The sequence below is a fragment of the Macrotis lagotis genome, chromosome 6 (genome assembly GCF_037893015.1).
Source record: "Macrotis lagotis isolate mMagLag1 chromosome 6, bilby.v1.9.chrom.fasta, whole genome shotgun sequence".
Classification (NCBI taxonomy): domain Eukaryota; kingdom Metazoa; phylum Chordata; class Mammalia; order Peramelemorphia; family Peramelidae; genus Macrotis; species Macrotis lagotis.
Window position 1 is genome coordinate 135162200 of NC_133663.1, and position 72089 is coordinate 135234288.

Genomic DNA, 72089 nt, shown 5'->3' on the forward strand with positions numbered 1-72089 from the left:
GAACAGAAAAAAACAAGTTTCATTCTCACAGATCCTATAGTCGAGAAAATTCGAGTAAATAGTCTACTAAAGTAAAAAGCCCAGGAAAACAAAAACAAAATTCTAAAAACAAGAATCTTTAGCTGGAATAAGAAGTCATAATATAGCCTTAAATGATCAGCTCTTTTGAAATAAAGCAGTCCAATGCTGGCTCTGTGGAAACAGTCAGTATGGGGTCACAGTGCATTTCTGTTATACAGGTATAATTCCTATTGACGTCAGGAGAAAGTTGCACTCATAATGCTTTCACTCTTTGCTTCTAAATGGACATTCCAGCCATGTACTTATATTTCTTAATAATCCCTTAAAATTTACAGAAGGAATTACAGAAGAAAAATAAAAGAATGGACTTGTTCTAATCAGTTGCTAAAAGGATTAAACCCGAATTTTTTTAGGTAAAGAGGTTTTACTTATCTTTTTGGAGCTGGCAAATCTGCTGGAACCCCAAGTACTAAATTATTCCCCTGTGCAGAACAGATGGCCATGGAGAGGAAGTCCTTTCCCCCCTCTCCTGTATAATTTATTAGTTTGTTGACAGATTGTGCAAGCCTAACATCTCTGCTTACTGCTGTTCTGTCTCAAATGCACTTGAACAGACCACATTTGGTACTTTTTTGCAGCAAGTGTGTGACTTCAAGTTGTGGCTTGTTTGTTAGAATAAGAATAAGAACAGCTTGCACAGATGACTTAGGATACTTATTTGTTATAGGTACAGGGGGGTTAAGAAGTTCAAAAATTATTAGTATCTATCCCTCAAGCAAGGGATTTATAAATTCCTAGAATGCATGACAATAAACAACATACTGTAAAAAAAAACAAATCAAAGAGGAAACTGAGTAAATCTGAGATGTTATTCTTAGATTTTGATAGATTTTGACTGGTACAAATGTTTGGGTTCTTTCTTCCTGATGAACCTGTGAGTTTTATATAGTTGGAGTATATGATAGGATGTACTGAATAAATAAGTACTACTTTTTTGCAGGACTAAGTTCAAAAAATAATTTTTATAGACATCAAGCTCCTTGTGACATGGTGTGTGTCTTATTCTTTTTATCTCAAGAACAGCACAATTTCAATACCAGAGGAAATTAGAAGTCAAACTAGCCTAGGTTTTTGTCCCTAATGGTGTCACCAAGGAAAATCTTGTAAGAAAAGTATAGTGATCTCTCATGATACCAACTCTAAAATTAGAAGAATGTTTCCAAAAATCCTTCTTTCCTTAATAGTCTATTATGGAACTAACCCTTATGATTTTATTTAAATCTTTCATAAATTTATTCATGCATTCAAACTTAAGAGTAATATGTTCCATAAATCTAACATTCCCCCATATAGCAAAGTGTTTCCTGTTTAATAGGTTCTACAGCTCTCTAGCTTATAGGGTTCAAAGGGCTTCCCTTGTTCTGGAGTTTGTTGAATAAGATTATATAAGATTCCCTCTCATGAGATTTTTTAAGTCTTCTAATATCAAATGAAAATCTAATCAAATCAATGTTTATTTTTAGTACTCACTGTGCTTTCAATAAAGCAATAAGATTTTAAAAAGATAAAGAAGATTGAATTCTTTCCTTAAAGAACATACAATTTAGATGGATATATGACATTAATACATAAAAAACAGAATGCAATAAAATGAGAATCTAAATTTTTACTATATTCAAGATACACAAGTGAAGTAGTTCCTTTCCTCATTGAGTTTATCATTCCATTCACAAAGCATATACAGAATATATGCAAAATGCACATACGGTAGTTTTGGCAGAGTAGGTACTGGTAGTTGTATTAGGACCAAGAAAGTCTTCATGTGAGAGACTGACCTTTTAGTTAAATTTTGAAGAAAATCAGAGATTTTTAAAAGTCAATGATGAAAAGTTCATACAAGAGAGAAATCATGTTTGAAGGCATAAAGACAAGAAGTAGAATCCATTTGTGTAACATAGTCTAAGTGTACTTTTTTATTGATTGATTGTTTAAAAAGTACTGAATTTGGATTCAGAAAACTTGGCAAAAATCCACTTATTTCTGATTTCTACTTGTATGATCAATTTTTTTTTTTTAGTTGTTGCAAGGCAATGGGGGTTAAGTGACTTTCTCAAGGCCACACATCTAGGTAATTATTATGTGTCTGAGGCCAGATTTGAACTCAGGTACTCCTGATTCCAGGGCCGGTGCTCTATCCACTGCGCCACCTAGCTGCCCCTTGTATGATCAGTTTAACAATCTGATACTCTGTTTTCATTTGTAAAATGAAATGAAAAATGAAAATAGAAAAAACAATTTGTAAAATTATAAATTTGTAAAATTTCAGAAATGAGCCTAGGTAAGAAAAGTGACTTGACCAAGTTCATAGAAATGTTAAACAGCAGTCTAAGTCCAAATCACCACATACGATGTAGTGACAATTTATGAATATAAATCATAAAGTACTTTCTCAGCATTTTATAATAGGGTTGTAATTCTATGTCTTTGAAGTATCATATTAAGTTATTATTATTATTATTATTATTATTATCATTATTGTTGATTATCTGGTAAGATGTCTCAGCTAACTTATTCCCTCTGGCCAGAAGTAACTGACATGATGCTGAAGAGAAGCCACTTTTGCAGTTCTTATAATGATAAGTTTTGTGATCTTAAAGAAAGTGGGTAATAATCACTCTAGATTGATTTAAATATGGAATTTATCATATGTAAATCACATGCACATATCCACTCATATATATTCATAAGAAAATAAGATTTAGAGACATCATTAGTCTACTTCATTGATTCCTCTTGGAAATGTGTCTAGTCTGTCCTAAAACAAAGAGAGTATATGTGTAACTGGTTCCACAGAGATGGTCCAACCATCTGTTAAATGTGAGTCAACAAAGGTGTAATTTCATACTAAGGTTGATAAATGGGACTAGGGTCAGGTATAAATACACTAATCTTAATTGTGTTCAATATGGCTAAAACTACTTTTGTAGAATTCCTTTGGAGTCATAACTAGTAGTCAAAGAAATTTAGCACTAATTATAGCTCTCTTCATTCCATTCTTCACCTTTAGATGAAATACTTTACCCAGTACATCTTATATCAGTATCTTATATCAGTTTCCAAGAACCTTTGTCATGTTAATTATTTTGCTCTGTACAATAAAGTCTATCAGAGGCAGTATTGGACTTCAGGTCCTCTAACATCAGACCCAGTACTCTTTCTACTTTACTACTTTCCATTGCAGGATCTCATTGCCTCATAACATAATGAGTAAGACAATTTTTTTTTCTGATCTCTTTTGTTTAAGTCAGGTTTTTTTTGCTATTTTACAAATTTTCTCCTGCTTCCAGACTAGTGTTTCTAAGTCAGTTTTGTAAGGATCTAAAAATAGACAAAACATCAAGTATAAATTTCTCAGCCTTCATAATCTTGATCCACCTTACTTATCCAAGCACTATTCCCTAACACAATATTTCTATTTGATTAGGCTGTCTCTTTACTGTCATTCATCCATTCACTCACTCCATGCCCATTTCCTACTCCTATACCTTTTAGTAATATCACATAGAGTATTCAAGGAGGATATCCAATCAACCATTCAGACTCAATTTAGATTTCTTCCATCCTTGTGACATGTTCAACAACTACTCCAGCCCACAGTAAATTTTTTTATTTAAATTCACTATCACATAATTTAACATGTTCCCTCTAATTATCTCAAAATGAAAAGAACTGAATTTTTTGCATTTCCTATTTGAACATGAATGTCCTGACTTCTCTACAATTCTTAATAGTCTCTCTATCCACCTGATTGTTCATAAACACAACTTGAAGTCATCCTAATATATTGGACTAGAGGAAATTTATGATCTCAAAAATTTAACAACCTGTCATATTGTGATATCACTCTATTACTTCCCTGATTTAAAGAGCAAAAAGAGAAAATAAGCATTTAAATAACATCTACTATATGTCAGACACTATACTAGGTGCTTTTCTAAATATCTTATTTGATTCTCACTACAACTCTGTGAAGGAGGTGTTGTTATAGCCCCATTTTACAGTAGATGAAACTGAGTCAGAGGTTAAATGACTTGCAACGGAATCACACATAGAATAAGTGTCTGAGAGGGCTTATGAACTTAGGTCTATCTGACTGCAGGGCCAGTACTCAATCCACTAAAATGCAAAATACAACAAAAAAAAACCATACAGGAAACTTAAGTGACTGCTGACTTCAAATAGGAAAAAATACAGATGTTTCAGTTTGGCAATTATGATGCTCTTCCATATGATGTCAGCTTATATTTCTTGCTAAATACTACCGTACTCCAACACTCTCTTGCTAAATACTACCGTACTCCAACATTCTCTGTTCCATTCAAATTGGATTATCAGCTATTCCCTGGTCCTCCTTTTCCATTTCCTACTTTCAAAGATTTGAACAAATTATTCCTATACCTAGAAATCAGTCCTTATTCATTCATATGTACATTTTTAAAACACTATTAAGATGCCAATCCTTGCCAAAAAGCTCTCTTTGATTTCAACAGTAGGAAGTAATCTTTCACTCCCCAGAACCCTCCACACTTCTTCATTGTCGGTAGCATAAAAAAATTATAATCATTACCTATTTGAGTTTAAATTTGTTTTTGTATGGATGCTAAAAGATATAGGAGTAGGAAATGGACATGGAGTAAGTGAATGACAGTGAAGAGACCAGGCTAACCAAAATAGAAATATTGGGTTAGGGAATAGTGCTTGGATAAGTAAGGTGCATCAAGGTTATGAAGTGTCTTTGTTTTTGTCTCTTTGGGTTTTGATTTCCTCATTAGGAATATGGGGAAAATAATACTAGATTTACTAGCAGAAGGTAGATGGAAGGATGTGAATATGTTATTATTATTATTATTATTTCTTTATTTTATATTCCTATATGTATATGACATGGGCTCTTTTGGTAATTAAACACTCCTTCAGAACAATTAATATTATCATTTTTTTCTATCACTATTGCTAACATGGTTCCTTCTATATAGTGGATTCTTAAAATATCTATGATAAAGAGCTAAATAATTAGAAAAACATCATGGAAAGTTTGAGGTAGCATAATAAATTAATATTATGGAGCCAACTAGAAAGTTCAGTAGATAAAATGCTGGATCTGGAATCTGAAAGACTTGAATTCAAATCCAGAGTTAGATATTTACTACCTGTGTAATATTGATCAAGTTATTAATTTCTGTTTAACTTATTCCACTGGAGAATATAGAATGGCAAACCACTTAAGTATCATTGCCCAGAAAACATCATGGACAATATTGGCATTATCTCTATGGTTCATAGGTTCATAAAGAATTGAATACAACTAAGTGACTTAACAACAACAGCAACAAAAACAAATGGTTGAGATAACATTGATAAAATGATAATATAAACTATCAATTTATTTATCCAGCTTTGTATCAAACTACCAAGGCAATATTTATAGTTTAAAAAATAGGTAAATTGGGGCAGCTAGGTGGCACAGTGGATAGAGCACTGGCCCTGGAGTCAGAAGTACCTGAATTCAAATCTGACCTCAGGCACTTAATAATTACCTAGCTGTGTGGCCTTGGGCAGTTTACTTAACCCCATTGCCTTGGAAAAACCTAAAAAAAATAGCTAAATTCATATGAGAGAAAACTGAAGATCAAGAAACTCAAGAGTACTAATGAACAAAAACGTGGAATCTCAAATTTAACAAGTAATAATTATTGAAGTGATTTTTATAGGTTACAAAAGGAATAGATATGTAGAACAGATCAAGTATAGAAACCTTAGAGACCTCCACTACTGAGAAAACAAAGACTTCTTGGAAAACTGAAGTGCTGCCTGACAAAAATTAGATTTAAGCTAACACTTCACACCAAGATAAGCACCAAATAGATACATGGCCTAGATGCAAAATGTCACAGAATAAGTAAATGAGAGAAGAAGAAATTACTTTTCTGAACTATTACTAAGGGAAGACATTAAAAATCAAAAATAAGGAGGACACAGGAGAAACTGAAATATTTTGGTTATATGAAATTTGAAATATTTTATACAAACAAGCCTAATATAATTAAAATTATAAGGGGAAACAAGGAATTGGGAAAAATTGTTTCAGTGCATTGCCATAATAAATGAATGGTTAAAATATATGATTGGAACCTTTTAAAATGAAGAAATATAAGTCTTTCATAACCATATGGAAAAACAACTCTTAGTTGTTAATAGAGAAAAAATGAAAGAAACTCTGAGCTTCTACCTAAAAATCATTAGATTAACAACGATGACAGGGCATGAAAATGATAATTATTAGAATGGGAAAAACAGGATCTTTAGTGTACTATTGCTGAAACTATGGGTTGATCTAGCCTTTTGAAAAAAAAAGTAATTTTGAACTATTTAGAAAATTTATCCAAAATTGCTCTTTGACTAAGGTACTATTAGACCCAAATTCTTAAAGAAATCAAAATGAAAGGGAAAAGATCTATATGTATAAAAATTATTTACAGCAAATCATTTCACAGTAACCAAATATTGAAATCTAAGGGGTATCCTACTGGGAATAGATATAGAATTCTGTTGTGAAATGGAGTACTACTATGCTGAGAATAATGGTATCAGCAGTTTCAAAGATATTCAAAAGTCTGTGAAGTGATTCAAAGAGAGCTGATAGAACCAGAATCATTTATAAAATGGTAGCAACTTTTTAAGACTATAACTTTGTTAATGTGAAATAATAAAATTATTCTTAAAGAAACATGCCTTTCATTTCTTAGGAGAGAGGCAGTAGTGGTAGCTAGGTAGTACAGTGTATAGAGCCCTGGAATCAGGAGAACCTGAGTTCAAATGCAGCCTCAGAAAATGGATAATTGTTAGATGTATGACCTGGAGCAAGTCATGTAACCCCATTGCCTCACCAAAGAGAGTGAGCGAGAGAGAGACAGAGAGAGAGAGAGAGAGAGAGAGAGGTGATGAACATGAAATGTAGAGACATTTACTTTTAGATTTGGTTTGTATAGGAATTTGTATATAGAAATTCACTATAGGGGTGGCTAGGTGGTGCAGTGAGTGGATAAAGCACCGGCCCTGGAGTCAGAAGTACCTGGGTTCAAATCTGGTCTCAGACACTTAATAATTACCTAGATGTGTGGCCTTGGGCAAGCCACTTAACCCCATTTGCCTTGCAAAAACCTAAAAAAAAAAGAAAAGAAAAAAATGAAATTCACTATGTAGCTGTGTATTAAAGATTTCAGTGTTTTTTTTTTTAATTTGCTTATTGAGGACTGGGTGGTAGGTAGAAGAAAGGAGACAGTTAGAAAAAGTAGGACAAAGGGAGAGTTGTACAATGTTTCTCACATTCATTTAAATGTAATTTATTTATTTTTTTGAAATGTTGTTCTGAATTACAACACAGACATTTAATCATAATTTAAAAAAATTTTTTTAGGTTTTTAGGCAATGGGATTAAGTGGCTTCCCAAGGCCACACAGCTAGCTAATTAATAAGTGTCTGAGGCCAGATTTGAATTCAGGTACTCCGGACTCCGGGGCCAGTGCTTTGTCAACTGTGCCACCTAGCTGCTCCCATTTAATCATAATTTTAAAGAACAGTAAAAATGCTTTTTTAAAATGGCTAAAAAAAAGCCTAGAAAAAATTTAAAAAAAACATCTTGATGGGGTGATATTGCTAGGGATATGAGTATTTCCTTTGGGGATTTTTGTTCAGAAAGTGACCATGGGATTCTTTCTTATTTCAATTTGTTCTATGGTCCTAATAGGTTCTAATAAGACATGTAATAAAAGAAAAAGAAAAACAATTAAAAGTCTATTCAATTAATTTAATTAAATCACTTTCCTTTTGTCTTCTCAACCAAATTATAAACTCTTGAGGGCAAGGAACATGTGTTATACTGCTTTTATTTTGTCTATCATGCCTTGAACATCATTGTGCATAAAGTAATTACTCAAGAATTACTTGAAGAATAATTTTAATAATAATTATTATATCTTTCTTGATGTAAGACAATCATATTTCATGCAGCATTTTGGTAACATATGATTATTTGCAAGACTATATTTGTTTTTCTGTTTTGTTTCTTAAGGGCCAGAATTTTATTTTTCTTCTGGATTCAGCAGTGTATTTGATTAATAAAATGCTTAATATAGAGGCTATTGTGTAGCTTACAAACCTTGCATTAGGTTCAGGGATAAAAGTATGAATAAGACACAATTCTTATTAATGAACTGGCCTAGGAGATATTGCACCGTCCTAAGTAAACTTAGGAGTGTCATTCATTTTCAATGAATTCAATTAAATTGTGATCTAGACATTTTGCTAGGGATAAGACAACAAAATCAAAAGCAGCCCTTGTTCATTTGAAGTTTGCATTTTACTGAAGTTTACATTCGATTTTGCATTTTACTTTTCGTAATATATTTGATTAAATGACTTACATTTATCTATCATTTTAATGTTTACAAAGAGCCTCAGAAACATTTTATTGTTTGAACCTGAAAACTGTCTATCAATATGGGTATTAGAGGCATTTAAAAAAAATTTAGAGATAAAGATACTGATCATCAGAGAGGTTGAATGAATTTCCAATTATCTGTCAACTAAAAAAGGCAATAATGTGGCACAGTAGATAGAGTACTTGGCCTGAAGTCAGAACAGAATTGATTTATGTCCTCAGACATTTATTAGCTTCATGACCCTGGCAAGTCAATCAAATTCTGCCTCAGTTTCTTCAAATGTAAAATGGATACATAATAACACCTACTGCATTGGGTTTCTGTGAGGATAAAGAGAGATGATTTCTAAAGTGCTTAGCCCAACATCTGGTACATAGGAAGAGCTAAATAGCTTGCTCCTTTCCCTAATAAATATAAAATACCCAAGTTTTCTTTCAGGGATTAGCAGATTATCATCTAAATCATCCTATCTTTTGACCATTCAAAAAGAAAGAATAATATTTTTAGGGAAAAATGATTTTGCTCAGAAACTATAGATTTCATTAGATTCCTAGTTTGGGATTATAAAGGAAAATTTTTCAATGTCTAAATTACTAGGTCTTTTTTTTAAGAATATTAATGTTAGAAACTTTTGGGTTTCTCCTTGGGAAAACAATAAAATCTTGCAAATGTTCTCTGGTAGAAGTACTTCAGGTTATAAAATATTTTATTTCCCTGGTTTATTTTTATTTTGTCTATTAGCCTTGAATACACTTACTGGCTTGAAATTGATGTAGCTAAAGGTCACCAATTTTTTACATATAATTATGATGTATTTCTCTAAATATGTTGTCCTTCATATAGCTTCATATTCATTAAGTTTGAACAAAGCATTCACATTTTCCAGGAGTTTATTTGTCTTTAATATTGCCTACATATTATTAGAGTTTTGGTCAATATTACAGCATCACAACACAACATTTTTAAAGCACTACTTCTGGACTGAATGCTGGGTTAGTAAGGAAAAAAGATACAAAATTTAGATTATAAAGGCTTCTTTTTATAGTCTAATAGAGACATGACAAGAACTCAAATATCTTTAACAAATTACATTATTATTTGACAATAATATTAGAGATTTACATAACCAATTGGTATAATATTATGAGGATGAAGACTCTAATCATTTATAAATTGAAGCAACAGCATCTTTAATTTCTACTTTTTTTATTTCTGAAGGATGAATTTCCCTGTTCAATTCTTTTAATTAGGTCTGTTTTTCTTTTGCTTTGTCTGAGATCATGATTGCTACCTTTTTTTCTTTTAACTTCAAATGAAGAATAAAATATTCTACTTTTAACCACTTTAACTTTGTTTATGTCTCTCTCTTTCAAGTGTGTTTTTATAAGCAACATCTTGTTGGTCTGTTTATAAACCCATTCTACTATTTCCTCCTGTTCTATAGATGTTTGTCCTATTCAAATTCACAGTTAGAGTGCTTGACTGTGCATTTTCCTCAATCTTATTTAATTCTGTTTAAACTTCTTTCTTTTTATCTAGTCCCTCTTCTAAAGTCTGTTCTGCTCATGACTACTGCCTTCCTTTATCTGCTCTCCCTTTTATTACCTTTCTATTTCTCTTTCTCTTATCTAATTCCCCTCCTACTTCTCTATTGGACAAGACAGATTTCTATACTCAATTTTTTTTGTGTGTATGTATATACATACAAATAACACACACACACACACACACACACACACACACACAAACACAATTTACCATTTTGATCTGATTTACAGGAGAGGGAGGTTCATATATTGCATACTCTTCCATTATTTTCTGCTCCACTCTAAAAGTTAATAATCCTCCATTTTTCCTTTCCTATCTTCCTTCTCTCAGAACATCCCTCTTACTCATCCATTCATTTTTTTACTTCATTCCCATACAATTGACTCACTTCTCTACCCTCTAGCAATGCATAATATTTCTAAAAATGTTTTAAATGTTTTAAAAAACATTTTTATGCTTCTATGGGGAGTCAGATTAGCCATTCAGCTATTATATTTTCACCAGGAATGGCTGAAAGTTCTCTATTTCATTAAATGCTATTTTCTTCTCTGAAGGATTATTCTTAATTTTTGTTGGATAGGTTACTCTTGGTCATAATCCTAGCTCTTTTATGTTCTGAAATATCATATCCCAAGTCCTTTGTTTGTTTAAAGTGGTACTTGCTAAATTCTCTGTGAGCTGACTCTGACCTCATAATGCTTGAATAGTTTCTTTCTGATTTCTTTAAGTAGTTTCTACGTCCCTCTGGTCAAATGATTTTTACAAACGGAAGCAATCTGAGTTTTTCTCTAAGTCAAAGGAAACATGTCTTATTATAATATAAATAATATAATATATATAAAATATTATAATGTTATAATATAAATTTATCAGGTCTTTAAAATTTATTCAATATATTTTTGTCTTTTAATATATCACTAGAAATAATGTCACATAATTAACTTGAACACCTAGAACAATAGCACTGATTAATTGCTGTAAGCCTATAAATAGATTTATGTAAATGTATTATATATGATATATAATCTATAACTTATCCATCTATCTAAACATATATGCATACATATATAGTTATATATAGAGAGATGAACCATGTTTGAATATTACATCCCATTTTGTACAATAATTTTCATAAGAATTTCACAGCACTGAGAAATCGTGGACAGAGTTGAAAGAAGATTTTCTTTTTATAATAATTATCTAAATGCTTGATCAAAACAATAACTTCAAATAACTCAGTTGACAGTCCCATAATAAATATAAGTAATGGCTAAATTTTAGATCAAGATCACGGGAATCAGTCTGTAATCAGTTTAATCTAAGAGTAAAAGATCACGAGGTTAATTACCAAACTTTTAGGAATAAATTTGTAGGAAGCCTTTGGATTATTATACCCAATCTTAAATTTTTCTGAACCAGACATTTAAATTATGACAACTGTTCTTAAAGCAAGGTAAAGTTTCACAAATTCTACTCCTTGATAGATTGACTGTTTACTTAATGCAGTTTTTTGAATTAAAAATGCCAGTTTTCCTTCCTTTTCCACTCATAGAGATGTTTCCTCATTTATACAATTATAACAATCCTTATTAGTACTATCCGACTCATAGGGTCATTTCATAGTTAAGGTAAAAGAGACCTGAAGAGGCTTCCTTGTCTAAACTTCCAACACACTAAGTTTGTGAAGGAGAATTTAAATCTAGATATTTTGGACTTCAATCATTGAGTTACTAGCAGAATGAATATATGATTGCTTCTGGGAAAAGAAAGTGATATGAAAGAGGAGATCAGATAATTTATATATATTCTAACAAAAAATCTAAAAAGTGCAATGGAGTGAATAATGATCAAGAAGTACAATGGGGGCAGCTAGGTGGCACAGTGAATAGAGCCCTGCACTAGAGTCAGGAGGACCTGAGTTCAAATCTAGTTGTGTGACCCTGGGCAAGTCACTTAACCCCATTGCCTTGCAAACCCCCCCCAAAACCTAAAAAAATATATACAGTAAAAAAAATTAAGCTCCTTCCTTCAGTTTCTGGAATATATAAAAAAGGTAGAAATCTGTGGCCTCTTAGAAAAGGGCTGTGTCATGAAAGTTCTTGTCAATGCAAGTTTTTCAGTATTCACCAAAAAACCCCCAAAAAACAACAGGTGACCATGATCACATAGTGTTCTGTTCCTGGGTGGAGGATACTTCAGATATTAAAATAACAAAATTGGTGGAAATTGAAAGTACATAGTGCTTTAATTATTCTAAATATTTATACAGCACCAAGATCTGGTATTGCTTTAACCAGAAATAACAATACTACCTAACTAGCAGTTAGTCTGACCTGCTGATTTAAAAATCCTTGATCTTGATTATGGATAATTGGTGGAAAGTAGGGACAAAACCAGGGTTCACTTTAAGCACAACAAACCATGGGACAGCAGAACTAGCAGAAGATACCCAAGAATCCATAGTTACGATCAAATGATTTTTTACTTCTCCACCTACAGCTACAAGAAGTATTGGGGCCTGATCTTGGCACAAAATCAAAATCAAGAAATTATGTTGCAAATTAGAATAAAGAGATAAATATTATGATCTTTATTCATCAACAATTGTACAAAAGTAAAATACAGAAGAAGAGAAGAATTCCATGACTTCAAGCAGAGTGAAAAACAGTTGACCACAAGGACTAAAAGCACATCTGGGAAAAAAAAAAGAAGTAAGAGATAAAAATAAAATTCCAATTTAAACATAAATCTGAATAAAATTATAAGAAAATACATAGTTTAGAACAGAAATTAAGAAAAACTTACTGAAATAAAAAACTCTGCAAAAATTAGAATAGAACAAATATCACTCATTGATTACATGAGACAAAAAAATGGAATCAAAAGGCAAAAATAAGAAAATACTGTATTATTGAAAACACCTGATCTGTGATCATTTAAACATAATTTGACTATTTGAAAAACCTGATTAAAAATCCAGATAAGTGGCAGAGGCAAGATGGAGGCAGGAGAACAGCCTCTCTTAAGTGCTCTCTCCAAAATATTTCAAAAAGATTAAAATTATGACTTTAACTAAATTTTTGAGACAGAACCCACAGAAAGATCCAGTGAGGCAATTCTCCAATCCAAAGTAAACTGAGAAATAGTGGAAAGGTTCCGCTCCACAAGGTTGGAGTGGCAGTAGCACACTGGAGGAGCTTCATCCTTCAAGTCCCTGGGAGCCCCAGCTCCTGGCAGCAGAAGCAGTTTCCTGACCTACCACCCCAGGGAGCACCAAACACAACTTGGAAGATCAGTAAGGTGACCACTGCCAGAACAAGTACAAAGTTCAGGCCAGCATTACTCTCCTTAGCTTGGCTGCGGCCCTCAGAGCAGCCCATATCCCAGGAAACATAAGCAGTTCTGTGGAACTGCCCATCAGAAGTCACCTGGAAGTTGTTCCCTGATTGTTCAGCGCATGGAAGATAAGGGAGTGGAGGGAGACAGCTGAAGTCTGTCCTCTGTCCCTGGGACAGGACTCTGGGGCTTGAATAACATTCAGATGCTGGTCCCAGTCTGAGGCACAAAGGGATGAAATTGTGACCATTCAACAGACCAGGAAAACAGACAGAGCCTCACATACAGAGGTTCTTGTGGGAGTCTCCCAATAATACTCAAAAGCTCAGGAAGCACTCCCAAACCAGACAAATGTTGGGGAAATGAGTAAACAGGAAAAAAAGGAATCTGACCATAAATAGTTACTTAGGTCCCATGAAGGACCAAAATACACAATCTGAAGCTGAGAAAGTCCAAGCTTCTGCAGCTGTATACTCCAAGAAATATAGAAATTGAGCTCAGGCTATGACAAAATTCAAAAAAGAGTTGAACTATCAAGCAAAGGAGGTAAAAGAAAAATTTGGAAAAGAAATGAGAGAGAGGCAGGAAAAAACATGAAAATGAAGACAGTACCTTAGTCAAGGATATCTAAAAATTGCTGAAGAAAACAATAATAAAAACCGGTCTAGGTCAAATGGATAAAACAGTTCAAAAAGCTACTGAGGAGAAGAATGCTTTAAAAAGCAGAATTTTCCAGATGGAAAAGGAGATAAGAAAGTTCTCTGAGGAAAACAAATTCTTCAGATGTCAAATGGAGCTAAAGGAAGTTTTTGATTTTGTGTGAAATCAATACACAATAATTCAACACTAAATGAATGAAAAACTAGAAGAAAATGTGAAATAGCTAATTGGGAAAAACAACTGATCTGGAAAACAGATCCAGAAAGATAATTCAAATATTATTGGGCTACCTGAAAGTCATGATCAAGAAAAGAGCCTTGATCTTATTTTTAAAGAATTTCTATAGGAAAATTGCCCTGATATCCTGGAAGCAGAGGGTAAAATAGAAATCAAGAGAATTCATTGATCTCCTCCAGAAAGACATCCAAAAAACAAACCAACCCCCTGGAAAATTATGGTCAAGTTCCAGAATTCGCAAGTCAAAGAGAAAATATAACAAGCAGCCGGAAGAACGCAATTCAAATAGAAGCATCTATATTAAGGGCTTGTGGGACTTGGAATACAATATTCTGGAAGGCAACAGAGCTTGGAATGGGAGTGAAAATGACCAGAGCTGAACAGAAAGTTTGATCTTCAAGCACAGGACTCAGGTGGAACATAGAGAGAGTGGATAAGAAGGGTTCATTATGAGGGACTTGATGATGAACTGCATGTATTCCTGCATTGAAAGATGGTACTGATAATACTTATATGAACCATTTCATTTAATAGAGCTGTAGAAGGAGCTTTTATAGATGAGTCATAGTAGAGGATTGAATTTGAAGATATAATATATTGTAAAAATGGAATCAATGGATGAAATGGAAATGTGCTGGGAATAAAAGAAAGGAGAGGTAGAGTAGCCTAAGTTATCTCATGGAAAAGATATTTCATGTAGCTTTTGCAATGGTATGGAAGGGGGAAGACAAGGGAGAATGAGGGAGCCTTCATTCTCATTGGAAATGATTCAGAAAGGAAACAGTATATACACTCAATAGGATATAGACATCTAGAAGAAAAAGGAAAGAAGTGGAACAGAGGGAGGGAAGGGAAGATGTGGGGGATAGAGAAGAGTGTATATTATAGCAGAGGATAGTCAGATATAACACATTTTCCTTTTTACTCTTTTCAAGGTGGTGGGGTTGTGTGGCCTGTCTGGAATCATGGGGTTGGGTACTGGGTCTCTGGGGTGGGATGTAGGCTTGGGACCTCTTGGCCACAGGGCTAATTCTCTGTCCATTGTGCCAATTGGCTGCCCCACAGCATATTTTTTTTAGGTTTTTTTGCAAGGCAAATGGGGTTAAGTGGCTTGCCCAAGGCCACACAGCTAGGTAATTATTAAGTGTCTGAGACCGGATTTGAACCCAGGTACTCCTGACTCCAAGTAACTTCTCTGATAGACTTATGATAAAGAATGTGATCCATCCAAGACATAGCTGATGATATCAGAACACAAACTGAAACACATTTTTTTCTCTTTATTTCTCATGGGGTTTTATATTTTTGTGGGGGGGGGTATTTTGTTTATTCTTGAACAAGAATGTTTTAGTAATGTGTAAATAAATTAAAGAAAAAAGTCTAATAACATGTTTTTAAAAATCATAAATTAAAACTATCTTATTAGAGTCTATTAAGAGCATGGAACAAATTAAAATTAGAAAGAATCCTGTAGTCTCTTTTTAAAAAAAAAAAGGAAAAATACCTTTATTGTCATAATTGAAATACAGAGTTTAAGTGTCAAAAAAAAATTATTGTTTCCACAGGAAAGAAAGAATTCAAGTAATGAAGAAACTCATTAAGTATCACACAAGACTTGGGAGCCTTAATATAATGAAGAGAAAATATTGGAATACAGTATTCCACAAGGCAAAAATAAATTACAAACAAAATAATTGCCAAAAAATTCAATCACATAGAAAAATATTTATTCTTAATGGAAAGAAGGAATTTCAGTTCTTATTGAACAGCTCAGAAATAAATAGAAATTTTGAAATGTAAACAGAAGAGTCAAAAAGAAAACTATGAAGGTAAATATAAACTGGGAGACACTAAACAATTAGTTATTTACTTTTCAATAAAGGGAGAATAGAAAAACTTTTAACATCTTATAGTCTCTCAGAAGTTAAATATGACAGAAAGCTTGTGGGTGATTCTTATGTTTTGATAATTGTAACAGACTAAAGAAGAGAGAGGAAGAATGGGAAAGTTCAGAAATAAGGAAAAAACAATTAGACCATAGCATTTTTTTTAGGTTTTTTGTAAGGCAAACGGGGTTAAGTGGCTTGCCCAAGGCCACAGAGCTAGGTAATTATTAAGTGTCTGATACCGGATTTGAACCCAGGTACTACTCCTGACTTCAGGGCCGGTGCTTTATCCACTACGCCACCTAGCCGCCCTAACCATAGCATTTCTAATAATTGGAATGTGAAAGGAGAGTACAGGAAGTAACCAAAATAGTGAAGGTGAATGGGATGGACTTATAAAACAGAAGAACATATCAGTTTTAAATGAGAATCATAATTCATTATTCTGTTGCTTAAAAAATGCACATGAAACAAAATTCAAGCAGAGATGAAATGAAGGGCTATAACAATTTAATATGCTTCAGGGGAATTTTTAAAAGCTACTGTCTATTGTGATTTTAGTTAAAGCAACACTAAATTAGATATGGTTAAAAGAAATAAGTTGCTAAATATTTATTTTGTAAATATGTGTATAAATACTTAAATGCAGTGGAATTAACAAATAACAATTAAAGATATTGAAATACTTATGAAGAAATGAGAAATAAACTGGGAAATAAGTGTTTCAGATTCTCGCCCCCATTCTATTTATCTTGCCATAAATTCTAGGTAAAATCATTTAACTTTAGTGGACACCAGTGTTTTCACCTATTGAATGAAGATGATATAACTAAGTTATCTCTCAAGTTATCCTAAGTTATCTCCTTTCATATGTCCTATCCATGCCCCTATTGCCAAATCTGTCTGTCTCCGACTCTGTCTGTCTCTGTCTCTGTCTGTCTGTCTGTCTGTCTGTCTGTCTGTCTGTCTGTCTCTCTCTCTCTCTCTCTCTCAATCTCTTGCTCTCGCTCTCACTCTTGCTCTTGCTCTCTGTGGGAGAACTAAAAGTTTCACATAAATTTTACAGTCTGATGCTCTTTCAATCACTCACGGATTCTTCCTGACCTCCTGACCTGCAAAGGAATATCACAGAAATCCATAAGACATTTAAATATGTCTTTTTAATTAAATAAAAATTTAAGAAATCAGAGTGGGGAATGTCAAATGTGTCAAATACTTAGTGCCAATGTGTTGGAAATATCCACTGAATTACTGAATTTTATTTAAACTTAGGACATAAGAAAAACATCTGAACTCCCTTTTATATTTTCTAGTTTGTAGTTTCACTCAATATGATATTGTTATTCTGAAAATAAAGGCAGTAGTTTATTTGATGTGGCTAAGAAAAAACATTAGTGTAACTGAACTATTATCAAGTATTCTATGCTAGACTCTTGAGAAAATTTTCAAAACAGTTCCAGTGGGAAAAATGATTGGAGGTAATCAAATAATTCATTACTTATAGGTCTATTAAGTTCAAACATAAAAATCACTAGAAACATAACCATTTTCATCCAATCAGTTTAGACGATGTTAAAAAGAATTTGTATTTCATACAATGAATTTCTCAGATTGACCTAAAAATTCTGCCATTGGTTGACAATGGAAAATGTACTCAATACTTATAAAATATTCTGCTTCACAGAATTTTGAGGAGGATTTTTTTGGCAAGGCAAATGGGGTTAAGTGGCTTGCCCAGGACCACACAGCTAGGTAATTATTATGTGTCTGAGGCTGGATTTGAACTCAGGTACTCCTAACTCCAGGTTTGGTGCTCTATTCACTGTGTCACCTAGCTGCCCCATGCAATTTTTGACTATTTTCTAAATGTCCTCTGACCACCTTGAAGATCTTAACAAAATGTGAGAAATAGTTTTAATATGGACAATTTTCTTAATTTATTATTCAAATTCCTTTTAGTGCAGTCACATAGTTTCTCCCTGAAAATGGTTCCTTTTAAGCCAACTGAAGTTTCTTATTCATGAGGAATAGAGTGAGAGATTAAAGGCAAAAAATGTTTTCTACATATGTACAATATTGTAACTATATGCACCCAGTTGTCCATTTCAAATCATGGGATAAGTTACATAAAACAAATGATAAAATCCCTGCCTAGAGAATCAGTAGTCCAGAGAAATATATGAAAACATAAAAATTACCAGATCTTTGCATTTTACTTTCTCTTGGGTCCCTTTCCACTGATAATTTCCAAAAGAAGGCTGCTTGAAAAACATTGAGTAGAACAATGAGAAAAGAAAAAGTCCTAACACATTGAGTTATTGGTTGTCCTTTAGCTAGAAATGTTTCAGGTCACTAAAATTTAAACATTTGCCCTCACTTGCCTCAACTCATTAGAGAGGTGTGACAATTTTTACTCTTTTGAACAACACTTTCTTTGCCTGTTGTCTGACTGATATAAACTCCCTAGGGGGAAGTAGAGCCCAGAGAAAATTTAGATTGTTGAAGATACCTGCCTAACATTTTTGAACAATTGAAATGCAATGGATATTTAAGGGAAGCTTTTCTCAAAAAAAATCAAGACTATATAAATATGATAAATTACAATCACTTATTTCGGGCATTGTAACAGGAAGATTGATTATGGAAATATATTAGAAATACTAGCCAGAGAGAATTAGGAATAACAAATGGCCAGAAAACATAAAGGAAATAAATATATGATTTAGAAACACAAAAGTAAAACCCTAAACAGCAAGGTATAGGAGAACTCATATCAAGGAAATTTATGTAAAAAATAAAAAGGACACTTGATTGTAATATTGGAAATCATACAGAGAAACAAAATAGTTAAAATTAAAAGGGAAAATTAGTAGGAAAATTTTTACTTCAAGTTTCTCAGGTAATTGTCTAATACCTAAGTAAAATAAGGAAATGATTCAAATATAGCACAAAAATAGTAACTCTTCAATAGATAAATGATCAAAGTATGAAGAGGCAATTTTCAAAGGAAGAAGTCCAGGCTATCAACAATCATTTGAAAAATATTTAAAATCACTAATAAATAGAGAATTGCACATTATGACAGCTCTAAAGTTGCATTCATTAGACTGCCAAAGATGACAGAAAAGTAAAATGGCAGTTATACAAAGAGTAGACATAAATCTCAACAGGCACAAAGAAGAGGGGGGAAAAATCTATATAATAATATATAATAAGTATATGTATTTATAGAAGCATGATTTGTAACAAGAAATAAAAGAAACTAGGGAGCTGGCCATCTATTTGGGAATACATTTTACTTCTATGACATATTATAGCTTTTTGTTGTATCTCCTATATTCACTCTTATCATTAAAAGAATTTATAGACTTCCAGCCAAGATGGCAGAGAGAAGACAGGCACTGTGGTAAGGTCTCTTGGTTTCCCCTCAGAAATAATATGAAAGAAACCTCTTAATAGAAATCCCATCAACAAAACCCAGAAAGAGAAGCTAGGAGAGTAATATCTACCTCAAGGTCTGTTTCTGGGGATTGTGGGTGATCTAGGGACAGAGAGCAGAGAGCTAGCAGGGGCAGGGTGAGAACCAGACTAACCTAAGATCAGTCTTGGAAGCTTTCACTGCGGGACTTGGGCCCCTAAGATGCAGAGTCTTTGGCTGTTGGAGCAGAGATCTGGGGAGCCCCAGTGGGGTTAGAGGGTGAATTCCTTCAAAGAGAGTTGCAGAGTGCAGCTGGATAACTATCCTCTCAGCTCAGGACCATGAGCTCCATATGCTCAGCAGAGACCTCTTCCTAGAACAAACACAGTCACAGAGAGCTGCCCCCCCCCCCAACCCCACAGGCTCAGGTGTGGGCAGCAGAGCTCCCATAGCTGAATAAGGAGATTAACATTCTCATGCTAGGGCCCAGCCCACATTGTTCAAGGAGAATTCATACACTGCTATTCCCCCCACCCCTTCCAGGCCTAGGAAAAGGGCCATAAATCAAGACCACAGACATTACAGAGAAAGGAGAAAGTAATCAGCACCACCTACTGACAAGTCCATTTCAGTTGAGCAAAGCTTCTAGGATTTTCAAAACCAAACCTCTGTGAGCCAGCACCTCCCCCAACACAAGATCCTAGGAAAATTAAAAAAAGACATTGGAAAGGGGGACCCATTGAAAGTTATTTGAAGACAAAGATAGTAACCCAGAAAGAATTAGAAATTATGAAAAGAATATGAATTGGTCTCTAGCCAAGAAAGACTTCCTAGAAGAAACCAGGAATGAGTTTAAAAATCAATTGGAAAAACTGGGAAAAATAACTCAAGAGAAAATTAACACCTTGCAAAAAGAAAACAAATCCTTGGAAAATACAATTTGACGAATAGAAAAAGAAAATAATTCTCTCAAATCCTCAATGGGACAAATGGAAAACATCAAAAACAGAGTTCATCAATTGAAAAAAGAATTGCAAAAGGTAAATGAGGAAAATTCTTCACTTAAAAAAAAAGAATGGCATCTGTGGAAACTAATGACTTCATAAAACAATATGAATCTGTTAAACAAAACCAAAAAATTGAAAACATAGAATAAAATGTAAAATATCTCTTCTGCAAAAGCACTAACCTCAAGAATAGAACCAGGAGTGACAGCTTAAGAATCACTGGGCTTCCTGAAAACATTGAAGAGAAAAAATGCCTGGACTAAATAGCACAGGAGTTAGTGATGGAAAGCTGCCCTGATCTCATGGAACCAGAAGTCAAAATAGTTATGGAAAGAATACATGAATACCCTCCAGAAAGGGATCCTAAAATGAAAACAGCAAGGAATATTGTGGCCAAATTCCAGAACTATAAGATAAAAAAGTAAATCCTGCAAGCAGTCAGAAAGAAATAATTTAGATACCAAGGAGTCACAGTAAGGATTATACAGGACCTGGTTGCATCAACAAGAACCTAGAATGAGATATTCTGAAGTTCAAGGGATCTTGGAATGTAGACAAGAATACACTATCCTGCAAAACTGAGCCTTCTCTTCCAGGGGAAAAGATGGAGATTTAACAAAATAGGAGATTTCCAACTCTTCCTAACGAAAAGATCAGAGCCAAATAGAAAATTTTGACATCAAATAGGAGACTCAAGAGACACATGAAAGGGTTTAAAAAAGGTAGAGAAAAAAAATTCTATCAAATAAGATGAAACTGGTTATACCCCACCTGGAAGAAAAATTCTCATAACTTTTGAGAATTGTAACTCTATTAGAGAGAATATACTTAGTCAGATGTGATGCACACTCAGGACTCTGATAGAATGATTTAAAAACATCTTTTAAAGAAATATCTCCTTAAAAAAGGGGGGACAGTAAAGAGACAGGAGGATGGAGGAGATTGAATGGGGGTGAATCACTTTACATAAAGAAGTACTAATATCCATTGCAATAGAGGGGAAGAAAGGAGGATGTGAGAACCACCTGAATCTTATACTCATCAGATTAAGCCTAAAGTTAACATACACACACATTCATTTAAGTTGAGAAATGTATCTTATCTTTCAAATATTCAAATATTAAATATTCAAATATTAAAAGGGGAAAGGGGAAAGAGTAAAGGGGAGGGAGGAGGAAAAGAGGAATTAACAGAAGGTAGAAGGGGCAAACGAGAGGGGGACTTAATACAAGGGAGAAAACACACTGAAGATGGTGATAGTCAGAAACTAAATAGTGGGGAATATGGATAAAGTGAAAAATAGGGAAAAAATAAAAAAGAGGGAAGATAGCATGGAGGGCAATAAAGAGTTAGAAATTATAATTTTGAGTGTGAATGGGATGAACTCTATCATAAAACATAAATGAATAACAGACTGTATTAAAAACCAGAATCCTACAATATGCTGATTACAAGAAACTCAATTGAAACAGAGAGATACATATAGATTAAAGGTAAAGGTTGGAGCAAAGTATATTTTGCTTCAGCTGAAGTCAAAAAAAAAAAACCAGGAGTAGCAATCTCAGACAAAACAGCTGCAAAATTTGATCTCCTTAAAAGAAATAAGGAAACAAACTATATCCACCTAAAAGTACCATAGAAAATGAAGCAATATAAATATTAAATATGTATGTGCTAAGAAGTATAGTATGCAAATTTTTAGAGGAGAAGTTGAATGAGTTACAGGAAGGCATAGACAGCAAAACTCCACTGGTTGGAGACCTCAGATTAAGATAATTTTAATCATAAAATAAACAAGAAGGAAGTTAAGGAGGTAAATAGCATCAACATTGGGTTGATAATCAATCTTAAAGGATTTCTCGTTTCATAAGTGCAACAATCAGGGACAATTCTAGGGCATTTTCAATGGAGAATACCATCTGTATTCAGAGAAAGAATTGTGGAGTGTGAGCAAACACCAAAGACTATTACCTTTAATTTAAAAACAAGACAAAACATTATCTTATGCAATTTTGCTAAATCGTGTTGTATTTTTTTCCTTAAGGACATGGTTTCTTTTTCAACACATTTAATTTAGATCAATGTATAGCATGGAAAAAATGTAAAGACAAACAGGCTGCCTTCTGTCGGGGATGGGGGGGTGAGGGAAGTGAGCTTAGGAGGAAAATTGTAAAATTAAAAAATAAATAAATATATTTTTTAAAAATGCATTTTCAAACAAAAATGAATATATGATGTCCTGATTGAATCATTTGCACATGCCTGAACCCATCCACAACTTACCTATCTTCTTCCTATGATGATGAAAATTATTAAAATATGAATTAAAATTGACATTTTAATATTTGCAATATGATTTGACATAGATTTCATTGCTTGACCCTCGCAGAGCCCAGTTAGGTATTGGAGTTATCTTCTTTAACCTTTATTCGGAGATGAGGAAACAGAAGTTTAAAGAGCTAGCTGGTTTGCCCTTGGTCACAAAGCAGGTTGCCCTGACTCCAACTTTATCACTTACTCCACAAAACTCAGCTTCTACTGAAGTGTACAATTGTTATTTCCTACTTGTATTGAAGGTATTTGTGTCCTGATTTATCTCTCTATACTAGGTTGCAAGTTAGTATCTGGAAGGTAAGGACTATAATTTTTATATTTTTATATGTCTTTCAATATTTAGTAAAGTGTTTGGCATAAGGTTTATGGGTGAAGAGTGCTTATTGAGTTTAATTGAATGGATATTGTGCTATGAATAAATGAAAAGGCATTAATTAAGTATTTCACATGTGCCAAATTATGCACAAAATGCAAAACTATGAACACAAAGTCAAGACAGTTCATGTGATCATGGAGATTATAATCAATTTGGGAGAATAATAAATACTTTCTGCAAGATAAATTCTTGATGTAGGCATGAAAAGGGAAAAGGCATACTTTCTCAAATGATGTTACAAAATAGATTATTGTTTTAAAATTACAAATTATTTATCAAGTTAAGAGAGCAGCATTTTATGTAGAAAAAATATTTATTTATGTATATGTACATGCACACCACTATATCCTCCTGTATTTATTACATGGATTTGAATCTTGACATTGCTACTGATTTTCTCTGAGATTTTAGAGAAATTATTTTACCTTTCTAGTATTACTATATAAAATGAGTAGATTTGGTTAGATAGACATTATAATCTTTTTACCATTAGTCCTTCATGATTATCTTTTCTACTTTGTCTTTGGTTGAGTTAAATGATTTTAATTTTTATATAATTGCTGTTTTCTAGATCAATTCATTTTGCTTTAAGATATCTTATATTCTCTTCTAACTTTTGAACTTCTAGTTTCTTTTGGAGCTATTCTAATTTTTGTTTGAAACAATGGCCAAAAAATTAACTTAGACATCATATTTTAAGCAATCTTAAAAATATTCCTGAGAAACTAAGGGCAAAATGGAAATATAAAGAATCCACCAGTAGCATCCTAAAAGCTAAATTAAAAACATCCAGGAATATATTAGTCAAAATCCAGGGCTTTCTGCTTATATATGAAGTATTATAAGCAGCCAGAGAAAAATTCAAGTACCAAGAAGTCATAGTCAGGATTACTTAGGATTTAGCAGCTAACATTTTAAAGGGTCAAAGAGTTTGTGATGTGATACTCCAAAAAGTAAACAAAATACGTGCCCAGTCAGAGAATAACATGACCAGCAAAACTCAACATAATACTATAAGAGTAATATGAACCTTAAAGAAAAAGACTTCCAAACTTTCCTGATGAAAATAAGCAACAAAAACAATAACAACATCAAACAACTAGCATAGTAGAGAAACTGAAAATCAAATACAGATGTAAAGAAAAATGCATGATGATAACCATGAAGGAACAATGATAAAGGACTAAATATAGATAAAATGCTTATATTCAAATACAGTTATACATATATATTATATATAAAGGTATGTATGTATGTGTGTATGTATGTGTATATATATATATATATATGTGTGTGTGTATATATATATATATATATATATATATATGTATGTATATATCCCCTAAACACTATCAGCAACAGAGATCATAGATGGAATCCAATTAGAGAAACCATGGAAGAGCTCATATTGTCCTGATTATAGCAAAAGAATGGAATTAAGGAGGAAAAGAAATACACCAATGATGCTAATGCTACTCACTTTCTGATAGAAAGGATATCTCTTTATCTAATGATCAGTAAAGACATTTTTCAACATTCACTTTTGTAAAAGAAAGGAAGATTAGAGAAAATTACCTCACATCTTCAAGATGCACAAATAAGCATGTTCACAAACAAGGAGGAAGAGCTGGCACTCAAACAGTACTGTCAAATGAACTGGTCAAAGGAAGGAAGAATGCATACAAGGTTGAATATAGACCTGTATTCCACTCAATAAGGAAATGAAGGAAAGAGTAAAAGGGGAAGAAAAATTAGAGGCAAATTAAGGGAGAGGGTTAGTCCTAAGCAAAATAATTTCTAATGATGTACACAAATATTTGTTGTTTTTGTTTTGAGGTGGCAAAGAATAGGATTTGAAAGAATGCTCATAAATTGGGGGTTAGATGAACAAGTTATATATAAAATTTAGTGGACTATTGTTAGGCTAAACTTGTTTTAGTATAGTGACCAATCATGCTTCCAGAGGATTAATGATGCTAATGCTTCCTACTTTCAGAGAGAAAGGGTATCTCTTTAATTTATCCAATGATCAATGAAGATATTTTTCAACATTCACTTTTGTAAAATTTTCTGCCTCCCACCTTAACTCTCCAACTTGCCTAGAATAGCAAGTAATCAGATATAGGTTGTGCATGTAAAATAACATTATGAATATTTCTTTATTAATCATGCTGTGAAAAAAATCAGAGGAAAGGGAAAAACACATGAAAGTTAAAACAAAATATACATTTTAAAAACTGAAAATATGCTTTGATCTGCATTGAGATTCCATAGTTCTTTCTCTGGATGTAAGTGGCATTTTCCATCACAGGTTTTTGATCACTGTTTGCCTGAGAGGAGCTAAATCTATTAAAGTTGATCATCATGCAATGTTGCTGTTAAAATGTATGTTCTTCTGGTTCTGCTCACTTCACTCAGCATCAGATTATATAGGTCTTTCCAGGTTTTTCTGAAATTTGTCTGCTCATCATTTCTTAAAGAACAATAACATTTCATTACATTCACATGCCACAACTTGTTCAGACATTGCCTAATTGATAGGCAACACCTCAGTTTACAATTCTTTGCCACCAGAAAAAGAGTTCCTATTGATATTCTTATACATGTGGTTCTTTTCCCCCCTTTTTTGTAATTTCTTTGGATCACAGATCTAATAGTAGTATTGCTGAATTGAAGGTTGTACAGTTTCACTGCCCTTTGGCAATAGTTCAGAATTGCTCTCCAGAATGAATCAGTAAAAAATCTGTTTTCAATATGATTAAAAGCTCACAATATTATAATATTACTATCAAATTCTAATTATAACCATCATTTTTTTGGTGATGTCTGAACTTAGTAGATATTTTTAAAAATACGTTTTCATAGACTTGCATGAACTGATGCTGAGTAAAGTGACCAGAACCAGGAGAATAGCTTGCACATTACCAGCAATGTTATATGAAGATCAACATGATAGAATGAGCTCCTCTCAGAACTTCAGTGACAAAGGATGGGAAAATGCCATGCATATCCAGAAAAATAAAACAAAAAACCCCAACAACTATGGAATCTGAATGCAGACCAAAAGATACTAATTTCCCTTTTTAAAAACATATTTTCTGTTTTTTCTCTCATGTTTTTTCCCTTTAGTTCATATTTTTCTTTTACAATATGACTAATATGGAAATATGTTAAACATGACTGTCCATGGTTAACCTATAACAGATTACTCACTGTCATGAGGATGGTGAAGGAAAGGGAGAGAGGTGAAAGAAAGAAAGAAAGAGAGAAGGAAAAAAGTAAAGCTCAAAAGTTTATAAAAAGGTGAATGTTTATAACTATCTTTGTATGCAATATGAAAAAATATAAAGACATTCAAAATTCTTTTATCATTAGTCTTGTAACTCAACAAGTCAAACTGTAGAAAATATAAATTATTAATATGTGTCGAGATAAAGTAAGGACAATATAATTGTCATCCTTTTTATTGTTTTTTTACCCACATTCCTCATCATAATCTCATTCATATGTAAAATATTAAATAAAAGAAAATATTGAACAAAAATAATATTGAGAAGGTATTTGAACATGGTGTTGTGGACAAAAATTTAAATTCGGTCTTGAAGACAGAAAAAGAACCTAGTATAATGTTCCTAGAACAAAGGAACTATTTTTCAATTTTGTCTCTGTTATCCTGTAGCTTAGCAAAACTACTTCTAAAAAGTAGATCTGTAATAAGTTGAAGTTTCGATTCATTTTTTCCAAGTGAGATTGCCTTTTGATTCTTTTATACAGATTAATATGCTACATATTAGAAAAAACATTGATAAATTGGATAGTAAAAATAGTAGGGACTTCTGGCTAAGATGGCAGAAACAAGACAAGCACTCTGATAGGTGCTCTCTCTCTTTCCCCTCAGTAATAAAAGGAGAGAAACCTCTTAACAGAAATTCGATCAAAAAAAACCAGAAAGAGAAGCTAGTAGAAAATACCTACCAAGAATGTCTGTCTCAGGGGACCATGGGTGAACCAGGAGATGAGAGCAGAGGATCAGCACAGGGACTGCAGCTGGGGGTAAGACAGAGCACCAGTCTCAGTCATAGAGACTTCAGTGAGACTTTAGCTATGGGGAGTATTTGGCCAGGGGAAAGGAGCTATGGGAGGGTGAGTTCCAGCACAGAGTCTCAGAGTATGCCTGGAGAACACCAAGCTGAGAGAGGACCTGAACTCCATAATTTGAGTAGAGTCCTTTGCCCAGAAAAGACAATAAACAACACACCCCCACCCCCTCAGGGCAACAGAGTTCATTCTACAGAAAGAGATTAATTCCCTCCTCCAGGGCACAGACCAGTGTTCAAAATCAACTCTGACCCTGCTGAGGACCTCACTCCAGAGAAAGCAACCCAACCAGCACATCCCACTGGCTGCCCTTGTAATTACTAAACCAAGTGAACAAAGCCTCTAGGATCTTCAAAAGCAACCCTCTGAGAGCCAGCTCTGTCCCCCAGCACAAGATGAAAAATGGCCAGAGAAAAGGGGGGACAATGGAGAAATACTTAGAAGAGACAGATTCTAACCCAGAGAAATCTAGCACTGCAGAGGAGAATAGGAATTGGTCTCCAGCCCAGAAAGACTTCCTTGAAGAAATCAGAAAGGAGTTTAAAAATCAATTGAAAAGATTGGGAAAAGCAAATCAAGATAAAATTAACATCAAACAACAAGAAAAAAAATCCTTGGAAAATACAATTGGACAAAAACAAAATGAAAATAACTCTCTCAGATCCTCAATTGAGCAAATGCAAAAAGAAAATGATTCTCTTAAAAATACATTTGTGCAAATAGAAAAGTACTTCAAAAATAGAATGAACCAACTGGAAAAGGAGTTGCAAAAAATAAATGAAGAAAAATCTCTAAAAAAAAAAAGAATGGAATCGCCGGAAACTAATGACCTCACAAGACAACTAAATTGTATTAAACAAAACCAAAAGATGGAAAAAATAGAAAAAAATGTAAAATACCTCATCTGCAAAACCACTGACCTCCAGAATAGATCAAGACAGGGGAATCTGAGAATTATTGGCCTTCTTGAAAACATTGAAGAAGAAAAAAGCCGGGACTTAATTTTACAGGATTTAGTGATGGAAAATTGCCCTGATATCATGGAAGCAGAGGGCAAAATGGTTATTGAAAAAATATATTAATCCCCTCTGGAAAGAGATCCTATGATGAAAACACCAAGGAATGTTGTGGACAAATTCCATGAATATCAGATAAAAGGAAAAATCTTATAAGCAGCCAGAAAGAAAAAAATTAAATACCAAGGAGCCACAGTAAGGATTATGCAGGACATGGCCAAAGTAAGATTGAGGGATTGAAGAGCTTGGAATGAGATATTCCAAAGAGCCAGGGAGCTTGGAATGCAGCCAAGAATCCATTACCCAACAAAGCTGAGCCCTCTCTTCCAGGGAAAAAGATGGACATTTAATGAAATGGGAGACTCCCAAGATTTCGTGATGAAAAGACCAGAGCTAAATAGAAAATTTGGACATCAAACAGGCAGCTCAAAAGACACATGGAAAGGTTAAAAAAATGCTATACAACGAGATGAAACTGGCTATATACCCACCTGGGAGAAAGAGTCTCATAACTCTTGAGAATTTTTATTCTACTGGAGAGAGTATACATAGCCAGAAGTGACGGACACTCATACATTTTTTGTAACTCAGACAGAATGATTTAAAACGCAATACCTCCTAAAAAGGGGGGACATTAAGGAGAAGGGAGGTTAGAGGGATACTGAATTCAGTAAATCTCATTATATAAAGAGGTACAAAAGACCTATTGAAACTGAGGGGAAGAAGGAAGGAGGTGAGAACCACCTGAATTTTCATCTCATCAGACTTGGCTTAAAGTTAACTTAAACATAGGGCAGCTAGGTGGTGCAGTGGATGGAGTACTGGCCCTGGACTCAGGAGTACCTGACTCAGTTCAAATCCAGAATCCAGCCCCAGACACTTAATAATTACCTAGCTGTTTGGGCTTGGGCAGGCCACTTAACCCCATTGCCTTGTAAAAACCTTAAAAAAAAGTTAACTTAAGCTCACTTAATCAAGTTAAGAAATTCATTTTACATTTCAAGGATTAAAAGGGAAAAGGGGAGGTGGGGAACAGACCTGGGTAGAAAAGGGGGAACTAAAACAAGGAAGAGAAGAAGGAGAAAAGGGAAGGGTAGGGAAAGGGGAGGGGAGTTAACATAAAAGGGCAAACACACTGAAGGTGTCCATATTAAGAAACAAACATGGGACAGCTAGGTGGCATAGTGGATAAAGCACTGGCCCTGGAGTCAGGAGTACCTGGGTTCAAATCTGAGCTCAGGCACTTAATAATTACCTAGTTGTGTGGTCTTGGGCAAGCCACTTAACCCCATTTGCCTTGCAAAGAAAAACAACCTAAAAATAAAAGAAACAAACACTGGTGAATATGGATAAAGGGGGGGAGGGGAAAAATACAAACAGAAGGAAGATAACATGGAGGGCAATAAAGAGTTAGTAATTATCACTTTGAATGTGAATGGGATGATCTCTCCCTTAAAATGTAAGCAAATAGCAGAGTGGATTAAAAGCCAGAGTCCTACAATATGCTGCTTACAAGAAACTTATTTGAAGCAGAGAGAGAGATACATACATATAAAGGTAAAAGGTTGGAGCAAAATATATTTTGCTTTAGCTGAAGTGGAAAAAAGCTGTGGTAGCAATCCTTATCCCAGACAATGCAGCTGCAAAAACCAATAGTGTTAAAAGAGATAAGGAAAGAAACTATACCCTAAAAAGTACCAATACTAAATATGTATGCAACCAATGGGACAGCATCCAAATTCTTAGAGAAGTTGAAAGAGCTACAGGAAGACATAGACAACAAAACTAGTGGAAGACCGTAACCTCTCACTCTTAGATTTAGACAAATCTAATCATAAAATAAAAAAGAATCAAGTTGAGGCAAATAGATTGTTAGAAATGCTAGATATGATAGACCTGTGGAATAAATTGAATGGGGATGCAAAGGAATATATTTTTTTCTGCAGTACATGGCACTTACATAAAAATTGACCACATATTAGGGCATAGAAACCTAATGACCAATTGCAGAAAGTCATAAATAGTGAATACATTTTTCTCAGGTCATATTGCAATAAAAAGCATATGCAATACTGGGCCAGGGTGATATAGACCCAGAACTAATGGCAAACTCAATAACCTCATTTTAAAGAATGAGTGAATCAAGCAACAAATTATAGAAAGAATTAATTATTTCATCCTAGATAATGACAATAATGAAACAACATACCAAAACATATGGGATATACACAAGGCGAGTGTCAGGGGATATATTATATCTTTAAATGCTTACATGAATAAATTAGAGAAAGAAGAAATCAATGAACTAAATATGCAACTAAAAAATTAGTGAAAGAACAAATTAAAACCCACCATTAAAATACCAAATTAGAAATTCAAAAAATTAAAAGAGAAATTGATAAATTTGAAAGCAAGAAAACTATTGAAGTAAAAGAACCAAGAGCTGGTTTTATGAAAAAAACAATAAAATTGATAAAGCTCTGGGCAATTTGATTAAGAAAAAGAAATAAAAATCCAAATTGGTACAATCATAAATGAAAAAGGTGAATTCATCAGCATTGAGGAGAAAATTAAAGTAATAATTTGGTATTATTTTGCCCAACTTTATGCCGATAAATTTGACAAACTAAGTGAAATGGATGAATATTTACAAAAATATAAGTTTCCCAGATTAAATGAAGAGGAAATTAAAAACTTAAATAACCCTATCTCAGAAAAAGAGATTCAATAAGCCATTATTGAATGCCCAAGTTAAAAATCTCCAGGGCAAGATGGATTCACAAGTGAATTCTATCAAACACTTAAAGGACAATTGTTTCCAATTCTACATAAACTCATTGGAGACAGAACTCTGCCTAACTCTTTCTATGACATCAATATGATGCTGATACCTAAACCAGGAAGAGTTAAAACAGAGAAAGAAAATTATAGACCTATCTCCCTGATGAATATAGATGCAAAAATCTTAAATAAAATCTCAGCAAAATGATCACAATAAGTTATCACTAGCATAATACATTATGATGAAGTAGGATTTATTCCAGGAATGCAGGGTTGGTTCAATATTAGGAAAATTGTTAGTATAATTAATTATATAAATAACATACCTATCAGAAATCATATAATCATATCAATAGTTTCCTGAAAAAGCTTTTCACAAAACACAGCACTCATTCTTACTAACAACACTAGAGAGCATAGGAATAAATAGTTTGTTCCTTAGAATAATAAGCAGTATCTATCTAAAACCAACAACAAGCATTATATGCAACAGGGATAGGCTTGAGGCATTCCCATTAAAATCAGGGGTTAAAAAAGTATGCCCATTATCACACTATCATTCAATATCTAATTAGAAATATTAGTCTCAGCAATAAGAGAAGAAAAAGAAATTGTAGGAATTAGAATTGGGTCAGAGACAAAACACTAACTTTGCAAATGAAACATTGGTAAACCTAGAGAATTCCAAAAAGAATTTAAACACTTGGGCAAACATCAACTGTTCATAGATTGGTCGAGTTAATATAATAAAAATGACAATTCTACAAAAACTACTTGTTTAGTCCCTTATCAATCAAAATTCCAAAAAGTTACTGTAATGAGTTAAAAAAGTTGTAAGTAAATTTATATGGAGAAATAAAAAGTCATGAATTTCTAGGGATTCAATGAAAAGAAGTCCAAAAAAAGGTAGCTTAGCTTTACCATATCTAAAATTATATTATAAAGCATCAGTCCTCAAAACTGGTATTGGTTAAGGAACAGAGTCATGGATCAGTGGAATAGACTAGTTGAAATAGCAGGAAATGATTATAGTAATCTGCTGTTTGATAAACCCAAAGAGTCCAACTATTGGGACAAAAGCTCTCTCTTTGATAAAAACTGTTGATAAAATTGGAAGTTAGCATTGAAGAAACTGAGATTATACCAACACCTCACACCCTATACCAAGATAAGTTCCAAATTGCTGCAAGATTTAGAAATAAAAAAACAATATTATAAGCAAACTAGAATATCAAGGGGTAGTTTAACTGTCAGATCTATGGAATTGGAAAAAGTTTATGACCAAGAAGAGATAGAGAACATCATTCAAAACAAACTAGATACTTTTGACTACATTAAGTTAAAAAGTTTTTTCATAGACAAAACCACTGTAACCAAAATCAAAAGAAATGTAGTAAATTGGGAAACAATTTTTACAACTAGATTTCTGACAAAGGATTCATTTCTAAAACATACAGAGAACTGAGTCAATTTTCAAAAAAACAAACTATTCCACAATTGACAAATGGTCAAAGGATACCCAAAGGCAATTTACAGCTGAGGAAATCAAAGCAATCCATAGTTATATGAAAAATTGTTCCAAATCATTACTTATTATAGAAATGCAAATTAACGCATCTCTGAGGGTACCACCTCACACCTCTCAGACTGGCCAATATGACCAGAAAGGACAATGATCAATGTTGGAAGGGCTGTGGGAAATCTGGGACACTAATACATTATTGGTGGTGCTGTGAACTCATCCATCCTTTCTGGAGAGCAATTTGGGATTATGCCCAAAGGGCAACAAAAATGTGCATACCCTTTGACCCAGAAATACCACTACTGGGTCTATACCTTGAAGAGATTATGAAAAAGGGTAAAAACATCACTTGTACAAGAATATTTATAGAAGCCCTGTTTGTTGTGACAAAAAAATTGGAAATTAAGTAAATCTCCTTCAATTGGGGAATGATTTAACAAGCTGTGGTATATGTATGTCATGGAATACTACTAGTTCTATTAGAAACCAGGAGGGATGGGAATTCAGGGAAGCCTGGAAAGATTTGCATGAACTGATGTTGAGTGAATGAGCAGAACCAGAAAAACATTGTACACTCTAACAGCAACGTGGGGGTGATGATCAACTTTGGACTTGCTCATCCTTCAGTGCAACAAACAGGGATAATTTTGGGCTATCTGCAATGGATAATACCATTTGTATCCAGAGAAAGAATTATGGAATTTGAACAAAAAAAGCAAAGATTATTACTGTCAAATTAGAAAAAAATCATTATATTATTATGCAATTTTACTATCTCATACTTTATTTTTCTTCCTTAAGGATATGATTTCTCTGTCATTACATTCAACTGAGATCAATGTATAACATAGGACAAATGTAAAAACTAACAAAATTCCACCTGTGGGGGTGGGGGGAGGGAAGCAAGAATGGGGGGAAAATTATAAAACTCAAAATAAATAAAATCTTTCTTAAAAAAATATGTAGGGCTACCGATATTTTGAAGGGTGACAGCTTTATGAGGATGAATTGAAGAAACCATTTTTATTAGAATCAGAGGATAAAAGGTTGTTGGAGGTCATGTGATTTTTGGAGTATTTAGTGGATTGGGAATTGTTTGCTTGCCTTGCTTGACCATGAAATGTTAGAAGTCAAATAATGGGTAGAAATTGTTTAACTTATACTGCATTTTCATTTAGCTAATACCATCAGTTTTTTAAAATAAGGGAAAGGTCTTGATATTAAATAGACTATTATTAGATTCATCTTATTGAACTAGTATTTGATAGTTATTTAAAAATTATTATTTTATCCAAATATTTCCTTATCACTTTGCCTATTTTTATAATATTGTTTTTATAACAAATATATTTTTTTAAATTTCAGCAAAACCAATAAACAAATTAAATCAATTTCAGTCATGTTCCACTCCAAGAGTTTTCTTGGTAACAGTATTGGAGTGGTTTTTGATTTCCTTCTCCAGTTTATTTTACAGATGAAGAAATTGAAATGAACAAGATTAAGTTACTTGCTCAGGATCACACAGCCAATGTATGGATGGATTTTAATTCAAGAAGACATCTTCCTGACTCCAGGCCTGGAATTTTATCCACTATTCATCTAGCTGCCCTATTTTATTTATGGTTTTCTTTTTTTAACTAAATAACAATGATGTTCTAAGTAGACCCGGGTCATAATAAATAGAACTTTTAAACCATGTTGTTTTACTTTTTTGACAGTATTTTCTTAATATTTTACAGTATAATTAATAATGTATATTATATAGCCTTTTGAGATTTGCATAGTGCTTTGCACCTATTTTATCTATATTGCAACCCTGGGAGATAAGATAAAATACCCCCATTTACAGAAGAAACTGAGACTGAAAGAGGTTAATCGGCTTGTTCAGAGTAAAATAGTAAGTGTCTGAGATAGGTTGTGAACTCAGGCTTTCCTACTTACAGGTTCATACTATCTATTATATCACCCAGCTACCTTGATTCTGCTGGTTATTTTTTTTTCTTTACTTTATCTTTCTATACTTTATGAACTAGAAATATAATTAACTGAGAGAAGGAGCTTAGGAGACCTTCTTTCATAATTTCTGCAAACAATTAAATGATATATAGATTAATTTTTGTTGGAATTGACAGATTTCACCCAAAAAATATGAATCAGAGTCTCTCTCTCTCTCTCTCTCTCTCTCTCTCTCTCTCTCTCTCTCTCTCTCTCTCTCTCTCTCTCTCTCCCTTTCTGTCTCTGATTCTCTCTTGGTCTCTCCATCTCTCTCTCTCTCTGTATGCCTCTGTTTTTCTGTCACTATCTCTCTGTATCAAATTGATTTATGCCATAATCAAATTCTTTATCTGAGATTAGATTATTAAATTTTCAATTTAATCCTTAATTAATCTGAGTGTATGTTTTTTGTAAATAGTTATCCATTTCATTTAAATTATAAGTTCACTTATCATATAATTGGGGGAAGTTATTTTTTAGCAATATTCTTTATTTCTTATTCATCTGAAGCAAAGTTTCTTTTTTTCAGTTTTAGAACTTTTTGATTGAGCCTAGCAGTATTCTAGTAAATGCTTTATATGCTTTTAAAGAACAATTGAGGCTGGCTCAGACTTCTCTGACCATGGCCCAGCCAAGGCTGCTTGGCTGTTCTTTTATCTCTCTCTCTCTCTCTCTCTCTCTCTCTCTCTCTCTCTCTCTCTCTCTCTCTCTCTCTCTCTCTCTCTCTCTCTCTCTCGCTCTCTCTCTCTCTCTCTCTCTCTCTCTCTCTCCTTCCTTATGTCCTGTAACCTTTTCAATAAATTTTTGTTTTATTTCCACCTGTGCTTTCCTGAGTCTAAATAATGATTCCTGATAGGCATAGCCAAACCCAAGTAGCCAGTGGCTACATTTTGGCAGCCAACAAAAGGATTCTCTCTACACAGACTGGGAAATTGGATTGAGCTCCAAAGCTATATAGCTCTAAGACCAGTCTCTACAGGATGCCAACCAGCTGTGCCAGCCAATCATTTCCTGGACCTTGCCTCAATGAAGTCCTCACTGTAATACATTCATCTCCAAATGGACTCTGAAAGGCCCAGAAGACTGGTCCTAAAATAACTGAGGTGGGAATGATGCAGGGAAGGAGGAAGAGAATTTGAATGTAACAGAATTTGGGTGGACATGTAAATTGACTCTTGGGATGTAAATTGACTTGAAGTAGAGAATTATGATTGTAACAGAAATAATTATAATCTTGGGTGGGGGACCCTCCCCATTCTTAAAGTACCATTGTTTAATGTAAAATTTGTACCCTATCTCCTTGGGTTTTACTCTCTACCTAATTCTAGGTCAAGTATAGGGGAAGGGAGTTCACCTTTTGCCCTCTGGATGAGAGGCAAGACATAAAAACCTGAACTGAACTCAAGTTCAGGGCTGGTTCAGTCTTCCCTGACCATGGCCCAGTCAAGGATGCTTGGCTGTTCTCTCTCTCTCTCTCTCTCTCTCTCTCTCTCTCTCTCTCTCTCTCTCTCTCTCTCTCTCCCTTCCTTATGTCTTATAATCTTTTTAATAAATTTTCATTTTATTTCCAAAAAAAGAACAATTGAGTTTTAATTAATCATGAGATATGACAGTCTGGGGATGGGGCAGTAGGGAATTTTTTGTTTTTTAGTATGATTAATTATATAACATTTTATGTGGATTACTCATTATTGCATCTCTCCTGTAAATCTAATTTAATCACCAAGAATGTTCTTTTGGACAAATTTCTATATTTTATAGAATTGTATTTAAATATTTTGATTCAATATTAACTAGTGATATTTTTCATTACTTTGCTTTGCTTTATTTTTCTCTTGTTTAAAATCAAAGAAGTTCTTTGTTGGGGGTAGGGGAGACAGAATCAAGGTGGCAGAGTAAAGGTGGGGGACTCACTAGATTTCTCTCCCAAACCACTCCACACACCTTTAAATAAAGACTCTAACCAAATTTTAGAGTGTCAGAACCCACAAAAAGACTGAATGATACAGTTTTCCAGCACAAGACAACTTGGAAGATTGGTGGTCTGTTAAACTAGGGTTAGAAAGAACCCAGAGTTAGCCTGAGCTGGCTGGAGCAAATGGACTCTAACCATCCAGGAATAGATTACAGGGCCATTGGGCACACCTGTGTCTGGCCACAATGGCCATTTTCAGACATCTCAGCCCAGGTATTTCTAAGGACAATTGGGAAGGTCAGCAGGAAAACTCTACCACATCAGAGTGAGAGGACAGCCCAGTTCAGCATGAACCTCAGCACAGACGTGATCTCAAGAGTCCAGGAGCAGTTCTGCAGAGCCACCTGGCAGGGTGCATGCAAGTACTTACAGAGAGCTCAGTTCACAGATGGTAAGGGTGTTGGGGGGAGAGTGAAGAGGTCTCTTTGCTATCCCTGAGGCAGGATTCTGTGACTTTGCCCCACTCATATTTGGGGTCCCAGTATCAGGAAGGGGAGCAAAATGACACTAGAGTTTACTGCCTGAAGTTTCAAGGCAGAAGGGAATGCTTGTGGTTATCTACAGACCAGAGCATATGCCAGAAGAGCAGTCAGTGCCTCTCATAATGTCTTGGAGGAATTGAGAACTTGCTTTTCTTTGGGTTTGTCTCTCAAAACAGTTGTCAAAAACCACAAAAACTTGGGACAGTACATCCTCCAATTTGGAAGCAGAGTCCCACTTTAACAAAGAGTTAAAATCAAGTCATAGGCTGGAGAAATGAGCAAATAACAGAAGAAAAAATCCACACATAGACAGTTATTTTGGTCCTATTGAGCAGCAAAAGGCACTCAGAATATTACAAAGTCAAAACTTCTGAATTCAAAGACTCGAAGAAAAATATAAACTGATCTCAGATTTTGAAAATCAAATAAGGGAAGTAGAAGAAAAATTAGGAAGAGAAATGAAAGCAATGCAGGAAAATAATGAAAATCAAGTCAACAACTTGATAAAGGAGTACAAAAAAAATTGAAGAAAATAATATTTTAAAATACAGTTTAGGTCAATGGAAAAAGCAGGCCAAATAGTCAATGAGGAGAAGAATGCCTTATAAAAACAGAATTGTCCAGATAAAGGAGATACAACAGCTCTTTGAAAAAATGATTCTTTTAAATGTAGAATGGATCTAAGGGAAACTGATGACTTTAAGATAAATCAAGAAGCAAAAAACCAAACTAAAAGAATGAAAACTAGAACAAAAGATGAAATATCTTATTGGCAAAACAAATGACCTAGAAAACAGATCAAGCAGAGATAATTTAAAAATTATTGAACAACCTGAAAGTCGTGATGAAAAAAAGAGTCTAGATTTTGCTTTGAAAGAATCTACTGATCAACTTCTGAAAGAGATAACAAAATGAAAACTGCCAGGAATATTACAAACAATTTTCAGATCTCCCAAGTCAAGGAGAAAATATTACAAGCAGCTAGAAAGAAATAATTCAAATATCATGGAGATATACTTAAGATAATACAAGATTTATCAACTTCCACTCTAAGGGCTTGTAGGACTTCAAATATGATATTCCCAAAGTTCAAAAGAGCTTGGATTACAACCAAGAATCACCTACCCAGCAAAGCTCAACATACTTCTTTCTGGGAAAAAGATGAAAATTCAGTGAAGTAGGGGACTTTCAAACTTTATTGATGAAATGTCCAGAACTCAACAGAAAGTTTGATCTTCAAGTACAAGATTCAGGTGAAGCAAAGAGAGGGTGGATGGGAAAGGCAAATCTTGAGGGACTTAATGATGTTGAACTATTTATATTCCCTCAGGGGACAATGATACTGAACCTTCTCATTTATTTATATATATCTTTAGCTATAGATATAGATAGATAGATAGATAAGACACAGGAGGGAGTTGAATTTGAAGACATAATATATTAAAAAGATCAAGTTAATGGGGGAGAAAGGAATTTATCAGAAGAAAGGGAAAAGAGGGGTAGAATGAGGTAAGTTATTTCACCTAAAAGAAGCAATAAAAAAGCTTTTGTAGTAGAGTGGAAAAGGGAGAGCATGACAGGGAGTGAGTGAGCCTCATTCTCATCGATACTGGTTCAGAGAGATAATAAAACACACACTCAATATATAAATCTATATTAGCCTAGAGGAAAATGTAGAAGGAAAGAGATGGGAGAGAGGGGCTGGGGGTGGGGAGGGATGTTGAAGAGAGGGAAGATCATGGGAGAGGATAGCCAGATGCATATGCTGATGAGGAGGGACAGGGTGAAAGAAGAAAGAAAATAGAATAAATGGAGGTTAGGGGAAATAGGATTGAGAAAAATATAACTAACAATAGCAACTGTGGGAAAAAATGTTGAATCAATTTCTGTAATGGGCTTATGATAAAGAATTCCTTCGCAAGACAGAGCTGAAGGTGTCTGAATACAAACTGAAACATACTCCCCCCCCCCTTTACTTTACTTTTCTTGAAGTTTCTCTTTGGGAGGGAGAGATATTTTTACTTTTTCAACATGACTTATTGTAGTAATGTTTTTTATGACCACATCCTTACCAAATAAATTATTGGAAAAGTTGAAAAAAATAAAAATAAGATTAAAAAATAAATAAAAGCAAAAAATGATAACTATTTTGTGTTCAATGATCTCAATTAACATCTGATCTGAGATAGTTACTTTCTGAGTGATCCAGGAAAAATCACTTAAATGCCTCATTCAACTATAAGATGGGCATAATAATAATATTTCCTAAGAGTGTTGTGAGGATCAAATAAGATCCTTAGCACAGTTTCTAGAACATACTTGTTTCCTTCTTTCTTCTTCTAAGTTCTTTATTTTGTTATTTGTCAGTTGAATTTAATTTGAGAACTCTGAATGTATTATAGTTTTATTTGTCTTTTTAATCATTCTATAATTTTTTAATGTGTTCCATCATCTATGTCTATATCATTGCATTTCTGATTTGTTAAAGAATTTTTGTTCATTTTATTTCATGGTAAGGAAATACTGAGGTAGTAGATAGAGAACTGACCTTAGAGTGATAAATACCTCATCTATTCTAGCCTCTGATGTATATTGACTTTGTAATTCTGGGTAAGTCATTTTACACAATACTCTAGGAAACCCTATCATAGTTTTCCTCATTAGGGAATTCTATTACAAAGAAATCACAAGTTCAGTCCATGTCTCCCTTCCTATTTTTCTTTGATTACATATAATATTCATATTTTTGATCTCCATTTGAGTGTTTACTTTTTGCTTTCATTCCCATGAAAACTTGCTTGTTCTTCTTGAGTAAGAATTATATTCAGGTTTTATTATTTGAATTTTGAATCCTTATACCTTTTTCAGTTTAGTGATATAATGAATTGAGTGCTGAGTTAGGAGGCAGAAAGACTGGAGTTCATACTCTGTTTCTATTTTAAATAGCTATGTGAACTTGGGTTAGTTTATTTCTATTTGCCTCAATTTCCTCATCTGTACAAAACGGAAAATAATCTTACCTTATTTCCTGTTTTTTTAATGAAAATTATAAATAAAGTATGTCATAGTTATTATCAATAACAATAATAATACTAATAGTACTATTATTTTTTTCAGTTGTTTTACTTCAGTGTTCCTCTTTACTTTTATTGCTTTACAATCCCCTATATCCCTACTCCACACCTGTGTCAGGGATCCCAGTCCAAGTTCATCCCTAATAAAAATTGATGGGAAGAGGAATATCCATAGCTTAGCTTCTAACTTCGTTTCTCTCAGATATGGATACTCCTTTTCCTCAGATATGGATGCTCTTTTCCCTCTGTATGACTCTCCTATTCGCTTTCCCTCCAAAATTCCCCCTAATCACCCAAAGTTTTTTTCCCTTTACTTCATGGGTCTAGCAGAATCACTTTTGTGACTGCTCTTGTGAGATAGAGAAGGATAGTTGAGGTTCCTTGCTACTGGATCCTGAATCACAAGCCTATGAATTTTCTTATGATGAATATTAAATATACATTAGAAAATGATGTAGAACTCTGAGCTTTACCTTTATAAAGGTTTTTTTATTTTAATTTTTTGTATTTTTCTTTGAAATTTGTGTGTATACACACACACACACACACACACACACAAATATATAATATGCTTCTTTTGTCTAGGGTTTTCGAATTGGGTAGTTGTGGAAAATAGCAACCCAAACATTTGGTTGATCACATAAACCTGACAAGGTTATTCTGATCCAGTTATTTTCCCCAGTTTATGTCATCGGCAAAGTTGACAAATCATTGATAAAAGTAGCATAAGGTCAAACATGGATCACTGGGGTTTACCACAGAAGACATATTGACATTGGACTAAATAAATACTTCCCCTACTTTTGAATTCTAAAACTATATTGTTATTTCATTTAAATCTCTTCATTTTACCAGTATGGATAACATGGAATTTTGAAGTCTTCAATCTAAGTCCCTCTTTGTGAAATAAAATATTTCAACTATATTTTCAGTATGAATAAGAAAGCTCTCTAGGATTATGAATTACAGAGTTGCTGTTGATCTTCATTAGTGGTGGGAATTTTTACCTCTGGAGTTCCCTATACTGGTGAAATCACAGGTCTGGACAGAAATTAAAAAAAGAAATTCCAAACAAGCATTCAGTGTTCATTTTCCAACAAGACACTTGTCTAAACATCCAAGATTTAAACACACAGTTCCAACCTTTCCCACTCTTCCTGCAGCAAGGCTTATAAGGGGAATAAAGATGTGTAAAGTATATATTTGTATGCCCTTTTCATAAATAAGATTAAATTTGCTATATTTATTGGAATCCATGATAGCTAATTAAATGACTCTGAAAATGTCAATAATGACTTATATAGACTCTAGGTTCTTTATCCCAATTTCATTCTGCTTTCAATTTTTATTATAAATATAATTTTAATATATTCTGGTTATCTTTGTTATGTCTCTATTCTAACTATCTTTGTAATGGTTACCTTCTTCACCTAGTCTTTTTATATATTCAATAATCCACAAGTCTTGTGTTAAATGTCCCTCCCCCACCCCCCTTTTTTAAAAACCGGTGGTAAAGTGGATAGAATAATGGGTTTAGAGTCGGAAAGACTCAAATTCAAAATTCATCCCTAAATATGAACTAGCTGTGTGACCCTGGACATATGATTTAAACTTTTTCAACTCATTTTCTTCATTTTTCTTCACCTTATTTGCAATCCCTTAAAGAGAATTTGTGCAGATCAAATGGGATAACTCAAAAAGTGTTTAACAAAGTGCCTCTCACATAATAAACATTATAAATATGATTCCCTTTCTTCCCTAAGTGCTTTTATCAAAAGCTAAATAGAATGCATCAGAAAACAGTAGATTCTAACTCTCAAGTTATTATTAAGATAAAGTTGGAGAAACAATTTTTAGAGATGCTAAAGGAATGATTCTGACTGATATTGATTGGTCAAGTTGACCTCTTACTTTCCTTCCAGAAATTTAATTCAGTGATTCTCATTATATGATTTGGTAGAGTTTACAAGAACTGATTATTACATGATATATTATATAGTGAAAATAATACTTAATTTTGGCTTGTGATCTAGACCAATTATGTGGAAATATCAATGAAATGATTGCAGGAATTAGTAGAAATTATTTAAAAATCTAGCCAAATTTCCATCCTAGCCTTCTATTCTTCTAGATCATGCCTTTTTTTCTCTAGTGAAAAATGAATCAGGGCATCTTTTTTAGCAACTGTGCAGTTCTTTTAACCATCTCAATCTGTTCCTTAGCTCAACAACTATTTTTAAACCAAAATATTCTTCATAAAGTGTGACAGAGCTGTGCATCCTGGTTTATAAGGGCAATGGTCTAGGAAAATTGGCAGGAGGTATCTATACAAACCCATAAATTATTTTAAAAAACCCAACAAACATAAAAGACTTTTTGTAGGTTTAGTAGATCTTGAGTGATGCATCTGTGGAATTATATGGTCAAGAATGGAGAAATTGAGTTGTCATCCAAATATGATAGATCTAAAGAACCAAGAAATCTTAGTGCTCATTTAGTGCTGCATCTTCATTTTATTATGAGGAAACTGAAGTTCAGAGATATTAAGCAACTTGCCTGAGGTCAGACAAATAGTTTTTATATGAATAGAAATCAAGATTCAAACTCAGATCCTCAGCATTCTTCAGTTTTATTATAGGACATCTCATAGGGTTTTTTTTTAATAACAAATTGAGCTTGAGAAAGATGTTTTTTCCTCACATAAACTTTGTGTGGGCATATAGAGTAAGTATTTTTATTATTATTATTATGATGATTATTATTTTAAGGTGAGGAATCTTCAGTTTGAGAAAGGTGAAGTAAATTGTCCAAAGTCAAACAGTATCAACATTAAGATTTAAACTAGATTTTTTGATTTTTGCTCTTCCCCACTCTACCAAATTATCATTATATTTTGACATGCCTTTTTGGACATAATACAACAATTTTGAATAAGTGATTTGTAAATATTTCACATAAATTATTAAAGACTATTTTCAGAAATGAATTTTATTATTTGACCATTCATTCAATGAATTTGTTGTTAAGAAGAGATTTGCAAGTGGATAAATTAGACTTAATAAGGTCTTTCAGATTGTTTTCACTTATCCCTATAACCACCAATTTCTGTACCAATTCAACATTTGATAATAACTTATTCAATTTTTTCATTGAATACTTCAATTTTTATTGAATAACAAATTAGGTTTATTTAGCATATAGAAAAGGAAACTAATGAAAAGAATCCTATCATCATTGAGTAGAGAGTAAGTAGTTCAATCTCTGAATTTTATAGGTAAGGAAAATGACCCCCCCAAAAAGTTTAGTGTTGTCAAAGGTCAAACATTTTGGAGACAAACACAGAAAGAGTCATTTATCAATAGAAAGCAATTTTCAAGTGTGCTTAAGCCAGAAAATATTTATATTTATGTATAAAGATAGAATTTAACTTTTGTTAAATTTTACACAATGTAAAATAGTTACAAGGCAATGGTTTCCAGTTCAATACATGAAAAAAAACTTTCTAACAACTAGGCCTATCCAAAAAGGGAAAGAAAGGGAAAGGAAGGAGAGGGGGGGGAAGGGAGAGGAAGGGAAGAGAAGGAAGGGAAAGAGAATAAAATGTGATAAAAAATAAGATAGCAAATCATCACTAGAGATGTCATGCTGGCTTACTGCTTGTCAGAAACTTTATAAAGGGAATTCTTTTAGTGGGGGAGGGGTAGAGCTACAGTGTCTCTAGGGTACTTTACAATTTCAAGATTTTGTAATTCCAGGATTTCAATGGGCTATAATTTTTCTGGCTAACCTTCAAAGATTCATAGAATCTTTGAGTTTTAAGTGGTTTCTATCCTCTTAAACCAACTCCAACCCATTCTAACAATGGTAGATAATTCTTATTATTCTGGATAGTAGAGTTCTAAACTACATAGCATGATTAGAACTCCTCTTTCATTTCACAAAATTTCAAAGTGTCATCTATATGTTCTCTTTCTCTTGTTTTCAGATGATGATTCATCTTCACCTTCTTCTTGCTAGGCCTAATCCCTTTGAACTCATTCTTTTTTGCTTACTACAGTAGCTCATTCCAGTGGTTATTCTAGATATTTTTTTTTATCATTTTCCATCTCTCCAACTGTTTCCTTCACCTCTGTCTATAAACATGTTCAAGTTTTCATAATCCTAAAAAATAATCTTTCCTAAAACCTATTTACTTTTACCTGGCATACTACTATATTTCTTTTCTCCTTGCTGAATATCTTGAAAAAGTTGTTGAAACCTGATTTCTCCACTTTGAGATGCCCATTTTTAAATTCCTTTTACTTTCTTATTTGTGCAACCTTTACCTCCCTTTGTCCATTCATTTTACTGAAACTGCTGTTCAAATGCCACTAATTAAGCATTCTAAGTGAAAGGACTTTTTTCTTTTCTTTTTTTTATTGATCTCAGTAATTTGCAATTTTTGGTGCCACTCACTGCTAATAATTATAGTTTGTTTTAGTTCTACTATGGAGTACTATTATAGACTCAAACATCAGTAAACAATGTATTTAGGAGCTTTCCTGATAGTCAGTCAATGGAACTAACATTGTAAAATTGTGTAAGAATTGTAATTAGTTGAAAGTGTTGAGATGAGAAAATTACAGTTTTGGCACAAGCATGTTCAAAGTAAAGATCTCATACATACTTGGGACCATAAAGTGAACAGAATTCTCTAAATGAGGAGAAATTGTTATGTCCAACCTTCATTTTAGGGAATTTTCATCTTGTTCTATATACATTTATTTTATGTGCATTTATACTTATCTGCTCTTGATATTATCTCGATATTTATTTGTCTCATTTCTCTTATAAACATTAGGAAATTAGTGCTATTATAGTCTCATTTATATAGAGATCAAAGGAAAAAGGTCAAGTAGGTACTAAGAGTGACTAGAGGTGGTAGCAATAACAGAGGAAAAGGAATAGATAATTAGATTTCAGGTTTGAAAGATCTTTCAATCCAGTTAATCAAATCAGCTCAGGTGTCCAAAAAGTCTAACAGTCTTAATGTCTCAAGTTGTGGTTCAGAGATTAGTAGAGTTTAGAACAGCTTACAAGGTGATATAATAACCATGGGACTACTGGTACAATCTATTTGACAAGGCTTGAGAAGTAGACTGGTATTTTGGGAAGTAGATGACCTCATTTAGACTGAGGGTCCAAAACTAGATCTTGGCATCCTTTACCTGTAGCCCAATAAATAGAATCTGAATTGATTAACTGCCAAAAAACAGTGAGCTCTGGAAAATATTGAATGAACTTTTATATTGGGTGACTTAGCTGAGAGATGAGAAATTTTTTTTACCAGTTTTAGCCAAATGAGAAGTTGCTACCAAAAGCAACATATTTGATCTTCACAGAAGTGTTTTGCTCTCCAGAGAGACTACGAAGGTCAAAGACCAGCAGCCAGGAGACAGAAGCCAGCAGAAGTAGAAGACTTCAATGATAGATGGGAGGTTGACACTGGGGCTGTGTGGGTTAGCTTGTTAGTCTTGGCCTGAAAAGGACCTGGTGAGGAAAGGAAGTTGTAGGTAATTATGGGGCCTCAAACACACAGCCCGTGTACTGGTAGTGGGTGGAGATTCAGGGACCCCTACTCCTCCACCCTAATGCTTCCAGGGAGGCCTCATGTAGGCTCTGTGACTAAATTAGAAAGGGGAAAACTAGAGAATGAGGGGAGCATTTGTGGAAAAGTAGATGAAATATGGGTTAGACCAAAGAAATTGGGAGGCAACACAAGAACAGAGGAAAACTACATAGAAAATGGGAGGCAAATATTCTAGGATCACAGATTTAGAACTGGAAAAAACTTAAGAGACTTTTTGGTTCTGGAATCCTGCTGTTCTGATTTGTAGGGATGACAAATTCAGAACATGGTCTATGATTCATTCTACTCTTTTCACTTGCCTCAGATATCCCGTCCCCATTATCAAATCAATGCTGTATTACTTCTTTTTTTGTTGATTTGTTTTTGCTTGTTTTTGTTTATTGCAAAGCAAGGGGGTCAAGTGACTTGCTCAAGGTCACACAGCTAGGTAATTATGAAGTGTCTGAGGCCACACTTGAACCCAGGCTTTCCTGACTCCATGACTGGTGCTCTATTTACCGTGCCACCTAATTGCTCCTGCATTACTTATTGAAAGGTTGGGTCAAATCACCTCTGGTTATATTCATTTACTGGTAACCTTCCAAATCAGAACACCTATCCTCAACACTCCCCTATATATGTTGACTTCTATAGTAGCAAAGAGTAAGAATTGTTTTCCTTTTTGTTTTTAAATATAAGCATTTATAACAAAACAAACTTTTAATAAGTACTTCATTCATTAATTCATCCTTTTTACAAATGAAGAACTGAGGCTAAAGCACTTTCTGTGATTTGCCTAAGTTCATTCAAGTAGTGAACTATATGGGATAAGAATCTAGGTTCTCTGTTCTATTTTCTTTATGATATAACACATTGCTGTAAGTAGGGAAGTTATCAAGCATCCAAGCGCAATGCTACACCTTTTGCAAATATGTCATTTGAGCCTTAAAACTCTGTGAGTTGGTCTAGCTTTATCCTTATTTTATAGTAGGGAAGCTGAATCAGATATTAAGTGACTTACCCCAGGACCTCACAGTCAGTATGTATATAATTTGAACTCAGTACTCCAGACCCAGTAGTTTGCTTTAACTGTGATCATAAGGGATCATAGAAAAGTAGTTTTAGATCTTGAAAGAAATACTATTTTCTTCATATGCTGGTGTTCTTGTGTGTGTGTGTGTGTGTGTGTGTGTGTGTGTGTGTGTACAGAAGTATATAATATGAGAATCCTCAGGGTAATCAATTTAAATTCTGGATCTCAGTGTATAACTGGGTAAAAAGCACACCTTCCTTTTCATATCATTCAAAAACCCCATCACATATGCTCCTTTCATCAGGGAATGTGACTTTAAATGGGGGCTGATATCTATATTATTATTAATAGCTTTATACCACTTTATACTCTTTTGGGGAGACAACGAGTATGAGTAACTAATCACACTCAAAGAGAAATTATTTAAAGGTCCACAAGCACAGAGAGTTACTTGAAAAAAGAATTCAGCTCTGCTAAAATGTGTGCTCATGAAAACTTGACATTCAACCACAAATTCAGGCCCCTTTTCCAAATGTACTTACCATCTGAAGCATTTTTTCACACTTCTTAATGTTTTTGGAAATGGATAATTTGAAAACAAGTGGGAAAAGCAAGGGAATAATTCTTTAAACAGGCACAAGGTCCAGAAAATTGGCCCTAGTGAGAACCTGCCCAAGAGCATCTTTAATGCTTCGTTGTATGATTTTTTGGTGGATATGAGGTATGATTATGCATCTGGGGAATGATGTATGAAATGGAAAATGTTCCATGGACTTGAGACTACAGACAGTGTTGTTCAGTCATTGCCTTGGCTTCATGACAAGATTTTAAAAACTCTGCTTAGTGCAGCCAGAGTTGAGTGTCTCTACTCAAAAAAGAAAAAAGTGAAGATGGAAAAATCTTCCACTTTGTACATTATCTTCTTTCTTTAATTTCATAATTTGTAATGAAGGTAAGCATGCAATTTTCTATAATAGGTCACATATCTATGGAAGCTGCTATGAGATATCATTTGATGATTTCTTCTTTTGTTATCAAAAAGCATATATTCATTGATTCATTAACTCTTTCATTAAATGTGTAATTATTTATTAGGCATCTTCTGTGTACCAGTAAGCATTCTAGTAACTTAGTAATTGACTAAGGAAAGGAATGCAGTTTTTTCAAGTTTAGGTCAAAGAATTTTAATGATATTTCACTATATTGCAATTTGAGGTATGGAAACATTTTAATTAATCATAATATTTAATAATAATTATAAATTAATCTTTGAAAGGACATCTCCAAGATCAAAAATATAAATTATTTTGCCAAGTAGATAATGGGGCAACTAGGTGGCATATTGGATAGAATGCTTGACCTGGAGTCAGGAAGACCTGTGTTCAAATACAGTCTCAGACATTTCCTAACTAGGAAATCCTGGGCTATTCACTTAACTTTGTTTACATGGATTTTCATGTCTTTAAAGTGAACTAGAGAAGGAAATAGTAAATGATCCCATTATCTGTGATTAAAAAAAAAAACCAAATGGGTTCTTAAAAAGTCAGGCACAACTGAGTAACAAAGGTAGATACTATTTTTTATCATAGCCATTTTAGAGATGATGAAACTGAGGCTGATAGTTTTATACAGTGCCAGAAAAAGATTCAAATACAGGTCTTCTTCATTCTAAGTCTAACATTATGGATTTGGTTAAATATTTGAATGTCTGATATTCATATACACCTGTGAAATACATATTTAGTCTTATTCCTTAAATTTGTATGGTTATGTTCAGAGACTTCTAACAAATTTCACTTTTCTTATTAACTTATTGAAGCTGCTCAGTGATAATTAATCTAAAAAATATATTATTCAGCTTTCTAGATTTGATCCCTCTACCTACAAGTCTAGATCTCTGGTTATTTCAATACTTAGTTGTCATTACAATGGAGGTAAGAAAAGGGAAAACAAAAAAAGGTGAAATACACCTCTAATAATATTCAATAATAACTGATCCACTTTGTTTTTTTGAGGAGGAACAAACCTTTGAATTTTTTGGAATAATTTGTGGGACCACATAGTAATAATTATGTTGCTTTGCAAATCCTGGCAAGTGATAGCATTTTCTATCAGGGGGTTGATTTTTTTTTCACCTTTGTTTTTAAAGAATTGTTTAATATTAATGATCAATAGGATGGTGATGTCTGCATGATAGTGATAGGTAGATTTCCATTGTGATTTGCCATGGAGAGACCATCATTTGAGGATGGTGTTCAATTCTGGCTGTCACATTTTAAGAAATTCTATGAAGCTTTAGACTTCATTCAGAGCAATGTGACTAATATAATTAAATGTCTTCCCTTGACTATTTCCAATTTGTTATATACATTGTTTGTTTTAACAAATATATTTGCATGTTATCTCCCCTATAAGACTCTGTGCTCAATAATGGCAGGGACTATTTTTTTTTACTTTCTTTAAAGAAACATACTTAATACAGTGTTTGGCACATAATAGATAATTCAAAAAAAGTGTATTGTTGATTAACTGGAGAATGTGAAAAAGACTTTGTTAAAGGAATTTGGTTATTTACACAGGAAAAGAGAAGAAATTGGGATATTTTAAGAGTTATGACATGAAAGGGACCTTGTACTACTTGGATCCAGAAAGAGATAAGAGCAGTGAGTAAAAAAAAAAAAAAAAACTGGACACAGGCTTAGGTTTGTCGCAAGGGAACATTTTTTTTTCTTTTATTTTCTTGTTTTTTTATTTGTTATGAATTAAGGCCTATTCATATAAATCATAGGTTTTTAATTATACATTTTATAATAATCATTTTGATTCTTTGAAGACTATAGGTCAACTCCTATGGAATATCAATTCAAAAAGATGAACTTTTTTGTTCTGGAAGAAGGTGGGTTATATTGAAGTTTCTTTCAGCATCCTGAATGAAATCTGGACTAATGTACTCATGTTTAAATTATAAATAATATGCAATTAAAAGTTACTAGTGACACTGTCTAAGGTTTTATATATGAATATATATGTGAGTGCGTGTGTGTGTGTGTGTGTGTGTGTGTAAATATAAAGGTATCTATGTGAGACAATGGATAAACTGCTGGACCTGGAGTCTGGAAGTCATCTTTCCAAGTTGAAATGTGTGCGTCTTGGAAATAACTGAAAAAAATGACTCAACAGCTACAATAGCAGCAGCAACAATAAAATGAATATATGTTGATGGAAAAACTCTAAATTATCTAGGTGTCATGATTCAGACTAATTATTCTTCATTTTTTAAAAAAAAATCATGACTTCAGGGGTGGCTAGGTGGTGTAGTGGATAGAGCACCAGCCCTGGAGTCAGGAGTACCTGAGTTCAAATCAGACCTTAGACACTTAATAATTACCTAGCTGTATGGCCTTGGACAAGCCACTTAACCCTATTTGCCGTGCAAAAACCTAAAAAAAAAATCATGACTTCAAACATTAATGAGATTATTTAACATGAACTCCTTTTCCCTTTTCCTATGTAAAAACTCCATGGCATCATTGACAACTGTGTTTTAATGATGAAAGTGGTGACACCTATCTATTTCAAGTACAAATCTTGTTTACTTGATGCCATTCCCCATCTTCTTTCGTATATGAGCTTCACAATCATTCCCCCTTTCTCTAATCTTCAACCTATTCTGGTTTCTTGGATAGTTCTCTGTCAACTGCAAAAGTGTCCAAGTCTTCTCTATTACAAAGTAAAAAAAAAATGCAAAAACGAACCTCACTAGAGCTTACCATTTTCTTAAGATGCTTATACATCTTTTCCTTTTCCCAGCCAAACCTTTAGAAAAAGTTCTCTATTCACATTACTTTCACATGTGCTCATTTATTTGTTACTCCTTTTCAATCAGACCTTCAAATCATAATATAATCACTTGTCTGAAACAGCTCTCAAGTTATCAGATAACTGAGCTTTCCTTTTTAATTTATTTATTTTTGTTAAAGATTTTATTTATTTTGAGTTTTACAATTTTTCCCAGAATGCAATTTGTCAGTCTTTACATTGTTTTCATGGCATACATTGATCCAAATTGAGTGTGATGAGAGAGAAATCATATCCTTAAGGAAGAAACATCAAGTATAAGAGATAGCAAGATCAGGTTGTTTTCTAAATTTAAGGTAATAGTTCTTGGTCTTTGTTCAAACTCCACAGTTGTTTCTCTGGATACAGATGGTATTCTCCATTGCAGAGAGTCCCAAATTGTCCCTGACACTTATGGAATGAGCAAGCCCATCAAGGTTGATCATTGCCTCCATGTTACCTAACTCACCTTTCTAAAGCACAGGTCTGATCATATTAATGTGCTATTTAATAAACTCCAGTGGTTCCATATTATCTGCAGAATCAATTATTAAACCTTCTGTTTGGATTTTAGAGGCCCTTATAAAACTCCTCCCTCCTTCTTCAGTCTTCCTCTACCTTTCCCCTCTTTATGTACTCATCAATGACACTGGCACCCTTACTATTTCTTACATAAAATGCTACTCCAAATTTTGACCATCTTCTCTGGATGACTCTTCAATTCTTCCTCCTTTATTCCCTGAATTCTTCCAAATCTCAACTAAAATCATTTCTGCAAGGACCCTTTCCCATTCATCTGTGAATACCTCTGTATATTTCTTACTCTTACATTGTTTTTGCATGATATCACCCCATTAGTTCATAGGTTCCTTGCAAATTGTCTGTTTTTTCCCCAAATCTGAGTCTCAGGTTATTTATTATACTACCTGTCCCATAATTAAAGGCTAATTGACTATTTTTTCTCACTTTTCATCCTTCTGAACTTTTTTGTAGCATTTGGATGTTGATAACCCTCTTCTAGATACATTCATCTTCCTGGATTTTTATGATGTAACAGTCTCTTGATTCACATTCTGACTGCTCCCTGTCAGTCAATATTTCTGGTTCACGATCCTCATAATATCTATTATTTGTGGTTGCACACCAAGCCTCTCTTCTTTCTTTCTCTAAATTCACTCATTTGATCACTTGATCAGTTTTTTTATGGCTTTAATTAACATCTCATTAAAAATACTTTAAAAATCAACCTGTAAAAATAAATATTTACATATTTTATTCAAGCATAATTTTTGAATAGTAGTCTGCTCTTTCATTTAGATGAATGTCTAATCTATACTTACTTGTTGCCTATGAGTTGTTTTAGGTAGTCAATTAAAATTACTTCCATTTACATCTTTTGTTTTTATGTCATCTACTTTCCCCTTTTTATCCTTACCCTTATCCCTTTTCTCCCAGCCATATATGCTTTGTAACAAAGATAATTTTTATTAAAAAAAAAAACAAAAAGAGGCAGAAGAGAGAAAAACATCAGCAAATTTGATAAAAATTTTGAAATTATCTGACATTACATACAATGAATGCTCTTTACCTATGGACACTACCCCCTTTCTAATATCACCTCTCCCCCCAATTACTCATTTCTTCAAAGGAGAAAGACATATTGTGTTCCCATATAACATCTCTGGGGCCAAATTTGGTGGTTATAATTTTGCAATATTAGATTTGTTTGTCTTGTGGCTATTACTTTCCATATAACATTGTAGTCAATGTGTATATTGTTTTCTTTACTGTTTACTTTGTATCAGTTCATACAAATCTTTCCATATTTTTTTTTTACTTTCACCCTATTAAGTATTTCTTGTAACACAATTATTTTTCATTATATTCATGGGCCACAATGTGTGTATTACTTCTCCAACTGAAAGACATCTACTTTTCTAGTTCTTCACTAATATAGAAAGCACTATTATAAAAATCATTTTGGTGTAGATGATGCCTTTATTTTTCTAGATGATTAAATAACACATGCCAAAGTACTATACATTACCCTAATCAAGGCAATTTTTTATGCTTATGATAATTGAATCTCCTTTTATCTTTTGTGTCCCTAGAGTTGTTGAAAATTTTCCCTTTGCCCCACTTCTGAATTTTTACTCCAGCCAAATACCCTATCGTTGAGAAGGAATCATTTCCTTTGCATGATAGTTTAGCCAAGTTTACCCCACTTCAAAAGCTAAAGAAGGAGGGATAGAGGGACACATAGTGGTAGGTTCAGAATGCACTGAAGACTCTCTTGTTGCTTTTGGACCCCAGCCCTGGTTGCCACTCAGCCTAAACTTGTCTTATTTTGAGAATTGCACTCAGGGCTGTCTCTGCTTAAGCAGGCAGAGGTTTCATATCTAGAGACAATAAACCATGTAAATTTGAATAACTTCTTATGAGGAAAGTGTCTTAAAATTGTCCATATGCAAATTTATAACAGAATTGGGATGAGTTTATTATTTTACTCATTTAATGGCATATTGAATTGTATTAAATTATAATTAAAATGCAACTAATGAATCTTAAATTAGATTCAATTATTACATAAACTCTGGTTAATAATATGTGCCATTGTAGATTTGAATTCAGGAGCTTGGCAAAGAAATAACATTTCTCAGAATACTTGTGAGTGATAATAGCCCCTCTTTCCCTAGGAAACAGAAAATAACTAATAATATATCTTATAAACTGCTCTGATAAACTTCTGTGTTCAAGAGCTGAAGAACTACAGTTTTGATACACAATTTTCATTCTCCCTCCAGGCATCAACCACAATCATTTCTCCTCCTGTCTTCAGGGAATGCTGGAAGCCAAGGTCAGGAAGAAAGTGGTTAACTCTCCAGTCATCCTGAATTTGTTATTTTCTCTTTCCCTTTCAGCAGGCTGATGAAACCATTTAGACAGAAGTTGAGTTTTTAAATTTGGTAAAGACCCATTCTTTTCTTCAAATCTTCTTTGAAAACTCCCCAGTCTCCCAGGAAAGTTACTTGAAAATTCTTACAGCAATGTTGACTGATTTGATATATAAAATCTTAGGTTACCCTTAAATCTCAAGTAAAAAAGTGATCATACATTGAAATGTCCTCTACTAAATGGAACCAATGACAACTGCTTAAAAAGTTTCTTTTTTGACTTCACGTCTGTGGTGAAAAATATATGACTCTGAAAAATTTGATATACATTATGGTGATATAAATAACTGAAGAATCCTACCAACTTCCCTTCTTCAACATTCCATCCTATGGAATGGCCAGTGGCAGCCTGTGGAGGGTTGGTTGTTTTTGATCATGGATTCAAAAGCTTGTTTATTACATTCTTAAAGTGAAAGAGATGAGACAGTTAAATCATAATAAAAAATATATGTTTAGTGTACATGAAAGAATAGCAAGGCAGTCCTCAAACTTCAGTAATTTATGAATATAGTTTAAATGAAAATACTTTTAATATTACCAACAGGAAGAAATCAAGTTAAATAATTCAACTTGCTTCATAGTATTTTTTTTAGTATATTTTGGAAAGATTTTTTAAAGTTATGTAAATGTATACTCAACACTAGCAAAGATGTAAAGTCCATGTAGTAGAAAGCTTTGGAATATAAAACAGCTTTTCTAGCTCATAGGAAATAGTCTAGAAGCTCTGTAAACACTGAAAGCTAAGTTAAAACCAAAATGACTCTGCTTGGTACTGCAGGGTCACTTATCAATTACATATGCAAACATAGAATGTTTTTTTACAGAACTAACTTCTAAATGAGCTTCTGTTTCTAGTTGAAAACGAAATCTTTGTAGGATTCAATACAGCAAAAATAAGGGGAGAGAGAGCTTGGTCTTTTTTTTTTCCTTTTTTTTGGGGGGGTATGGTTTAACTCATTAGCCATTTCAGCTTTCTTTACCTTTTGTTGATCTAATTTATTTCTTTATCAAAAATATGTAGGGGTCAGTTTCTTTTTGTACATGAGCTTCTATTTCCTACCTCCCTCATTGTGTTTAGAGTGAATGTACTGTTTGTATATAGCAAAAAGCCACCAGATTCTCCAACTTAATGGAGTTTAGTCTAGATGGTCTGGTTGTAAACAAAGAATAGAAAAGGCCACTTGCTTTATTCAGGAATGTTGTATAGGGACCATGGCTGCAGTTTTGTGGATTTAGCATGCTTTTCCCAATTTATTTCGGTTTTATGAAACATCTAAACAAACCATAAATATTCTGTATATTTGATACTTTTAAGATTTTTTTATACAGGTAGTAAGATTCATTTAACTTCTATGTAAATATAATTTTCAAAAAATATACCTATTTAATAACCCTGGGAGTCTTGTAAAATAAATGAATATAGTAAAAACAATTGACCTATTTTGCTTAGGATAAAACTTTGAATTCACTTCAAAGAGTACTTATTGAGAATACTTTGTTGTTTGCTAAGAATTTAGGGAAGAATATAAAGTGGGGGAAGAATATAAAAGTATTAGACTCAACTCTAATGCTCAAAATGATTATAACCTACCTGGAAAGACAAAATCTATAAATGAAATGATTACGTAACAATGTAAAGCAATATATGACAAAGTTCTTAAGTATTTAATCAGCCACAGATTAAATACACGATTATTTAGAAAAAGGAAAGATTAGTATGATCAGGAAAAGTCAGCCAAGCCTTCCTAGTGTTAGGAGAAATGACTGAAGTTACTATTCTTTTTTCATTTTTCAGATGAGATGAAAAAGTTTTAAGTTCAGTGTCATAGACAGTCAATGTCTGAAGACAAATTAGAATTGAGGTCTTTTGTCTCCATAACTCTTATTTTACAGATGATGCCACCAAGCTCCTTTTATTTGACAAATTTATCAATCAGAAATTTTGATAGCAAGAAATAGTAGCTGTTTTAAAAAGATTACACAACACTATGCATTCATTCAAGTTGGCAATGGGAAAGTCATTCAAATCAATATTGGGTTCCAAATAAGAGTAGTGATAATGGAAAAGGAACAAAAAAAGGGGGGGTATAAAGATACATTTTCAAAAGTTGTATCAAGAATTGTTTGTGTGGTAAAAGAAATGAAGGCATAGAAAAGAATTCCAAAAAATACAACTTATCTTTGAAACTCAGTGAGCTTGAGTGCTTGTAAAATTACAACAATGGAGGCCTGCTAGTGCATTCCATACCTGAATGCTTGGCAGAGAATAGGTACTTTAAACATGCATGATGATTGATATTTCTTGCCTTGGATTAAATATTCCTGGAGTTGAGGAGTTCATACCTCTAAACAAAACATATTCCATTTTATGATAGTCCTAATTTTGGAAATTTTTTTTATTTATATTAAATATAAATCTTTGCTTTGGAAATTTCTGCTCAATCACTCTTTGTTTGGCCTTCTATGGTTATATCCAGAATAACTTTAAACAATTTTTCATATGACATCTCTTCAAATATTTGAAAACAGGTACACTATAACTCCCTACCTCCAAGTCTTTTATTCTACAAACTAAACATCCTTGCTTCTTTTGAATATTTATGTGGAACAGTCTTATGCCTTTTTACTATTTTGATAATTTTTCTCTGGTTAGTCTACAACTTGTCAATGTCTTTCCTTTCCAATATATGACTTTCAGGATTTTTATAGCTTGTTTCTTGGTTTAAAAATTTTGAATATTATAATATTTGTATTTAAATAGCTTGATCCAAGGGCACCACAATATAATGATGAACACGGTGACTGGAACAAAACAAATGTTTAATAAATTCTTACTGTTTATTTTTGGAAATCCAAAATATGAGCTCTATTTACAGCTAAATATACTTTATAGTAGTCAAATTATTTCTCAAGCATCTGTAACAAACATCTCCTCTGCTCATTTCCCTCTCCCCCTTCCCCTTCCATAAAGAGGACAGGAAATACAAAATGCCAAAAAAATCCCTATCCTCAAGTCGTTTATCTTTTGTTAAAAAAATTCATTGTTTGATATTGTCTCTTTGTGTTTTGGAAGCACTGATATAATAGCTTTATGGTGTCCATGGTTTGAATTCTTGAGACATGAAGATCTTGGAGCCCAGGATTTCAGACCAGATATTGCAACATGAACACTGGGGAAGCCTTGAGGAGTCAGGTTCCTAGGAAACTAGGTTGAAGAGACTTGGAACTTTGTGGTGATAGTAGTAATGGAGTTAAATCACAAGTGGAATGTCATCAGCCTCCTAAAAAAATGAGATGGTGTAAGTGCAATATGGTTACAAGATTTTGAGTTGAAATGGTTTTATATTTGATTTTGTTTGAGTTTTGAAATGAATATTTCTTTGGAAGAGGTAACTGGACTTTTAAGTGGTTAAAGGAAATCAGAGTGATTGAATTGCTGAACATGGGGAACACATTCAATGAGGATATAGTCAATGGCAAAGAGACATCCTAACATTCTTTGGGCACTGGAGAACTTTAAAGAAAAGGTGAAATATGACATACCTGGATTTCAATGCAGAGAAACACTGTTATAGTGTGATGTTCTGGATAGTGTCCCAGGTGAAGCATTTACCCCTTTCTAGAAATATGAATTAATTAGAACAAATCTTAAGATCACATGAATACACACCCATGTTTAATTCATGAAAAGTATCAATAACATGCAAATATACTAAACATATAACAAATATGATTCTAAGAACATTTAGCTAATTTTAGTATTGATAATAATTTATTTAGAATTTTCTATTTTGATTTTAATTAGGAAAAAACTGAATTGTGTCATCTATTTTTTATTCATCCAGAATATTCTGGTAATTAGGTAAATTCTATCTCTTCTACCTCCACAACATCACCCACATCCTTCTCCTCTCAACTCCATAAAGAGAGAATGTAAATATTCAGAAACCATGCTTTGGTCAGAAATCTGGAGGTTGTCTTCTCCCAGAATGATTTTTAGGGGGACTAGGTTAAAGAAGCTCACTTCTGCCTCACCTCTTTCTTACCTAATCTTAATCAATGAGTGGACATTGTCTCAATCAAAATGAGAGCTGTTACAGACCCTAGCTTAAAAACATCATAGTCTCCCACTGCATCCAGGGCCAACTCCAACTGCCCTGATCCATATCTGTATACAAGGCCCAGATGGCTCTGGAGGAAAAAGTGAGACTGGTGGTTTTGTATAATCCTCCCTTCATTTACATGCCATGGCATCAAATCCCTGATATCAGGATCCTCTTTGAGAATGAAAGACATTCATCAACAAAAACAAAGAACATTCATCTTTTGCCCGGTTACTTTAATGTCCTCTTTACCTAATGTGTTTCTCACTCAAAACCATTCTTCACACAGTTGCCAAAATGATTTTCTAATCTACTTTACTCTTCTATTCAATAAATGTCAGTGTCCCTCTATTGCTTTTGGAATCACATATAAAGACTTGTGTTTGACATTTCACAAGGCCCCAACCTATGTTTCCAACTTTATTATATGTATATCACTCCATCCCACAGATATTACAGTTCATCCAAATTTTCCTTCTTTCTGGTATACCTTATGTAAGTCGATCCATTTCCCATTTATGTGCCTTTACATCCATGCCTGGATCGTATTCCCTCTTTAGAAAGTACATTAAAGAGAAATCAGAGAAGTGTTTGAAATAGCATAGTATCATACAGATGAAAACCAGAAAAGTATTAACTGAGTGTGCTTATTTAACAAAGTATTTGAAATTCACAGGTGCTACAAAAAATCTCTCATGGTTTTTTTTTTTTTTTTAGATTTTTTCAAGGCAATGGGGTTAAGTGGCTGGCCCAAGGCCACATGGCTAGGTAATTATGAAGTGTCTGAGGTTGCATTTGAACCCAGGTACTCCTGACTCCAAGGCCAGTGCTCTATCCACTGTGCCACCTAGCCACCCCTCTGATGGTTTTAAGTGAGTTCAACTTTTAAATGAATTTCAAGTAAGGTTACCAACTTAATAATTAGTGTTGGACTAAGAAAATGATGTTTGAAACCTGATGGAAATTCAGACTCTCAGAATTTTTCATCATATACTGTAGTAAATATATGGAGCAGTATAATCTCGCCATAACTTGTGTGTGCTTCAACCAGAAATGAGAATTTTGAATAAATAGATTATTAATTTCATATATGGTCAGCACTGTGTAATGGATATATTCTCCTTAAACTCCTTAAATTGAGTCATACTTTTCAGAGTCATCTCTAATGAAACATTTATTTAAGTCTAGTGCTGTTTGAAAATGTTATCATGAATGGCAGGGTGATTGTTTATTCCTTTTCCTGTCTTTTAGTCCATGTTTAGTTTACTGGATCCTTTCCAAAGAGGACTTACAGTAAAATTTAAGTGGCATGCCAAGGGAATTATATTCTAACACATAGTCAGTAATCTCATAGGAAAGATAGATATTCTTCTCCCTATTCCATTTCTATCTTCACTATCTTTCCAGTGTAAATTGGAAAAAAATATTAAAGTACAGAATTATTAATTTTGAGGATATAAGTAGGAAAGAAGATAATACTATAGAAAGTAGTTAGAATATACTTCAATATCGTTGACAGGAAAGTTCTATACCTCTATGTAGTATTTTATGTGCCTAGGGAAAGCAGAATTTAATAGACTTTCAATCTCTTGATAATTACTGATTTTACTGGTGGTGGGGACATTACCATCTGTCAGCCTTTTATTTGGTTTAATTATTTCTGTAAACTAGATGTTAAACACAGTGGTTTATATGCTGTTAGGGCAGCTTGACTGCTGTTCTTAAATTGGTACAATTTCTCCTAAATTTCAGTGCCCTGGGACAAAGCCTAATTATTCCATCATAGTTGAAGCTCTGATAAATGGCATAGTAGAGAAGAATTACTTTTCCACTTAGCCTCTAATGCTTCTTTCAAGTCTACAGTTAAGAAGTTGTAAGAAGTAAATTGCTTAGATATTTTTAATACTTACATGAGAAATGTGTATTGGTAAGCAAAATTTTTGAGGGATATTATATACACTTTAATAGAGAGAATTGTAGATTAAATTTAAAAAGTTGTGTTAGAAATAATGAAATTGGAGAATCTAGGTGGCGCAGGGGATAGAGCACCGGCCCTGGAGTCAGGACTACTGGAGTTCAAATATGACCTCAGACACTTAATAATTACCTAGCTGTATGGCCCTGGGCAAGCCACTTAACCCCACTGCCTTGCAAAAGAAAAAAAACTATTAAAAAAAAGAAATAATGAAATGGAATATTCTTGGAGACATAGAAACTGGAATGATATATAATAAAAAAAATTTTGATTCCAGTTGAGAATAATAAAATATATTGGAAAATTGAGAGCAATAATATCATTTAGAGAAAAAAAATTTGAGTGCAAAATAGTGAGGAAATGATGCACAATATTGTAGGTTGTAGCAATTAGAAACATTTTAAAATTCTGAGTCCCAAGCTTTTATGGAAAAATATATTTCAGAAAATTCATATATGCACATAATATATAGAGAATTTTATTTTTTTTAAAGTATGGAGTTTTAGGGGGCAGTTAGATGGCACAATAGATAAAGTGCTGGCTCTGGAGTCAGGAGTACTTGAGTTCAAATTCAATTTTAGACAATTAATACTTACCTTGGCCAAGTCTCTTAACCCCATTGCCTTGTACAAAATAAAAAAAATAAATAGAAGAATATAATTTTCATTAAGATTCTTACTCCACATATTTCCAAAATAAAATCAACAAAAATATAATGGAAATTGAGTACTTTGATAATGTTATTCACTGAAAACTTCCATGACTAATAATGATGTCATTCACTTTAAAATTTATTCCTGTCTTTACTAATAAAAACTTTACTATCCTCTTAAATACAGTGTCATCCTAACCTTATAATATGATAATACATTTTTGAACCATTGAAATGATCACTGAAAAGATAAGATATGCCTTTGCTGTTGTAGTTTGGTAGTTTAACATGTCTTTAAGGCCTTGTTATTGTAAAGGGGACTGGAAATCTCAATACTCAAATATAAGATAATATTGCTGAATTCACTACATGTAGCAGAAAAATGTAAAATCTGGCTTTGTAATTTGTGAAGTTTAGCAAACTGAATTTTTCTTTGTTTGATAGGTTTAATGGGTTGGTCATATAGCAAGATCAAGAGTTAACAGATGTTGAATCCACATGCTACATTGGTTTCCATATAATAGTGAAAAAATGTTGCAGAAAATGCATTGGAGTTGGAATTAGCCAACAGAGTTCAAATATTGCCTTCACTACTTTGTACACACATGAATTTTAGGTATTCTCTTGGTCTATTTCTTCATTGATAAAATGAAAGAGTTGGGTTTAATGATTGAAGAACTTGGTGTTCTAAAAGGCTGCCACCCAAATCATTGATTATGTACCTTGTGAAAAATATGCAAAAGTGTACCTGGACAAGTGTTATTCCTTTTTTTTTTGTTTTAGGTTTTTGTAAGGCAAACGGGGTTAAGTGGCTTGCCCAAGGCCACACAGTTAAGCAATTATTAAGTGTCTGAGACCGGATTTGAACCCAGGTACTCCTGACTCCAGGGCCAGTGCTTTATCCACTACACCATCTAGCCACCCCTGACAAATGTTATTCCAAGGAGAATACATGGATGTAATTATAGATAAATTAAAATAAATCATTTAAATTCATTAAATACACCTACTCTTTTACTTTGTAAAAAGTAATAACTAGCCTCATGTCACACAAATGATCCTCAGTCATTAGGACATTGCATACGTGAAATTGATAGAAGATTTGGGAATGATTTTCCTTAGAATTTGTGCATAGATAGTTGAATAATGGAATTCCTAATCTGTACTTTCTTCATAACAAGGAAAGATTCATGAATAGATGGAAGGGATTTGATAAGAACTTTCCCTTCTTGGGTTATTCTTTCATAAAAGGCACAATTCAAGATCAAGTTTGCCCCCTTGAAAGGGAGGAAGATAAAATTAATGACTGTGACTAGGACCTGAAAAAAAAGAAAATTGTAGATAATATAAATGTCAAACAAAATTGTCTAAAGTTGGATGAGTTTCCAAGAAGGTAGATGATTTTATACTTGCAGATAAAGGTAAAAATAATAAAAACAAACTAAGTTTTGAAGAGAGGACAAAGTATTTATAAAATAAAAAAGTCATGAATGCATTGAAATTTAATGCTGATTGTGTCTTTAAAAGGTCCATTGCAGAGGTTAGAAAGAAAGACAAGGACAGGTTTTACTATCCTAAACAATTAAATATTATCTCATTTGATCCTCACAGCAATATAAGATTTTATTTTCCCATTTTTTTTAGTTTCTTTTTTTTTTTGCAAGGCAAATGGGGTTAAGTAGCTTGCCCAAGGCCACACAGCTAGGTAATTATTAAGTGTCTGAGGCCAGATTTGAACACAGGTAGTCCTGACTTCAGGGCCAGTGCTTTATCTACTACGCCACCTAGCTGCCCCTTATTTTCCTATTTTTTTAATTATTCGCTGGATATTATTAGTGTCCAGAAGGACTCTAGGAAGGAGATATTCTAGGAAATACAGTTGATATAAAAAAAAAATTTCAGCTGAATTGCTTTTTAAATAGGCCAGTGGAGTCAATAGTTTTAAACTTTAAAATTGTCCCAACTAATACAATTTTTCTTTTCTTTTTTTTTAGAAAATGACATTAAGGGGTGGCTGGTTGGAGCAGTGGATAGAGCACCCGCCCTTAGTCAGGAGTATCCGAGTTCAAATTTGTCCCCAGACACTTAATAATTACCTAGCTGTGTGGCCTTGGGCAAGCCACTTAACCCCATTGCTTTGCAAAAAAAAAAAAAAAGAAAAACAAAGAAAGAAAAAAGAAAATGGCATTGAATCTTCAAATCAAAGTATTAAGAAAACAATGATGCTTTAAAAAGCTAAGAAGTGAGACCCTTTCATTGCTTTTTCATAGTGTCTAATATCTCTTACAGTTCTTTACTTTTGAGAAATGTTTTTTTTTAAACTAGTTACTTTTCTCATCTCAGTAAAGTAGGTCATATGGTGACTCACCTTGATGAGAAGGAAATATAATTAAGAAAACATATCCTCTGTATTTTTGCTCTATGAATGCAAGTTCCTACAAGTAAGTATTTACCTTTGTGATAGTATAAAATCTGTACTTTGGGAATCTTAAAGAAAACTGAGGTAGGTGTGTGTGTGTGTGTGTGTGTGTGTGTGTGTGTGTGTGTGTGTGTGTGTGTGTGTGTGTGTGTGTGTGTGTGTGTGTGTGTAGAAGCAAATTCTAAAAGATTGTATAATTTTCAAAAAGAATTAGTGCTTTGACTTCTCTAAAAATGTGTATCAAGATTTTGAAAAAAAGAAGGTTGAGATACCTGTGAATGATATAATTCATGTAATTGATGAGGAAGAAATATGAATGTTGGCATGTAAAAAAGAAAGAAAGTGTAGAAAAATATAACAACTTAAAGAATGAACACCTAAAACAAAAAAAAATGATATAGTTATATATTTTAAAAATACTTACCCCAAATTGGACTTTGTACCTTATGATATCCTTTGTTCAAATGTAAATGTCCTCAAGTTCATTTTGTGCTTTAAGGCTACAAATAATTTTATTTTTGGTGAAACAAAGTCAATTTTCTGTTGTAATTTTTTCCTCCTTAGTTGGTGTTTTCCTCTTTTAACATATCTGACTTTACTATTTTTTCAAAAGAGTCATGAGACCCAAATCATAATTCTTAGCAAAAGCCAATAGACCCACAATACTGGAAGGGATCTTAAATCCTTGAAGGGGATCTTTAAGCTAAAATGACCAATGATTCAGAGTCCAATCTTATGATTTAATGGATGAAGAACCTGAGGTTTAGATAGAAACTTAAGAGAGAGAGTCCAAGGTCGGTAGCAGATAGAAAATTTGAACACAGGTTTCCTGGTTCCCCAGACAGTATAATTTCTACTCTATTACCTCTTTGTACTATTTTTGGAGTCATTAGACCAAGAAGAACTCTAAAAAATTTTTTAAAATTAAAAAGACAAGTATACACACATATGTCTGTGTCTGGCTAAGTCACTTAAATTGCTTGGGCCTCATTTTCATCATTTGTAAAATGAAGCAGTTGGATTCAATGAACTCAAAGATACCTTCTTACTCTAAATGTATCACCTCATGCTTATGTGATCTCATTATTGTAAATATTTCTTCATATATTATTACATGCATAGTGATATCTTATGGTATTATATAGATAACAGTTAATCGTGGAATGCCAAAATATCATGACTTCCAAAGAACTGAAAATGAAAATTACCCAGAAAGTACAGAGATGTGTATGATACACGTGACACAATAAAAAAGCAACAATGAAAATCTTAAGTTTTTGAAGAAAAAAGATTTTTCTTAAAAATTCATGAATGGGAAAAGATGATGGGCTAATCCTTTAGCAAAAGCCAGCAACTTCAATTGGTGTCTATGTTCCATTGGCATCCTCATGATGCCAAGAGAAAGTCATGAATCCACCTGCAATGAAAGGGGAAATTTTGTTCTACTTTTAAGCATATATAGACAAAAGTTGTTAGAAGGGCAAGTATGGAGAGGTTATGATTTTTATCTTTGGAGGCAAAACTCATCTTAATGTGATCACATTTCCATGGCTTCAGAGATTTAGCACTTTAAGCTTCTGGAGCTTAATAAGTCTAGCTCCTTTATTTTACAGATCAGGAAATGAGTCTAGAATTTCTGAGTAATTTAACTAGGGTCACAAAACTCATAAATATCTACAGTGGTATTTGAACTCAGGTCTTCCTGCTTTCAAGGTCAATACTCTATTCACTTTAGCAAGCTTCTCATTCAGTGAACAGATGCTTTGACATATTTGAATTCAAACTGAAACAGTTCAACAAACATGATTCCATGTTTCCCTTTAACCTTCCTCTTCTGACTGAGTTTTTTTTAACTTATTCCTACTAAAAGAGTGATCAGAGGGGCAGCTAGGTGGCATAGTGGATAAAGCACCGGCCCTGGAGTCAGGAGTACCTGGGTTCAAATCCAGTCTCAGACACTTAAGAATTATCTAGCTGTGTGGCCTTGGGCAAGCCACTTAACCCCATTTGCCTTACAAAAACCTAAAAAAAAAAAAGAGTGATCAAATTTAAGTTTAGATTATTTTAGTTTCTCCTTTATTTTATTTGGAAGCATTTCTGCTACAAAATGTATGTATATACAAGTACATGTATATATGTATATATATATGTATATATTTTATATATATATAATAGTCTATATATCCATATATATAGTATGTATACCTGCAGATTTATATATAGTAATAAACATATACATATGTTGATATAACTCTTTATATATGTATATACTTTTGGCTCCAAAAAGCTGTTGTATGTGCAGCAGTCATATTCCAGTAATCATTTCAGGAAAGAGGCTGAACCAGGTTAAGAGTAGCTAAAAGGCTTCAAATCAATTGCTGAGTTAAGGGGATGCTTACCCCAAGTGTGTGAGAATTTCTTCTAGCATGATTAAGCTGACAAGAACAATTTGTTCCAACAGTCATGCAGGTGACTGAAGCAAGTTCTTTCAAACTCTTAAAAGACACTGATGATACCAAGATCATCCATTGCATTCCAGGCCATCACTCAAGTACACTGGCTTCTTGTCTTGCCACCAGACTTGAATAGCTCTGGGAGGGAGAAACTAATACTTTGCCTCACTAAAATACAATTCATACGCAAATCAAGGTATGATTCATTGAGTTTCCATTGGTCTTCTTCTAATATGAAGAATGGACAACTTCCATAGTACCATCTTTATTTAAGGACAGCAATTCTAAGTTTATTCACTTCAATTCCTCCTTTGTTTTAGAAAACTTGTTATTTTTTACTCAGTTAACAAATAAAATCAAGGTGATAGAGAAGTTGAATCAATCATTTATTAACATGCTAAGAGAGCACTTTTTCCTGTCAGTCTCAGAATAAGTCTATATACTGTGGCATTTATTATTCCATTGGTGGAAGTTTGTCTTTATTCCCCATATTGGTCACTTAAAAGAAAAGGAATAATCCTCAAAGGCTTAATTTTCAGATGGAATGATGGTGATGTTGATGATGAGCTATCTAAGATAATGGTGATTGTGATATTAAGAAGTTGTATTTGTATAAAAATTTAAGGTTTGTTAAGCACTTGATACATTTATCATCTCATTTGAACCTTTCAACCAATCCATAATATGCTGTAGGTATGCAAACTCACCTAAAAAGTGGTTAATTAGTTTGCCCACTCAGCTAATTCAGTTAATATGGGTCAGAGGATAGATTGAAACCTTATCCTTTTTTTAAATTTATTTTTATTAACGATATTATTTGTCCTTTTTTTTTAGTTTTTTTTATCTTTTTTCAAGGCAATTAGATTAAGCAGTTTCCCAAGGCCACACAGCTGGGTAATTATTGAGTGTCTGATGCCAGATTTGAACTCAGGTACTCCTGACTCCAGGGCTGGTACTCTATCCACTGTACCGCCTAGTCACCCATTGGAAACTTATTCTTAATGAATATTTTTAGGCAATAGCAAAATTAAAACAGTTTATCTATACATTTTCAGAAATCTTAAAAGAACAGAAAGATTATTTTCCATACTTCACATACTAAGATATAAGAAATAGAAAGATTCCATATCATGTGCACAAGTATTAATTTTTCTGAAAAAAAACAACATTAACTCAGATTATCCTGAACTTTATAAATTCCTGACATTTGAGAGTGAAATACTGTTTGCATGGTTGTTTTGTTTTTTGGGGGTTTTTTTGGTTCAGTTGGTATTAAGGACTAGAAGGAAAAAAAGGAGAACCACTGACTGAAAATACAAAGCAACTTCATGAAATATGGTTTTTTTCTGTTTTTTTAAGGGATAGATATAACTTAATAAATGCAGGGAAACTACATTTTAAAATAACTGGATAAGAGAAAAAAAGAGCAAAAAATAAGTTGAAGAAGAAAACAGGGGGAAAATATAAAGAAAATCACTCTTCAGATCTTGAGTGAAAAGTAAGAAAAATTAACTAATGAAAGAACAATACCATATACTTAGTGATACCTTTTCAAAATAGGAGACATTAAAATCTACCTTTAAGTAGTAAGAGGAAATTGAGTGAGGAGTGTGGTGATTCATTGTAAATTAATTCTCTCTAAGACTATAAGATTGTGTTCCAATAACCACACCTATGAGATCAGGGGTAACTTTAGGGAAAACAAAATAAACATACCAGGAAATTCTTTAATAACAGTTTATTCTTTAATAAATTAAATAGTCTAAGGGACATCATGTGAAGGATACTATAGAATGTGGCACCTTGGTGGGGGGAAATATTTATATTAAGTTATCTTTAACATGAAAGTTCTGAAGTGAAATTTATTCAAAACAAAATGCAATGGAAAATTATAGTTTTAATAAAAACAAATTCTAGTAAAAGCAAAGCAGTTTATGTAGGGGGGGCAACTATTTTCTATTCTCACAAGAAGTTTACATTAGTCTATGACTATACATGTATAGCCTACATTTGATTGCTCCCAAGCTATTTGAAAAATTTCAAAACAACACACTATGGCTTCAAAAACATCTGTTGCTGCTGATGTCTTTTGGGGGAACAGCAATGGTAATTTGCCCTCTGGTCAATGGAAAACGAGTGTGTAACAGATGAAAAATAAGAGTGAGTAAGCTGAACAGCTCTGACTGCTGCCTCTTCCAAAGTCACAGGAAATGAACAATTCATGGCAAAAGCTGTTGAAATAATTCACTGCCTGAGTTCTATATGATTGAAGTAGATCAAATACTTGTTCATACAAGGCCTTGATATTTTATCTCCTATTTTGTCATCCATTTTGTGATCTATTAATCCTTACCTCAAAAGCAAAGGTTTCTTTTCTTTTAACATTTTTTTTCAAACTTCTAAGTATTAAAAGGAAAATTTCTTGAAGACTAAGAAAACACAACTGTACTGTAGACTTCATAAACTTTTAGATTTGGAGGTCAATTATTTTTTAGGTTTTTGCAAGGCAAATGGGGTTAAGTGGCTTGCCCAAGGCCACAAAGCTAGGTAATTATTAAGTGTCTGAGGCTGGATTTGAACTCAGGGTCTCCTGACTCCAGGGCCAGTGCTGTATCCACTGCTCACCTAGCTGCCCCTTGGAGGTCAAATATTATAAAGCTCATGAACCACAATTTATTCCAATTTATACTTAAAAAGTAGAAAATATCTTTTCAAATTAAATTTTCCTAGATAGGAAAAAAATTGCTTCTATATTGCTATATGTGTATATGTATATATAAAGTTAACCACATATATGTATATTTATGTATTTTGAGTGTTTATTAATTTTATTTACTATGTTCTGCCTGGTAGAGACCCTAACTTCTTTCAAATCATGGCTAAGAGACCTTCTGCTTAAAGTGTCTTATCTTTCCTAGTATTATTGTTTTTATTTTGGGACTCCATTGCATTACTCTTTTTTATTCATTTAACTTTGTGTTTTATGCCTCCAATAGAATGGAAACTCTTTGAGACCAGAAACTATTTTATTTTCATCTTCATAAGTATAGTGCTTGAAACATGTTTCCATATACACACATGTATTCAAATACATAATATATACACATATGCTATATTCTTCTGTATCAGGAAAACTCCAAACTTAAATAAAAAGGGGGAAAAAGGCAATTTCTTTTTAAATTTCCTTATCCAGCTCCTTTCTAAAAAAATTAGTCAACTGGGATGGAAAAACAATATAATTTAAAAAAAATCTTCCTTTGTACAAGCTGGTGAAAGTACAAGCTATGTGAAAGTGATATTTTTCTTATGCAGTGACTCATTTATGAGTCACATTGCTTTCATCAAAGATTACAATACAAAAATGGAAGATTTTCATGCGTAAAGAAATACTTGTCTTACTTGATTACTGCATTATAGGGAAAATCATAACAGAATATTGCCTTGAAAATTTTAAAAATGGAATAGCAAATGAAATATTTATCTGTTGATTCTAGAAATAAAACTTTATTTTTTTCAGACTAAGAATAATGATCTCTTTGCAGTATTTCTTATCATGAGCAAGGCTGAGGTTACACTAATATTGTGAGCACAAGGATGGGAACTGGAAAATTGTCAGAAAATGAATAGACAATTTAGAACCTAGTCCTTAGATACCAGATAAAGTCCTTAGATATTCAGGTTATGCTTGCAGATTAATTGATGGATAGATAGATAGATAGATAGATAGATAGATAGATAGATAGATAGATGATAGATGATAGATATCCTAACTAAACTGGTATATGTACATGGTACACAAAATAGAAGACTAAAAGTGTTTTTACTTAGTGTTATCCTTAACTCATCAGTCTCACCTTCATCATATAGACAATCAATTACAAAAATCGAGCAGTTTATACTTTCACAAAATCTCTTGTATATTTGTCCTTTTTTCCACTCACACAACTGATCTCTTGTTCAGATTTTTATTAATGTTTTGCCTGGACTTCTGCAATAATCTTTAAATTATTTTCCCCTGTCTTTAGTCTCTCTGTACTCATCCTGCACATAGCTCCTAAAGAGATTGTTTCCAAAGCATTAGTCTTTCCATGTCATATCTTAAATTATATTATATTATTATATTATATTAATTATATTATATTATATTATGTTATGTTATGTTATGTTATGTTATATTATATTATATTATATTATATTATATTATATTATATTATATTATATTATATTATATTATATTATATATTGTGTTAATTATGTTATGTTATGTCATGTCATGTCATGTCATCTCACATTGTGTCATGCCACATCAAGTCATGTCATGTCAGGTCATGTCACATCACATTACATTAATTAAGTTATGTTATGTTGTTATGTTATGCTATATCATATTATATTTATTATATCTATTATATCATAACATGTCATTCCATTCCATGCCATGTTATATGATATTAATATATGATATTACATTACATTATATTTATTATATCACATCATATAATATCATATGTCACATTGTGTCATGTCATGGGATGTACTGTCATGTAATATCATGTCATATCATGCCATAGCATATCAATCATATCATTATATATGAGATATCAGTATCTTTTTCTCATTGAGAAATACACACAGTTCAGCATCATAAAGTTCCTTAAAATTATTCCTTCTTGTTTACGTCTTTGCTTCACCTGAGTCCTGTACTTGGAGATCAAACTTTCTGTTCTTCTCTCTTCATTTCAACAGGAAAGTTTCAAAGTCCCCTGTTGCACTGAAAGTCCATCTTTCTCCCTAAAAAAGGATGTTCAGTTTTGCTGGGCGATTGATTCTCGGTTGTAAGCCAAGCCCTTTTGCCTTCTGGAATACTATATTCCAAGCCCTATGAACCCTCAATGTAGATGCTGCCAAATCATGTGTAATCCTGACTGTAGAACCACAGTAGTTGAAATGTTTCTGGCAGCTTATAATATTTTCTCTTTGACTTGGGAGTTTTGGAATTCGGCTATCACAATCCTGGGAATTTTTCTTTTGGGATCTCTTTCAAGAGTTGATCAGTGAATTCCCTCAATTTCTATTGTGTCATCTGCTTTTAGGATCTCAGGGCAATTTTGTTGCATTATTTCTTGAAAAATGAAAACTAGGATCTTTTCCTGATCATGACTTTAAGATATCCCAAAAATTTTTAAATTATCTCTCCTGGATCTGTTTTCTAAGTCAGTCGTTTTTTCAACGTTTTTTCACATTTTTGTTCTAATTTTTCATTCTTTTACTATTGTTTTGCTGTTTCTTGATTTAACCCAAAATCATCACCTTCCTTTAGCTTCATACTAGATTTGAAGGAGTTATTTTCATCAGAGAGTTTGTTTATATCCTTTTCTAGCTGGACAATTCTGCTTTTTTAAGGCATTCTTCTCCTCATTTGCCTTGTGGGTTTTTTTTTTTTTTCCGTTTGACCTAAACTGGTTTTAACATGCTATTTTCTTCAGTAATTTTTTTTTTGTATTTCTTTCACCAAGCTGCTGACTTGGTTTTCATGATTTACCTGCATTGGTCTCATTTCTCTTTCCAATTTTACCTCTGCCTCTCTTCCTTGTATTTCAAAATCTTTTTTGAGCTCTTCTATAGCCTGATCCCATTTCTTATTTCTCTAGGAGGCTTTGTATATTGAAGTTTAGACTTTGTCACCTTCTGAGTGTGTATTTTGATCCTCCATGGGACCAAAGTAATTTTCTATGGTCAGGTTCTCCTTTTTCTGTTGTTTGCTCATTTCCTCAGCCTATGACTGATTTATTACACTTCCAAGATTTTGGGGGATTTTGGGAACACCCCACAGGGACCTCAAAACCTCCAAGATCTTATGGGAGGCCCTAACTTCTCTCTTTCATGTACTCTGCTCTGTGGATGATCACAAGAAGTCCCTACTGCCCTGGAGCTGTGAGGAGGGTCCCTACTCTGCTATGGTAGTATGGGAGCCCAGACTGCACCACATCCTTACTGCCTGTGAGCTGGAGGCTCTGAAACTGCTGAGTGGTTCCACAGGTTCCTGTCATAAGTTTCCACTGCAGGGCTGCTCTGAGGCTGATGCTGGCTGGGACTACATGCTCATTCTGTTGTGGCAGGGCTCCTCCCCCTTCCCCCACCCCTTGAAGCCATCCCTAGTGATTCCTGGGCAAAGAGGTTTTGAAACCACCTCCTCAGCAGCAGTTCCAGGCACTCCCAAGGACCCAGGTGACCTGCAGGCTGTTCCTGGAAGCTGGAGCAGGTTTGTTCCAGCTGTGCTGCAGAGTGGTTGGACTGCAGCTCTTTCCAACCTTCCACTTCTCCCCTGCCATCCCCCACCCCCAGTGAAATAGACCTTTCCTGCAGATTTTCTAAGTTGTCTTGAACTGGGAAATTGTATCACTCAGTCTTTTGATGTTTTTTGCCACGCTAAATTTTAGCTAGAGTCATAATTTGATAGCTTTTGACGTTCTGGGGGGGGGCACAAGATTTCAGGAATTCCTACTCTTAAGCTATCATCTTGGCTCCACCTATTTTCTAAAGGATCATCAACAACTGAAATTTGACTAATTGCTCTGTAAATGTGAGATTCTTTTCTGAGATGATCACAAACTAGACAAATGCTAGAAGAATTGAGTCACATAGATTGGTCCCAAGACAAGAGAAGAGATGACAGGTGGATAGTCAACATGTTCTACCCTTGGGATGATGGGAAAAAAAGTGAAGAAGGTTGCTAGCACATTTAATTGATCCTCAATGGCAAAGACATGGAAAGCCATGAAGACAGT